This window comes from Eretmochelys imbricata, chromosome 1 (genome assembly GCF_965152235.1).
Source record: "Eretmochelys imbricata isolate rEreImb1 chromosome 1, rEreImb1.hap1, whole genome shotgun sequence".
In the NCBI taxonomy this organism is placed as follows: Eukaryota; Metazoa; Chordata; order Testudines; family Cheloniidae; genus Eretmochelys; species Eretmochelys imbricata.
In genome coordinates, this window is record NC_135572.1 from 187,253,169 (window position 1) to 187,315,539 (window position 62,371).

Sequence of the window (62,371 nt, forward strand, 5' to 3'; positions counted from 1 at the left end):
GGGAGCATAGACTTGAGCGTGACAGTGTCGTTCTGTGCTCTGGCCACTGGTGATCACACATCTTCTTTTGTCACCTATTGACAAGTAAGTGAAATCCAGATAGCCAAACACCAGGAGCAGCACAAGCTAAAGCCCCATCATCCACTCTCTAATCTTTATTTATGCTGCTATCTCATATACAAAATGGAGTACAAGCCATTTTAAAAAAATAAACATTAAAATAGTCAAACCATTAGCACACACTGCATAAAGCTGGGCCAGGTGTTCGAGCCATACAGGCCAGCTTCTGAGGACAAAGCAAAGTACAACAACTGGCCCCTTGGTGGGACATGCAGGGGCCTCCTTCCCCACATGTCTCTTCCCTGCACCTGGCAGGCTATAAAAGGGCAGAGAAATAATGATACACCTTTTAACGCCACGGAAATACATTGGAGACGCAGAACCTGAAAGAACTACCCTACTTTCATCTACCTTCTGTGGCACAAGTGTCAGGCTCCAGCCAATGTGCTACTGAGAATGGCTCTCACTTCTCCGTCCCTGCCCCATGCTCCGTGTGCCGTCACTAACACCAGAGGGGTGGCTTTAGCCAGCCAGACAATACAGTGAATAAAATAGAAACATGGGGCCTCTGCTGACCCAGCTGATCTACCTGTGAATCAGAGAAGTCATGAGACTCGCCAAAGGTTAGAGGCACAAACAACTCATGCCTCCTGATGCTGGGGGGCCGCAATCTAAAGGGGAGGACACATGACAGCCCCACATGTCTCCTCTGCCCAGCGACCCCCCAGCCCTGGCCCTGTGCCCAGCCTGCAGCCGCCATGCTCTCCCTGCCCCACCAGAGTTAGCTGGGGTGGGGCTCTGTCCTTCTCCTGCTGTACCTCCTCCCAGGCACATTTGGCCGCTCTCCCTGGGGAGCGGGATGGAGCCACTTCGCAGGTCACTGCTTTGTGTGGCAGCTGCCGGAGAGAGAGAGCCCAGCTGGAGAGGTGGTGTCAGTGGCGGCAGCTCGCTCCCCGGCTGCCAGGGACAGGGGCCGAGCATGCCGGGGGTCAGACACTTCAGAAGGACAAAGCCCTCTCCCTCCTCCCAGCAGTCCAAGCAGAAATCTGCGTGCCCCCCCACATGCATTACCTATGAATAAGCAAGAATGTCTTTCCCACTACACCCTGTCTCCCAGAGACACGGGGTGCTGACTGCAGTCCAGACGAGCATGTCCTCCTTTGTCAAAGCAAGAGGTCTTCATGGTTGTGTGTAAATACCCCGGTTATACACCTCGCAGTTACTGGAACTGCTGGGTCCCCTGACCTGCGTCAATACAAGGCTATTTGCTTTCAGAATGCTGACCCAGGTCATGTGACTGGGGCACTCCTGTGGGTCAGATGGATTACGTGGCATCAGACCTAAACTAACTCCTTCACAGAAATGGAGCAAATGAGGCCTCGTAAATCCATCAGTGTGGACGGGCTGTGGGAGAGGAGCAGAAGACACCACTGCAGCATGTCCAGATTTTCCTGAAGGCAAGTAATATCGTAGAAAAAGAGAGAGAGTGAATTCTTCCTCTCAGGTACATGTGACTGGCTCCAGGTGACACACCAACTATAGTAGCTGAGCAGGCCTCTTTTGAGAGCACAAAGTGGCCACGGGATGAGAGAGTCAACAAGGTTCAGAGAAAGTAGTTATTAATTAGACTACTTGCTTTGGTTGGTAGTTTGTATTACTGTGCTACAGGAACCTCACACACCAATGGATACTGGCTCCTGTCATGTGACAAGCATATCTGCCTTGGGAACCCTGAACCAGGTCATGTCATGGCCAAGAAATAAAGTTGCAGTTTCTTGCCAGCACTCCAGTATGTCAGACAATTAACACACCTGTTTTCCTCTCCATATGATCAAATGACTGGCTGCAGCAACTAGAGGGGTGTTTGGGTGGGAGTTCAGGTATAGGAAGAGAGACGTGATGAAAGTCATCTCAATAGAGTCTTAGGGCCTTCCAAAAAAAAAATAATAATAATTTGACCAGAAGATGGCAAGGAGAGGTACAACCAAATGAAGCAAAAAGGAAGCAGATTTCAGGACTAAATGTCCCACATTAGCATGGAGTTACTTGAAGAAAATGGCCAAGGTTAATGACCTGTGATCACCTCGCGTCTCCATCGTTGAGCCTTTTCCTTAGCCATTAAGTACAGACAGTGAACTCCCACAATGAAAGCAGCCAGTCTGGGGGATTGCTGGCTATTTGCAAGGTTATTTTTGTGGTAGGTCCCACCAGAGCAGGTAATGGGACAGGGTCTGTTCCTCCAGGACAAATGCTTACGGTCGCTCTTTCATGTGGGTTGGAGACTTCTGCTGAGTGCGTGGCCTGGGCCGGGGGGGCCCTGCCTGGTACTGAGTTTGAGACTGTGGAGGTGGTCTCTGCTGCTGGCGTGGCTGCTTCTGGGGAGCATGAACTGGAGGTTGAGGAAGCTCCCGATATTTCGATTCGTCGCCCCCTTGTCGAGTTTTCATCGGTGTCTCCTCATCTGCAATTAGAAAACCGTCAAGTAATTCGTTAATGCTTCAGCATGAGTCACGTCACCAGTACAAACAAACAGAAGATAACCCATGCTGGTTACAGAAGGAGTCTGCAGGGTAGCCTGCGCCTGTCTTAGTTAAAGAAGCTGCTGAGATCTTCCCTGGGCCCTGTTCCTCTAATGGGTCAAAGCTTTTCTCTGCGCTGGGGGTTAGTGTTAGCAGAGGTATCACGCAGAAGCTTGTGCCTTTTTATTTCCAAAATATCCAGATAACTAAAACAGAAGGGCAATAAGAAAAAAATTAGTCAAAAAGGAATGTGGCATTGTTATTTATGGTGAACAGCTACTACCAAGGGAAGGAGGCTTGGACGCTGGCAAACTATGCAAGCATTTGACTGCTTAAGTGGTCTGGTTTTGGGGACTCTGTTTATTTCAATGAAATAATAAAACCTGGATTTGCCATCTACTCCCAGACTACCTCTATGGCCTGTCTGTTGGCTTGTAGGGGTCATGGTTCTCAGAGGGTATTTCAGTCAGTTCCATCCCCTCCTATCTCAGTGAGCCTACTCTTCTGGACAGCTACAACAGCTTACCAGCAAGCAGGAAATATACCAAGGAGACTGAACTCCTCTCTCTTCCTTGGAGGTGATCCCCTTGAAGACAGGGTTGAGACACATTAGTAGGGGGCAGCATAAAAAAAGTTTACCCTGCCGCTGTCTGTGCTGTAATTGTTCTGCAGATAAATAGAGGACTCCACGCACAACAGCAATCGATCTTGTACCTTTTACCCATATAAAATGTACTTCACATAGATGAAGTAGACTAATGGTCTTTGGCCACTTTATTACCATTTTTGAAAGGCCAGTGACCATGTATGGTTTGATTTAGGGACTGAGTGACCCACTGGCTCAGATACTGAACTGACCCTAAACTTCTGTTGAACCATTCCAAAGTACCTGGTTACTTTGATGGTAACTAACACAGAGTTAAATGCACCTTAACACTCAGTGAGGACAGGGACAAATCAGTTTGAACATTGTGTCAATGGACCATGGGTAAATCTTTGGTTCCAGTAAGATTACCCATGACCAGCTGGCAAGATGTTAAACACAACAGTCCCTGTCTACACTAACTGCTAATGTACAAAGTTAATGAAACATGGTAACTGAGACAAACTGTTTGCCAGAAGCTGGAAGTGGGCGACAGGAGATGGATCACTTGATGACTGCCTATTCTGTTCATTCCCTCTCAAGCACCTGGCATTGGCCACTGTCGGAAGACAGGATACTGAGGTAGATACACCATTGGTCTGACCCAGTATGGCCGTTCTTATGTTCATGACTCCTCAAGGACATGTTCTAACATGTCTTAGTTTTCTAGTGAAGACAAGCAGGTCTGGAGTTTGGGTTTGGTTCAGACGAGCAACCAAAAGTTCAGTTGCTGAACTGTCCAAACCTCTTGGGTCTGCAAAGTCAGACTGGATATATTCCAAGGCTATTGGGAGATTTATGGTCCTCCCTGTTGCTGGTCAAGCCAATCACACCATGAAAACATCTCATGAGCATGTAGGACCTAGTTAAACCCTGTTCATCCTAATTATGTGATTTACCTGTAATTATGATTTCATTGTCAATTATTTATAGCCAGTACTTCTGTTGTATTCTTGAATTGGATTTCTCTCATTACATACCTTTTCTTCTTTTTCTGTGACCACCAAAACTAAAACTCAGTCTAAATTTTCAAAAATGATTAGTGATTTTTACATACTTCTATGTTTAGATGCCCAAGTTGAGACACTTTAACAGGGCCTGATTTTTAGAGGATGAATAAATAATAACAAAACCTCTCTCTTATGCTCTGTACTTTCTGAAAATCTGGTCTCTTTACAGTGTCTCAGGCTGCACAGCCAAAAAAAATGGAGGCACCCCAAATCACTCTCTAGGCATGCCTACATTTCACATGCAATTAGTGATGTTGGTTGCCTTTACATATATATAAAAGTTAATGAGAAAGTGTGTTGGTGAGATTCTCAAGCTTATATCTAGATCAAGGATGTTCAAATAATCATGGATGCTTCTCTGAGACAAGCTTTTGGAGGGTCTGTTCTCCCCTCACTGGTAAATAATAGTCCTTGAAAATAGCACTGTCTTGTTAAAAACAACCGTCAGAAACCAAGATTAAAACTGGCAATTGAAGTGTAGAATTTCAGTGTGACAAAACTCAGTACTTTCTCTCTCACTATCTCTGAGCAGTTTGTGGAAAGAACTAGGAGATTTTAAGTGGTCATACAGCAACATGAAAATTTCAAGTGCTTACCCTGTTCTTCATATCTTTCTGCCCTCTTCTTCCTGATACAGTAAATCAGCAGAGCCAAAAAGATGACAAAGACAACTGCACCTCCTGCAATGCTCCCAATGAGAACAATGTCCAGCATCCCTAGCTCAGAGAGAAGAAGGAGATATCACAGGGAGAGAAGAAAATGCCAAGGCAAAGTTTGGAATTTGGTCCCAGTGACCTAGAGGATGTACACATGTGAAGCTTATGACATGGATAACAATGATGATATGAAAACCTTGTAGTTTTATAGCGTCTTTCATCCCAGCATCTCAAAGCATTTTCACAAACAATAAATTAAGACTCATAACACCCCTCTGAGATAATGTTAAGTATTATTATCCCCATTTTACAGAGGGGGAAATTGAGGCACAAACAAAGGTTAAACCACTAGCTTATGGTCACAGAAAACTTGGTGAGAAACAGAATTCTTTCATGGAACATAGTTAAGAAATGTGTGTATGATGTGCTTTGTTTGATGAGAGTTCTAAGGAAAGTTTGAGGCAGAATTCACAGGAGTGCCAAAGACTTTTACCTAAGAAACAGTAGGTGTCATCTTGCTCCTAGTGATGGTCAAACCTCAAAAGTCTTGTTCTAGATTGACACACAAAGATCTGAATGCCCTTCTGGTCTTTTAAGGACTTTCAAAATGCTTTGACTGGGCGAAAGTAGTGCTCAGAGTCTGACAAAAAACAGACTTTTTCAGGAGCTGGAAATACTGTGAGAAAAGCTCGTCTTGTGGTATTTCAGAGCTTGCTCTTCCTTGGCTGGAACTCAAAACAAGTGCTACACAATAATTAACAATAGTAAAGAGGGGGCTGAAAGGGGCTAAATTCAACACAAGTGTAAAGTTGCTCGTTGGGGTAAGTTGGCCACAAATGAGTGTGAAGTACAGTAATATGCACCGATTTTTGTCCTCAGTGGGTGTGCAAATGAGTGCCATTTACATACTGAGCATCAAAACCTGACTCAGTCCTTCCTTGGGCAGAACTTCCATTGAAGTCGACTATGGTTGTATCTGCATAAGGACTTCAGAACTTGTGTCCAGTGGACAAAAAAAAAGTGGGTAGCAGGAAAGGCAACCAAGAGGAGGGTGTAAAACACACAGTCCTCTTCTACCCCTTCAGTGTGTCATTTAGACTTGCTTTGCACCCCCACTGAATACCAAACCAGTGCACATTACAAACCTTTACCACTTACAGCCTGTGTGCGTTGGAGATTTTCGCACCTATACTGATGCGCAAATCCCGAATGTAGAGTAGCTCCCAAATAGAGCGGGTCTGAAATTTTTTTTTCTTCTCACTGAAAATTATGACTTTTCAAAAAATCTATAAATGGAAATATTTTGGCTGACAAGTGAACTAGTTGGGTTCAGAAATGGCACCTCGGAGCCCCATGGGAATTGTAGTTCAGGTGTTTTATGCCTCAATGCTCCTCGGTAGGCTGGGCTCCCAGGTTAAACTGCATCCCCAGAGATGCACCACAGTCTCACTCCACCCCCAGGTTAGGGAAGGGGATCAGGCAGGAGAATCCCCCCTTGAGCAGCTGTACAGTTGGTCTATTGCCTGGGGAAGAGGATTCCTCCTTACTGGCCCCAGCCTCCTTGGCCATATAGTCAAGATAGATACTTGGCATAGAATTTTCAGAAAGGGAGGTTCAAGTCTGTAAACATACAAAAATGTGTGCACACGTTTATGTTTGCATACACCTCTCCCAAATGTGTGCGCATACAGGGCACTGGATCATATAACAAATAGATATCAGAAAGCCCCATTTAAACTTGCAAATCCAAAGTTTTGCTCACAAAATGGGGTGATTGGGTTATGTGAAAGTGTGCACGTGTGTGAAAAAAGGTGTACATACTTTGAGTTTTATGTCATGAAATCTGTCTTTAATTATCCCAGGACTTCCCCTTCTCCTCCTGTAAAATGGATGTAATAATACTTACTTACTTACTTCAGGCTGGTGTGCTGCAAGGCTTAATTTCTTAGTGTCTGTGAAGTGGTTTGTGATCTTCCAAAAAAATATACCCTATACAATTATCATCATCATGGAGGGGGCACCTGGTAAGAGTTTTGTCTGCATGAAGTGCCGTCTGATAGAGCTGATGGAGGAAAAGATCCGAGGTTTGGAGATGCAGGTGGAAAGTCTGGTAGAGTTTAGGAAGGGGTTTGAGCAGATTATGGAGCAAAGACATGAGGTATCTGAAGGGAAAAGCTCAGACTTGCAGATGGAAGCAGGACTAGGGAATTCTGAGGGGAGACTGGGTGAGGAAAGTGGTCAGTGGAAGCATGTGACTAAAAGAAGTAGGCAGAGGAAAAGACGGGCTAGTGAAGGAGAAATAGAGCTTAAGAATAGGTTTGCAGAGTTGGAAAATGAGGAAGGGGCTCAGCAGGTAGTCACTGAAGGTGACAGGGCAAGGAAGAAGAGAAGAGAGGTTAGTCCTATAGGAAAAGGGGAAGAGTTAATGGAGATTACACCAAATATGAGCCCCAGGAGGATACAGGATGGGTTAAAAAGGATTACAAGGGAGAATGGGAATGGAAAGAACTTGCAGCCAGAGGGAACAGGGGATAGACTGGAGAATAGCACAGTCACTAGGAAAAGGCAGGTCTATGTGATTGGGGACTCTTTACTGAGAAGAATAGATAGGCCTGTAACCAGAGCTGATCCAGAAAATAGGAGGGTGTGCTGTCTTCTGGGTGCTAAGATACGGGATGTAGACCTGAGGTTGAAAAGGATTCTAAAGGGAGCGGGAAAGAATCCCCTAATTATCCTTCATGTGGGAACAAATGATACGGCTAGATTCTCGCTGGATAGTATTAAGGGAGACTATGCTAGGCTGGGGAGGACGCTTAAGGAAATTGAGGCTCAGGTGATCTTTAGTGGGATTCTGCCTGTTCCTAGAGAAGGGCAACAAAGGTGTGACAAGATTATGACTATCAATAGATGGCTTAGGCAGTGGTGCTATAAGGAGGGCTTTGGGATGTATGGCCATTGGGAGGCATTCATGGATAGAGGACAGTTCTCTCGGGATGGACTTCATCTGAGTAGGGAAGGAAATAGACTTCTAGGATGGAGGCTGGCACAACTGATTAAGAGAGCTTTAAACTAGGAATTTGGGGGAGATGGTTGGGAGATGTCCAGGTAATCTCCACGCCAGAATTAAGCGTAGAGTGGAAAGAAAATGAAGTAAGAGTGGATACAGCTGTAGGTAGGAGGAAGGGCAGTGTAGATACAAGTCTAATAGGTTATACTGGTAGTAAAATAACCGTGCCTAATAGGGTACAGAATGTGAGTGAGGCTAAACAGCAAAAATTAAGATGTTTGTACACTAATGCAAGGAGCCTAGGTAACAAAATGGAGGAACTAGAGTTACTGGTGCAGGAAGTGAAACCAGATATTATAGGTATAACAGAGACCTGGTGGAATAGTAGTCATGACTGGGCTACAGGTATTGAAGGGTATGTGCTGTTTAGGAAAGACCGAAATAAAGGTAAAGGTGGTGGAGTAGCACTGTATATCAATGATGAGATAGAATGTAAAGAAATAAGAAGCGATGAAATGGATATGACTGAGTCTGTCTGGGCAAAAATTAAATTGGGGAAGAAAACTATTAGAGCCTCCCCTGGGATAGTGCTTGGGGTGTGCTATAGACCGCCGGGATCTAATTTGGATATGGATAGAGCCCTTTTTAATGTTTTTAATAAAGTAAATACTAATGGAAACTGTGTGATCATGGGAGACTTTAACTTCCCAGATATAGACTGGAGGACGAGTGCTAGTAATAATAATAGGGCTCAGATTTTCCTAGATGCGATAGCTGATGGATTCCTTCAGCAAGTAGTTGCTGAACCGACTAGAGGGGATGCTATTTTAGATTTGGTCTTGGTGAGTAGTGAGGACCTCATAGAGGAAATGGTTGTAGGGGATAATCTTGGCTCAAGTGATCATGAGCTAATTCAGTTCAAACTGAATGGAAGGATTAACAAAAATAAATCTGCAACTAAGGTTTTTGATTTCAAAAGGGCTGACTTTCAAAAATTAAGGAAATTAGTTAGGGAAGTGGATTGGACTGAAGAATTTATGGGTTTAAAGGTAGAGGAGGCCTGGGATTATTTTAAATTAAAGCTGCAGAAGCTATCGGAAGCCTGCATCCCAAGAAAGGGGAAAAAATTCATAGGCAGGAGTTGTAGACCAAGCTGGATGAGCAAGCATCTTAGAGAGGTAATTAAGAAAAAGCAGAAAGCATATAGGGAGTGGAAGAAGGGAGGGATCAGTAAGGCAAGCTACCTTATTGAGGTCAGAATATGTAGGGATAAAGTGAGACAGGCTAAAAGTCAAGTAGAGTTGGACCTTGCAAAGGGAATTAAAACCAATAGTAAAAGGTTCTATAGTCATATAAATAGGAAGAAAACAAAGAAAGAAGAAGTGGGACCGCTAAAAACTGAGGATGGAGTGAAGGTCAAGGATAATCTAGGCATGGCCCAATATCTAAACAAATACTTTGCCTCGGTCTTTAATAAGACTAAAGAGGATCTTAGGGACAATGGTAGCATGATAAATGGGAATGAGGATATGGAGGTAGACATCACCATATCTGAGGTAGAAGCGAAACTCAAACAGCTTAATGGGACTAAATCGGGGGGCCCAGATAATCTTCATCCAAGAATATTAAAAGAATTGGCACAAGAAATTGCAAGCCCATTAGCAAGAATTTTTAATGAATCTGTAAACTCAGGGGTTGTACCGTATGATTGGAGGATTGCTAACATAGTTCCTATTTTTAAGAAAGGGAAAAAAAGTGATCCAAGTAATTATAGGCCTGTTAGTTTGACATCTGTAGTATGCAAGGTCTTGGAAAAAATTTTGAAGGAGAAGGTAGTTAAGGACATTGAAGTCAATGGTAAATGGGACAAAATACAACATGGTTTTACAAAAGGTAGATCGTGCCAAACCAACCTGATCTCCTTCTTTGAGAAAGTAACAGATTTTTTAGATAAAGGAAACGCAGTGGATCTAATTTACTTAGATTTTAGTAAGGCGTTTGATACGGTGCCACATGGGGAATTATTAGTTAAATTGGATAAGATGGGCATCAATAGGAATATTGAAAGGTGGATAGGGAATTGGTTAAAGGGGAGACTACAACGGGTCCTACTGAAAGGTGAACTGTCAAGTTGGAGGGAGGTTACCAGTGGAGTTCCTCAGGGATCGGTTTTGGGACCAATCTTATTTAATCTTTTTATTACTGACCTGGGCACAAAAAGTGGGAGTGTGCTACTAAAGTTTGCAGATGATACAAAGCTGGGAGGTATTGCTAATTTAGAGAAGGACAGGGATACCCTACAGGAGGATCTGGATGACCTTGTAAACTGGAGTAATAGGAACAGGATGAAATTTAATAGTGAGAAGTGTAAGGTCATGCATTTAGGGATTAATAACAAGAATTTTAGTTATAAGCTAGGGACGCATCAACTAGAAGTAACGGAGGAGGAAAAGGACCTTGGAGTATTGGTTGATCATAGGATGACTATGAGCTGCCAATGTGATATGGCTGTGAAAAAAGCTAATGTCGTCTTGGGATGCATCAGGAGAGGTATTTCCAGTAGGGATAAGGAGGTTTTAGTACCGTTATATAAGGCACTGGTGAGACCTCACCTGGAGTACTGTGTGCAGTTCTGGTCTCCCATGTTTAAGAAGGATGAATTCAAACTGGAACAGGTACAGAGAAGGGCTACTAGGATGATCCGAGGAATGGAAAACTTGTCTTATGAAAGGAGACTCAGGGAGCTTGGCTTGTTTAGCCTAACTAAAAGAAGGCTGAGGGGAGATATGATTGCTCTCTATAAATATATCAGAGGGATAAATACCAGAGAGGGAGAGGAATTATTTAAACTCAGTACCAATGTGGACACAAGAACAAATGGATATAAACTGGCCACTAGGAAATTTAGATTAGAAATTAGACGAAGGTTTCTAACCATCAGAGGAGTGAAGTTTTGGAATAGCCTTCCGAGGGAAGTAGTGGGGGCAAAAGATCTATCTTGCTTTAAGATTAAACTCGATAAGTTTATGGAGGAGATGGTATGATGGGATAACATGGTTTTGGTAATTAAATATTCATGGTAAATAGGCCCAATGGCCTGTGATGGGTTTTAGATGGGGTAAGATCCAAGTTACCTGGGAAAGAATTTTCTGTAGTATCTGGCTGATGAACCTTGCCCATATGCTCAGGGTTTAGCTGATCGCCATATTTGGGGTCGGGAAGGAATTTTCCTCCAGGGCAGATTGGAAGAGGCCCTGGAGGTTTTTCGCCTTCCTCTGTAGCATGGGGCACGGGTCACTTGCTGGAGGATTCTCTGCTCCTTGAGGTCTTTAAACTACAATTTGAGGACTTCAATAGCACAGATATAGGTGTGAGGTTTTTTTTTTTGTAGGAGTGGTGGGTGAAATTCTGTGGCCTGCGTTGTGCAGGAGGTCAGACTAGATGATCATAATGGTCCCTTCTGACCTAAATATCTATGAATCTATGAATCTATGAATTATCAATATTATCTGAGTTGCAAAGTGGCACCTGTAAGTAGCCAAATTAAAACAAGAGATTCAAGTAATAATAATACTGAACTCTTATACATTGCTTTTCATCCATAGATCTCAGTATCATTATCCCCATTTTACTGATGGGAAAACTGAGTCACAGGGAGGGGAAGTGACTTGCCCAGGGCCCCCTAGCAGGCCAGTGGCAGAGCTGGGAATAGATCACAAGTCTACAGAGTCCTAGTCCAGTGCACTGTCAACTAGGCCACACTGCCTCCCATGGCTGGGAAGAAGGATTAACTGAGACCTGAACTGAGGACAGCTGATCCTTCCCCACACCCACATCCCCCGTGTTTCTAACCTGCATAGGAAGAAACCGGTGGTGTGGTTTTTGGGCTTTCTTGTGATATGATACCTGTGCTACATATTTCTTCAAGACCTGTGTGATAAATGCTTTTGTTAGCTGTTGATGCTACGGAAAAAAATAACACAGACTTAGTACCCCAAAATACCCAGCCCCTGATATCTGACAGATGGAGTTCAGCAGCCAAGTCACAACGAAGAACACCGAGGGCCAGATCCTCAGCTGATGTAAATCAACATTGCTCCACTGAAGTCAATGAAACTACATAATGACACTGACCTCCTTTGTAAAGTGCTGTGAGATCTATGGATGAAAAGCCCTATACAAGTGCTAGGCATTAATTATTATGTCAATTTACACCCAGTGAGGACTGGCCCTGAGTGATGAGTGAGAATGAACTTCATGCAGTAAGCTCCAAAGTATTTAATATACACAGATGAATGCGACAGTAAGAAACAGCAACTCTACACTGCCTTGTGGTCTCCCACCCCATGCCTGCATGTCAATTTAACAGGGTTATCCCTGGCTACCTTGAGAACTGCTTCTTGAGTCTTATATCTGCACTCACACTCCTCTGGCTGTTTCAGGCTGCCATCACGCTGTCCGAGATGGTGGTACAGCTAGGAGGGGCTCCACCTCCAGATCACTGAGGAGGGGCAGGGGCTGGTCAGAGCAGTGCACATCTCCAGCCAGCTGCCCCTGGCTCTGTGCCAGAGGGCGTGCCATCTCGGGCAGCTGGAAGTACTTGGCCTCCCACTGCACGTGGCTGCACTCAGGAAAGTGCTGGGGCAGCAGCAGGTCCTGCATATAGTCCAGGACGTGGCAGGAGAGGAAACCATTGCAGTTGTGGAAGAAGTAGCCTTGGCTGTCCTCAGGCAGCTCGCCCAGCTGCTGCTGAGAGAACATGCGCCAGAGTCGTGAGTCTTGTACCGACACCGCAGTTCAGTGCCACGTCTTACATACGTCTCCCCGCCAACGTTCAGCTCCCACTCTCCAGGAAAGTGGGTGAGCCTGGACCTGCTGTGGCAGTACCCCTGCCCCGGTTCCCGCTGACAGCAACACTCCCCCCCGGTTCAGTAACCTCCCAGCGCTGTCCGCCAGGGCCATCCCAGAGTGAGCCCACTGTGACAGGGCAGGAGGTGGCTTCTCCCCATTCTCCCACAAGTGCCTGGGAGCAGCCTGGCCAGTGGCTTGGCATGAGCAACTCTAAGGCTGGTAACTATGATAACAACCTTGCAGAACCTGTGTCTGTGTGTGTGTGTGTGTGAGAATGAATGAATGTGTGAATAAATATGAGACTGAATGGAATGTTATAGCTATAACTAACTGCTTACTATGATTCTTTCTGTATTCACAATAAATGTGGTATTTTGCCTTTTCCTCTTTAATAAGATCTTGCTGGTTTTTATTTTATTGGTATAACAAAGTTTCATGAAAATGTTTCTATGAAGAGCAAGTTTTGTAAACCCTTTTCCCTTTAGGAAAATCTAGACCTGGGACCTAACCTACTTGATTGCCCATTTAAGCCATCTAAACCGTGGCTAATTTCCCAAAAGCTCACTGCAAAGGAAGCCCATGCTTTATATGCACATGTTAAATAGCACCATCAGGACATCCAGCTTTTCTGTCAAAGGAATCCAGCCACCAGTGTGGCACCACTGACTTCGTAGATACAAGGGTGGAAAAGATCAAGACTTCCTTGCATCTAATTCTCCTGTCACTTGGGGCTCGTCTACAGCTGAAACACTACAGCGGCACAGCTGCAGCACTGCAGTAGCGTTTCAGCGTGGACGTTACCTATGCTGACGGGAAAAGTTCTCCCGTCGGCATGGGTAGCTAGGTTGATGGAAGAATTCTTCCGTCACCCTAGCACTGTCTAGAGTGAGGGTTAAATCCTCTGAGCGATGTTGCTGGGGCAGCCTAACTTTTAAAAAACGAGATTGACTTAAACATGTTGCTCGGGGTCAGGAAATATGTTGTGACTTGAGCACCGCAGTTAAGTCGACCTAAGCTCCAGTGTAGACGCGTCTATGTCGATGAAAGAATTCTTTTGTCAACCTCACTGCTGCCTCTCAGAGAGGTGGATTAACTACAGTGATGGAAAAACTCTTCGGTCACTGTAGGAAACATCTACCCTACATTGCCCTACAAAGTTGTAGGCATAGCCTTCCACTGGTGTAAATCAAGAGCAATCCCATTGACGTCAATGAAGCCACATGGGCATACAGTGGAAATATGGATTAAGAGAGAGGAGACTCAGGCCCATTCTTGGGAAATGTAGGGTGTTAACAGATGTCCTGACCCATTTTCAACTTGGGTAATTTTCTTCTACCCAACTAAAATGACCCCTGACGTTGTAATGATCTGGGCAGTGCAATGGATACTGTTGGTGCTGTAGAAATAATAAAGAACAACAGCTGGGGGGGGGGGGGGGGGGGGAGAAAGGGTTTTGTTTTTTGCTTCCTGCTGCATAGCACTGCATAACACCTACTGCATGTCAATTCCCTCAGTTATTTTATTGGGCTGACCCTGGTTTTAGATTCAGCACCCTGGAGACAGCTGTACGTTTGTAACTGTTTGTGGGCTGTGATTAGGAGACCTTTTTGCAATATAGACTTTGTACCTGAACATTTGATTTCCTGATCAGCCGTTTTCTTGCTAACGTGATTTTTTACTTCACATTGGAACTTTGCAGTACTGCTTTTGGAGCTGTATTCAATCTTCCATATGCCATTTGCATCTATGTGCGGTTTTAAATTCAGTGTTCTGTTATTTCGAAACAAATGAAAAAGAGCTTCGTTTCTCTGATTCACCTCACATGTCACCTTTACGGAATTTTCTGAACATATCCATTTGATTTCTGGTTTAGAGACAATTTCTGAAAGAGAATAGAAGAGGCAATCAGACTGTGAAGATTTCTAATTTTAAAAAGTTCATTATTAGAACAGGCAAGATCCACAGAATGATACAAAGGAACTGGAGGGATTTTAGAGGCATAAGCAGAACATAACAAAATGATTTTGTGAAAGGATGCGGGGCAAATTAATCTGAAACACAGATATTCAGTGAGAGAGAAAGTGGGAAAGTAGCAATGCCTGAAAAAATAAAGGGGAGAGCGAACAGCAAATTAGACCTGACGGGGGATACGATGTGGCAACAACAAAGAAAAGTCCAGCACAACACTGGCCTCCATACTTGTTTTTTTATAAAAAGTTTAACACCTTTATGACTCATTGTCACTTTCCTCTCTGTTCCCTCCTTTCAGATCTATAGAGTATTTCTTCTTGAGATAACATTTCATTGTTTATTTACAGAGAGAGAATCCCAGTCCATTTGTCCTGTTCAGTTTGGAAACACAATGGGCCAGATCACTCTGGCTCAGACTATGTTTACACTGCACACCTTACAAGGGCGGCCGCTGCAATCATGCTGTTGTAAGGTGCGTTGTGTAGCCACTCTTTATGGCCAGGAGGGAGTTCTCCTGGCGACAAAATAAAACCTCCCCCAGTGAGAGGTGGTAGCTTCCGAGCAGCTCCAGCTGAAGCAGCACTGTCCACACCAGGGCTTTTTGTTGTTAAAACGTTTGCCATTCATGGGGGGGGGGATTTCACACCCCTGAGCCACAAAAGTTTTAGCTTTAGTGCCAGTATCGACATAGCCGCATTAGACTGAGGCTCAGGAGCCACAGATGGCTCTTTAATGTGTCTCCTGCGGCTCTTTGCAGTGCGTGATAGTAAAACACTGTGTGGTTTAACTATTAACCAGTCAAGATGCTTTTATTGTGTTATTAACCAGTTAAGTTATCAACTTGCACTACCGTATTTGCTGTGAGAATAAAACATTATATATATATGTATATGATGGGAAATATTGAGAGTATGTGTGTGTACACACACACACACACACACACACACACACACACACACACTCTCAATATTTCCCATCATACTATTCATATTCAAACAGTACTACAGTAAATGAAACAATGAATTTACACTACTGTGGCTCTTTTGGGTAACGTTGATGGCTAATTTGGCTCCTGAACCACTGAGGTCTGAATATCACTGCTCTAGTTCATGGAGAACCCCCTCAGGCATGGCCGAAGGGAGGAGCAAACTACCAGGTTCCCCCTGCAAAATTTTTGCTTCATCATCCCGTCTGGTAGGAGGAGTTAGGGGATCCTGCAGACTTGGGAGACTGCAAACTCTCCCAACGACTTTGCTCTCAGGGGTCCATGGATACTGGAACTCTATTCCATCCATACAGAGCCTGGAGTCAACTTGCAGGCTCCACTGACCACCTCCCTCTCTGTTTCCAGCCACCCCAGCTAGTGCCCAGAGTTGCTCATTAGCAACCAGGGAGAGGACCCAGAGCTGTAGCTATAGTACCTTGCTCAAAGATGTAACACCTCCCACCTAGATCTGTGTGCGGAAAACTGAACTCAGAGCAGGGGGAAGAGCCAAGGAGAGCAAACCAACAACTGCTGCTCTATCTCCACCCACAAATACCTCAGATGCTACACAGGCTCTCAGACACCAAGGTGGTTGGTTGGCACATAGGGAGACCACAGTACTTCCTCTCTTCCATACAGGAGGCCATCAGTCCAATATAAGCAAACACACATTGCAGTTAATATGGGAGAGAAGCTATGCTATGAAGGGAGGAGTTGGCACACGAGGTATGGGGCAAGGGGGGAAGATTAAAAAGATGAAGGCTTTACATCATAGAGCAAAGAGACAATAGTCTCCTTCTATGCAGCTCTGGCATGACTGCATCTGCAACTTTGAATTCAGCATTGGGCACCAGAAAGACTGGAAAAGCTAGGTCAGTAATAAATAAATAAATAAATAAAATACATCCCTTTCTGCCATAGCTATGATGGTATAAGTGGATAGCCCAGGTCTCCATCACGTTGCTTAATGCACTGCTGGAACGTGTTCAGATACGACAGTGATGAGCGCAGTATAAGAACACAGACTGGACTAGAAAGCGTCTTAGCACTACAGAGGCAATGGAACTATGAATAAGCTGGTTTCTGTTTCCCATTATGCACAGTGAATTGGTTCTGGAGCTCCCCTTGCGGAATCTCTAGTACTGGCAATGGTACACGAGCCAGAAAGAGCCCACCCTGACTCTGAGTTCAGGTTGAAGTTGCAGGCACATCAGTTGCAAGGGGGGTGGGGGATGGAGGAGAAGCCACTTTTTACTTTTCCACTGAGCAAATTCAATCAGTCATTGCAAAAAGCCTGGAAACCCTCAATGCTAATTTACAGTCAGTCAGTCATTTTTCAGAGTACTGCACTTCAACTATAACACTAACTACTGAGCAAACGCTGTAATCCATCTATTGAATACAGTGTATGGCCCTTGTCTTGCTAACACTTAAGCAATTGCTCAGGGCTGGATAAACAGTATTCAGAGATTTTAGGACCAGAGGGGACCATAGTGATCATCTAATCTGACCTGTATAACACAGGCCATAGAATTTCACCCAGTAATTTCCGCATCAAGCCAATAAGTTCTGTTTGAGCGAGCATGAGCATATATTTCAGAAAGACATCCAGTCTCGAAACATTCTAGACACTATGGACAGATTCCTAGGCTCCTGATTCCTAGCTTCACAGGATGATGCCAGAAGCTAAGCTTTTACTTTTAAAAATAATTATGCTAGCTATCTGACCGTAATGGCCATCGTATCACTGCACCTCACATCGCTAATGGATTTTATCCTCCCAACACTCTTAAGAGCTACATCCCCATTTCACAGTTGGGAAACTGAGGCACAGGGTAGATTAAGTCACTTGACCAAGGTTACAAAGGAAGCCAGTGGCTGAGCTAGAAATTCTACCCCAATCCAATGCCTTAACCAGTAAACCTTGAAAAACATGACCCAAGTATAACGGATATACTGATGCCTCCCTGAGTCAACAGGCAGCCTGTAATAATATCTCAGCAAGTGTTGGATTTGAGAGTGGTCACCCCTTCGGGACTTTGCTAGGGCAGTGGCAGCAGGAGTCCACGCACAATCTGAGAGGGTGGACCTCCCCACCAGCCCAGCAGATAGCTCTTGCGTAGCCAGTTGTCTCTGTGTGGCAAGGCCGCAAGTCGGGAAAGTGGCCACAGGGGGCCACACTTGTGGGAGGGCCGAGGGTGCCAGATTTCCTTAATTAGCTTTTGACTTTAGCCACAGAACACTTTGGGGCTACTCGCAAGAGCAAAGTGATGCATGTGCTTAAGTCTTAAGTTGCAGGATCATGGCCTCTTTTTGCAATTATAATATCCTAACAAGTATTCATACACAAGAACGTCTAGCAGGAGAGTTTGTCATTCATGATGTCAAAGACGTCTGAATTGTCACGGGTCACCTCCATCTAAATAGCAATTATCAGATAAAGGAAAACTTTTAACACATTAAAGATATCTGCATTTTTTCCCTTCAGCTTATAAGTCAAGTTAGTAGAAAATCAGGAATGAACGTCATAGTAATTTTTTTAAATTCTGCTCACGCTTCTTTTCTTTAAAATTTTTTAAATGTCATCAAAATCTTGACATCCAGAAGATTCCAATCAGCTGTAATAATTGGTCAATACACAAGAAAAAAAATTTCAAACATTTCCCTTTTTTTTTTAAATTCAAAATGTTGTCAGAATTTCTAAATACAAAAAAATTCAAACCCGCCCTGCTTATAAGGGATGGAACAGGTGAATAGTAAACAGGAGACCCAGTTAATTACAAATAAATAGGGGGCCAGTTACTGAATTGTTTACTAATGGTCAGGCTTCCGATGCAGCAGTTCAACATTAAGGCAGGATGTAAACATGCAAGCAAGCTGGTAGGCTCAAAAGCAAGGCGTGAGAGCAAAGTACTGTAGAAGGAAAATCTTCATGTTACAGAAATTTGTGAAAGATCTCAGGCATTTTTCAGCAGCCTCCTGTTTTAGGAGACTGCCTAAGTCTTCCAAATGTACAGAGCACAGTTCTGCTCCACATCCCACTGGTCAAACAACCCAGAGTTGAATGGGTTGAACTTAAGAAAGGTTTCACCGTCTGTTGTGAAATCAGGGCTTGAACTGGGCAGTAGCACGCGTACCAGCACTCTCCTGAGCGGTCTTTTGGGGCTCCAAAATGTGTTCTCCTCCATAAGACACACAAGCTTAAGGAGCCTAGCGGAGTCCATGGGTATATTTGAACCCCAGTTAGGGGAGCCGAGCCCAGCAGAGCGTGCAAACAGTTCAAACATCTCCACAATCCATCATGAGTGGCATCTCAATTTGATGTCTCAAGTGGGTTATTAATTTGTGGGAGGAGCTTGGAAGGGTCCTACCACCATTCCCCCCCGCCGCCCCAAGTTAGACCCCAGCCTTCCATCCCTCCCAAATGTATATATAAACACCTGGATTCCTGGATATTTTAAGTAGCAAAACAAAGGCTCAGTATGACCTGAGCTAACTTCTTCCGTTGTTCATAGATACCGGTGCAGGTCTGTTTGCCTGGCAGAGTTCGTGGCTGATGTGAAAGAGAAGAAATCAGACAGCAGAGGGACTGAATAGAGGGAAAGAAGGGAACAGGGAGACTCACCTGGCAAGAGAGGAAAAGGAGGAACCCACCCAGGAACAGAGAAAGGGAATAGAAGCAGAAGAGCTAGCCCTTCAGTGAAAAGGAGCCCACGCAGCAAAATTAGAGACCACAAGGAAACAGGATGAAGACCCATTCAGCAGAAGGAGAGACTGGGACTCATCCAGCTATGGTGGGAAGGATGTGGAAGGTGACTCACCCTGAAAGCTCAGATTTAAGTTCTTCTCCATTTGCAGCTGTCCCTCGTTATCGTACACTCTCACTGTGTAATTTCCCCTGTCCTCTTCCACCAGGCGGTCTATTTGCAGGGTTCCATCATCAAGGGACATCACATACTTTCCCTTTTCCCTGTAATATTTCACTGTAGAATTTTTGATCTTCGCGAGGAATAATGCATTTTTGAGCCATGTTATTTCATGTTGCTTTTCCACTTTGAAGTCAGGAACGTTCAAGGAAACAGAACCACCCAGAACACCGTACACTTCGTTTGCAGAACCTTCAAACAGGGGAAGAACAATACAGCCCGATTAGTGTCTGTCCAAAGCGTCTATGGATGAGAGTTAACAGTAGACACTGCAGCATTAAATAACTTGGTCACAAAGTTAAACGCCCCACTTTTCCCTTATTTCCCAAACCACTCCTCATTGATAAGGGTGGGCATTTATATAGCTGCTTTTATCTCAGGCCCTCAAAGCAGCTCCCAAACATTATTTAGTTAAGCATCCCAAACCCCATTTTAATTCTGAACACAGTGAAGTTAAGGGCCAAATTTTCAGAAGTGCCCTTAGGGGTGCCTTGGTTTTGGAGGTGGTCATTTTAAGACCCCTTGGGCCTGGTTTTCAAAGGCACTGAGCACTTGCCGCGCCAAGTCAATAAGGCTTGTGAGCATGCACTTCCTCTGCAAATCAGGCTGTATTGTATGCGCCTCAAGATGGCACCCACAACAGAGGCAGCCAGAATTACTAAAAACACTTCTGACGATTCAAACCCATGGCCAAAATTTTCAAGTGACCAGTGATTTTGAGTGCCTCAATTTAAACTTGGGACAGGTTAAAGACCAGCTGCTCAGCGATTTCTGAAAAATCAGCCTCCTTTAATGTGTCTTAAGTTGAACGCTGAAAATCCTTAGTCACTGTTCAAAATCTTGGCCTAAGCAACTTGCCTGAGGTCACACAGTGAGTGACAGAGGTGGGAGTAAGACCCAGAGGTCCTGCCTCCCGCAAGGCTGTGACTACAGGATACACTCCCTCCCTCCCAGAGCTCTATTTCATGGGTACGATCACCTGATAAACACCTGATAAACCTGGACCCAAGGGCAGGTTTTTCCCTCTTTTCAGGTCACCTTTGTGCAAAACGGATAACACCCAGTTCACAAGGGTGCTACTGCCAGTGGTTGTTCAGCACTTGAAGATGTGAGGTGTCACATAAGGGCTAAATATTGGTATTACTAAGAAAGGTAAAGGCTGTTTAGCCTTATTCATGTTGTTACGTATAAAGAAGTATTCATCTTCCCATGGTATGTTCTGTCACAAGAACACATGCCCATTTATCTCAAACTGAATCTAAATCTAAAAATCACAGCCTCGGCATACTGAATAGTGCAGTAATAGCCGATTGGGTTTTTAGAGCACAGATTTTGCCTGAAGGTGACTTCAGATGAGAAGCTGACGCCACACGAACATTTGTGTAGATCCTTAGTCCGTACTGCAGAAGCAAGTTGATAAATAATATTGAAACTATCAGACGGGTTAAATACATGCTTGTAAGTTTCAAATAAAATAAATTCATTAACAGCAAAACTTTCATTCATAACCAGGGATTATTCAATCTTCCATTTGCTAAATTAATTCCCCTCTAATCTACAGGATAAAGCTATAGTGGTGGGCAGGGTGAGCTACGCTGAATTATTTTTGCACCGTGTGAGTTCTTTTCCCTATAGAGAGAAACTACCGGTAGGTTTATAAATCTTTTATTATAATATATAATCCTTTATTATAAAGTTTTCATTAGATCTAGGATATGATAAAATACATCACAGCGAGGAAAACGGAAAACTAATTGCTGCTTTACATAATAGTAATATTGGAGTCAAATAAAAAAAATTAGACTATCATGCTTGTGCAACAAAATAATTATTCGAGAAATCTGAGAGGGACGGCCCATTAGAGCCTGTGAGAGGATGAAGAGTTTCATGCAATGCATCCGCCAGCTCAAAGGGAAGCTATTATTGAGCTATCAAGTTTCTTAAAAAGCATTCAGCATTTCTAATGGAACATTCTGAAATCACTCACTCTTGGAAGTGTCACTATTTTAATAATATTCGTTCTCCCAATAAGTGTTAACAGGAGCACCAAAGCCCTTTGTAAAACCTGCAGAATTTTTGACAAAGAAAAAAAAATGTAATACAAATACTTGCTACTCCTCAGAATTACTCCAAGATATTTAGAGTTATTACTACTCATTATTATTTGTATTGCATATTCTATCATTTATATTTTGCAGGTGTAGATGGCAGAAAAGTTGATCAAAATCCTGAGGAAGGAAAGCTCAATAGTATTCCAGTTGACAGACAATCCTGTTAGGTCTTTAAAAGTTTGCTTGGCCTCCCGAATCAGTGGAACAGAAGTCTGAGCACTCCAAACAAACAACACTAAGTCCTCTGTATAGACAATGGAACACAATTTGTCGATAGTGCTGAGTGAAATACTCTGCAAAGGCCAGAGCGATCAGAATCTAGCAACAAACTGCTCCATTGCCGTCACAAAGAGGATGGGATGATTCATGGGCAGTATAGTACTGTACCCATCAGAGAAAAGTAGTATTCACTTGTAAAGTTCCAAACGTTTTGAACAAATAGAGTCATTCAAGGAAATCGAGAGTCTGTTTTAAGCCCATAGCAAGAATGTATTCCTTATTTATCTAGTCCTTGTACCTAGAAAACATTAAACCACCATCCTAAATGATCTACTGTTGGATTTATTCCTGTCATTCATGAAGGCTGCTTGTGTACTGAGTCCACTACTACTTGTTCTAATCTATAAGCCAAAATGGCAACTACATTTTGAGATCAACGTTTTTAAAAATAATTGCTATAACTATAATAATACCAATATATATGTATCCACTGTAATTTATAACCTAGACAACCCCGCCCTACCATAGGATAGGGTGATAAATACAAACATTCTGTTAATATTCCTGTGCAAAAAATTCTTGCACTGTCAAAAGTTCTGTTTCCCTTTGATACTAGAAAAGAGCAATGGGTCTACATGATGCACAGTGAAGTCTCTCTTGAACAGAGTTACGAAAAAAATGCAGCAGCTTCACGGAGGGCAGTAGGAAAAACTCCATGCTGACCCTTACCTATATTAATACGTGTCAGATAAAGGATTGTTAACTTGAAGCGAGTAGTATAAATATTATAATAGCAAGCTCTGGTCATGGGATCCCCCGGGCTGAAAGCTAAATAAAATAACAATAGCCAAGAGATCTTGCAGCACTTTGCAAAGGAAGGTAGATATCATTGTCTCCATTTTACCAATGGGAAAAGTGAGGCCATGTGCTTAACAGTGAGGGCTTGAGCCTACAAGTTGCTGAGCACTCTGCCCCCAACAGCAAAGCATTTGAGTACATGCTTCAATCTAAGCACGTGAATAATTCTTTTGAAGTCAGTGGGGCTAATCGCATGTTTAAAGTGAAGCATGTATTTAAGTGCTTTGCCTGGACTGGGGACAGAGTGCTGACAACTTTTCAGGATCAAGCCCTGAGAGTTTTAGGGTGAAATCTTGGCTCTATTAAAGTAAGTGGCCAAGGATCGGGGCCAGGATTTTACCCTAAAGGTCCCATTGCCAGTTCCCCAAATATCTGATCTTCGCAGCTTCATACGAGCTAGCTACAGTTCAGAGGGCTGTGTAACACTCTTTAAATGATTTATTTGCACTGCACTTGCTGTGGCAATAGTGATAATTCTCGTAGAGACAAGGAGCCAAATTCATCTGTGATTTTAGTAGAGTTAAACCAGGGAAGAATCTGGCCCATGATATTTAAGTAAGATCCAAGCATTTTTATCAGACCATCCATCTTGCCCCAAGCTTCACTATTTAGCTTTAAGCAGAAGATGTGTGGCAGAGATGGGATCAGTCACTTTTAATTGTGCTTACACATTTCTATATTAAAAGCACTATCAAAGGAATAATCTAAAACATACTGGTAATAACTTGCTCCTCAACTATAACTGAGTCAGGGGAGAGGCTTAAAATGTGCCGTGTGGACAAGACCACCCCAGATTCTCCTAACTGGGTGAAACCCTGGGACAATGCAGTTATAGGTCCCATCCACCCTGAAAATTATAGCCGTATTGGAACTGGATCCCTGAGTCAATTTAATTGTGGCACAGATGGGCCTAATTCAGCACCCTGTTAAGATATCCATCACCCTTGTCTGGGTACAAGGAATGGGTGTTAAAACTGAGGTAGATTGTTAAATACTTTAAGTGCAATTTTAAGCAAAGTCAGCCTGAAAGAGCAAAAAGCCGGTGCAAACTCACCTTTTACACAGGAGAATAAAACCACCAGGCACTTGGCTAGAAAAATCCCCCCACAGTCCATTTTCCAAATCGTATCTCCAAACTGTCCCTGCGTGAAGAAAGCTCCTGGCCAGTGAGATGAAGTTCTACTTCTAATCAGCAGCCTTTTGGTGCGTCAGCACAGCCCTGGCACCTCTTGTCCCCTCCTCCTCCTCTTGCTCATCAAAACTTTTCCATTTCTGTCACACACACGAGCAGAGTGGAACTAGTTCTCGGTCCATTATTTCAACCAGGGTTGAGGAACAACTTGCAGGGATTAGGAAAGTGCAAGCCTCAAATACCAGAATTTCCCCCCCAATTTTGTCCCAACTTGAGAACAGAACCTGAGCCACATGTTTCTTTGATGTTCAGCTAAGGACCTTGACCTCTACCTTCATGTCCCAGAAGAAGGGATGTGGGGAAGTCTTACTATTCTCCTGCTGCCACATTTAACCTGCCTTCGGAGGTCTTGTTGGGTGAGAAAGAAAGAAGACCCAGCAACCAGCTATCACCCTCCAGGGTCCTCAGGGACTAGTCAGCAGGTTTAAGAAGTAGCTGAGGTCTGCTGAGAGGAGGTGTGTTATGTAGATAGCATAAACACCTCCTTTGAAAAGCTTTAGACTAGCTTCACAGAAACATTTGAACTTTGAATATTTGAACTGAAACTGAACTCCAGGCTTAGTGAGGTTCACCCATAATTAGCAGTACTGTGCAAACACACAGGTGTTTCAAAACCCTCTTGAGCATTTAGGAAGGAGTCTGCTGTGAAAGACACAAGGAGCCCTGTGGAGCGTGGGAAGAGTGCAGTGCCTCATTCTCCCCCAGAATTGGTCTTGGGGGCTGCTGTGTTGAAAAGAGGGGGCCTGGGGCCAACAAGGGATAAGATGTTAAGAAAGCTCCTGTTCCCTGTTACAGCATTAAACAGTTAAGTGTGGTGTGGGGTTTAGTGTCAAGTTGTTATTGGCTTATTCCCTTTGCAACAGCCACCATTACAAATCTTTGTAAACCTTTGTTGAAGGCACACAAAAAGAAGGAAAAATCCATTAAAGCATTTCAAATGTAAAGTATGAGGGCAGGTCTACACTTGAAACGCTGCTTTGGCGCAGCTGCACTGATGCAACTGTGCCACGTTAGCGAAGACGCTCTACGCCGATGGGGGAGAGCCCGCCCCTCGGCGTAGTTAATCCACCTCCGCGAGAGGCGGTAGCTATGTTGGGGGGAGAAGCTCTGCCACGGACACAACGCTGTCCGCACCAGCACGTAGTCAGCATAACTTCGTTGCTCAGGAGTGGGGATTTTTCATACCCTTGAGCGATGTATTTATACCAAAGTAATGCCGTAGTGTAGACCTGGCCTTATGTGAGGCTTTCATTTTAACAATATCCCTTATTCCTTTTCCCTGTAGCTGTGCCTAGTTTTTATAAGGAAAACCCCCTTTCTGACAGGCTTTTAGATGGTGTTAACGATGGTGACAATGTCCTTTTGGGGAAAGGAGGAAAAGTTAGTCGAAATGGGCTGGAAGCTGCTGGAATCTGATCCTCTTTCCTTCAAAACAAAACCAGACTAACACACACACAAAAGGGGAAAGAAAAGAACAGAAAATATAGAAAGTGCGGCTTCTGTCTCAGGTGTTGACTTTCCCTTACAACATGGCTACTGGAGAAAAATGGCACAGCACAGAGTCTCATCAGCTACTCAGGACCTGGTAGACTTTTATCAGTGTCAGGCAGTTTAAAGCTTTCCCTTTAGCCACCTTTATGATTACAGGCTCACAGCAGTATTGCAAAGGGTGGAACTGTCTTGGCTGATTAAGATAAGCAGTGTTATTAGACAGAGGCAAAAGGGAGAGAGGAAAGAGAAGTGTGTGGGGGCGGGGGGAAGAAGGAAAAAGGACACGTGTGGGAGGGAGTATGACAGCAGAAACCAAAGTCTCATATTCCAGGTAGTGTTTGGGATTTACATGAAGCTGGTGGGTAAGGTCTGGGGCCTTTTTCTGCAGCCATATTAGGAGAGCAGCAGCCATGAGCTAAGAAGCAGAGAGTCACATCCCCACATCCCATCTAAATTATATTAAAACAATGTAATATTGGGCTGTTAAGAAGGCGATCCTGTCCTAATAGCACCCAGCATCACCAGATAAAGAAACAGATCTTAAAACATTTAAAGAAAACTTTGTCTGACAGCATTCTGTCTGGCAAGGAATCACTTAGTTATGGGTGTGAAATCTCTACTTCTTTATTGTTTTGCCTTTATGGTCCCTACTTCTCTATTGTTTGTCTGTGTCATTTCTGTCTGGTTCTTTGATTGTTTCTGTTTGTTACGTAACTAATTTTGCAAGGTGTAAATCAGCTAAGGTGGTGGGGTATGATTGGGTGAAGAATTGTTTTGTAATACTTTAGTAAAATGATTGGTTAAGGTACAGGTAAACAGGACTCCAGTTTCACTATATAAACTAGACTCCCAAAGGAAGTTCTTTGGAACCAACTCCAGGACACAGCCCAAGATCAGAACTGCAAGACCTTAGCACCCTGCCAACTATATCATGAGAAGCTGGATTCCATGGACGACCTGATCCTGACTGGCCAATGGGAAAAGTTTGTCTGCCTTATTGCGAGCGGTGAGCATTGTATGCTTAGTGTTTGCATTCTGTTTTGGTGATTGTTAATAAATAGAGGTTAAGGATATTACTGTGTAAGGCTCTTTCACTGGTAAAAGACCCCACAAACCCACAGAACGTAAGATTACACCGTGAGCCCACGGAAGGGTAAAGGTAGGTGCCGTAGAGTGTGCAGGTAACAGTGAAGGTGATGATGTCATGTGGTTTCTGCTTTCTGGCCTAGTCTGGTCAGAGCCTGACCAGAGCAGGGAGAGGAAGACCCAACAGTGTCACAGTAGACAAAGACCCAACAGGGTCCCAGGTGACAATGTGGCTGGCAGACATGATGGTGAAGCTCATTCCTTCCAGTTCACCTGTCCCTCTTCTCCCCCCAAACAGACAACATCCAAGAAGGGAGGGCAACTGCACACCATTAACGTTACCAATCAAAACAATTATAAATATTTCCTGCCATTATTAGAATCCTTCAGCTTATTGTAATGCCTACCTATGACTTTACCAGGAGCCTTGGAGTCCCGTTAGGACAGCTCTTTTATCCTAAACAATCCAGTTTGGGCCAACTATTTCCCTTCAACTTTTGCTGACTTTCATAAACAATTTTACATAACAGGCCAAGTTAAACTTATGTTACCTTGGACAACTTAGAATACAGGCCTCTGCACAACAGGGCCCTGCTGGGTCTCAGAGCATCTCATCGTCTGGACATACCATCCACTAGAGAAACCACTTGCTGCTCCTGCAGCTCTAGCAGACAGGCTAGAGGGGGAAAAAACAAAACAAAACACCAAACACTGCAGAAATGCTGCCCTGGCCTAAACCAAGCAACACCTACATAGTTTAGGCCAGTGGTCCCCAAAAACAACAAGGGTTTTGAGGGTCGCACACCCTGCTTACCCCTGTCCACGGCACCCCGGCCCCCCTGAGCTGAGGCCAGGAGTGGGGACACGGCTCGGGGGAGGGAAGGGGATGTGGACAAAGGTAACGGGGCCAAGGCTGGGGCCAAGGTTGGGGGCGGGTCTGGGATTATGCTGCGGTTATGGGCTGCAGCTGGCCCCATGGGCAGATGTGGGTCCACTCCTGGCCTTGCCCCCAGCCTCAGCCCTGAACTGGGAACAGAGCCGTGGCCAGGTGCGTGCGGGGCTGGGAGTTGGGGGATGTGGCAGGGGGCCGGAGTGGAGCAGAGCTGGGGGTGGGGAGGGGCTGGATGGCACTCCCTCCCCACCCCCATGGAGGCTCATCAGGCCCTGCCGTGCCCCATGGATGGTCCTCCACACCCGCAGGGGGGCAAGCCGGACACTTTGGGGACCTCTGTTTTAGGCTATGTGTTTGTGCTGGCTGCAAATACCAGCTGCACAACCGTCACCTGGGTCAAACCTCAGACTATCTGACAGAAGCACTTTTTTCTTGTTGTATTGTTGGTCTTTCTCATCCTCTACCTAAGTCCCAGTCTGAAGATCTCACAGTCACTCCCTTGGCTGTCAAGTGGATACTTAGAGGATGTCTATGCTGCAATTGGAGGTGTAATTGTAGCACAGGTAGGCAAACCTGTCACACTGTCTGGAGTGGCTCATGACTGTGAGTGCCTACCCCAGGGCGGACTGTGGGGAAAAAACAAACTGGTGGTGTGTTCTATAATTAGAAGTTACCAACCCAGTAACAAATGTGAACTCCTGGATCACTATAACAGTCTTACCGTGGAGTCACTGGCAGTCCCCTTAGGCTCTCCAGTCTATCTTGCCACCCAGGCAAGCTGGACTTAGTGTTAAATGGTCACCTACACCAAAGATCACAAGATATTCAGGTTACTTCCAGCTCCAAGAGCCAGTCATATATCTCAGATCAATTTGTATCTCAGATCTCACACCAGAGACAACTCCTGTAGCCAATCCCGTAATAAACTATCCTGTAATAAAAGCCAATCCTGTAATAAAGGTTTCTTACTTACTTATGTTTGTACATCTTACTACATTAGTATGTTTTGTTTTATTTGCATTATTATCTACTCGGTATTGTTAACTACGTCCCATTGACCATGAGGGTGGGAGTACTGGACGCAGGGACAGTAGTTTCTTGGAACTCAAAACTGAAGGGACTTTGTTGCTGCTAGCTGTAGCACTGGTGAGAATCCAGGGGAGCTCTGACTCTGATAGTCAGGAAGCGTGACTTCAGTCTATAGTGCTACAGAGCTTAGCTGGAGGATCTGGTAGACAGGACAGTGAGTCCTGTGCAGGCTCGAGCAGTTGGCTCAGCCCTGCTGGCCCATTCTGGATGACCCGGTGGGTTTTGAATTGTTGGAGGACAGTGAGTCCTGCGGGCTTAGACCTGACGACTCGGTGGGCCTTTTGGTATTGGAAAAGACGGTGTCTTTTGGAAAGCTCATTCCGGATGACCTGGTGAGCTGTGATTAAGTAGGCGCCGGCTCTGATAGCTTGGTGGATGACTGAAGGAAAACAGACACCAGCCCAAGAGGTTGTGCACGTCCTGTGAGAGCTGGGAAGCGCTGAGCACACACCAATTCAGACAACTGGGTGCTGCTGATTGCTGACTCTGACAGTCAGTAGCAAGTGAGTCTCCCACTAAGGAACTTGGGCAGGCTGTGGTAGGTCAGACTGGTTTGAAAATGAGTAAGAAAACATACAGAGCAGCTGGTTGGACACCGAAGTTAAATAAAAATTCTTTTGAATATTGTGTAAATCATTTCAGGAAATTTAAAAACCCATGGTCAAAAGGTTTATTTACCGGGGCAGATGTGTATGACACTCTATGTAAAAAATGGGAAGAGTTTATAGGAGCTAAGCCTAGCCTGAGCTGCAAGATGCGGAAGAGAGTGTTCATTTATGGTTTAGCAATAGCAGGCAACGAATTAAGCAAGCACTGTAGGGAGAAAGGGCAGGAAATCTCCCAATTAAAAGATCTCTTAGCAGGAAAAGATCTGGAAATGGAAAAGCTGGGTAGTAAAATGGATGGGTTCACAGCTCAGAATCTAACCTATGTGACTCAAATCAGTAAACTGGAGCTGCAACTTCAAGAGCTAAGTGCCCTCCTCAGCAAAAGGAAAGAGAGAACTACGTGTTAGCAACAAAGAATGAAGAATTGCAAGCAGCCATCCAAGAACTGGTGAAGGAGTTAAAGAGCAGCCAAGGCAGTCAAACCAGTCACACTACCTGTAATAGCAAAATTAATAGACTGCAAGAGAAGCTAAAACAAACTCAAGGGATGCTAGCAGCAATGAGTTTGGACCCATTGAGAGGATGGGAGTCTGAGACAGACTTGGAAGATACAGAAGAAGCAGGAGCAAGTGATCAAGGGTCCATAAAGGAAGAAGCAGTAAGGTGCCAGCCTTCAGCTTCCTTAAGAATAGCAGAAGCTGAAGAAATCAAGGAGAGGAGAGGACTTCCTATGGCACCGATCACAACCACGGTTGTAAATTGTGGATCTTCTTGTCCAGCAGAGACTAGATACGAAATTAAGTTGTATACACCAGAACAGGCGAAAGCCCCAGGAAAGGCTCTGGGGCCATTAAATCATGAAACTGCCCTTAACTGGCTCTCCAAAATCAGTACTTTACCTGGAATCAGCAAAGGCGATTCAGCTGCACTCTTAAGGGAGTGCATGAACAGGGATGAATATAGTGCCCTACCCGGGGACATCCAAATGGCTAATACAGAGAATGTCATGAAGATGTGTGAAACAGTATACAAATTTTATTATTCCCACAGCAATATTATTGGGAATTTCTACTCAGAGAGACAGAAGATGGGCTAGCATCCAGAAAAATATTTGAATAGGGAAAAACTTCTATACTGGCTTGCAGGGGCTACATCCTGTAATACCCCTGAATTTAAAGAGACTTTATTACAAGGGTTGCTACTTACCTTAAAAGGCAATCATCGGAGCAGTGGATCCTAACACCATTGTGCTGAAAGACCTAGAAGACAAGCTGTGGGAAGCTTTTGAGATCCAACGTGAAGCCTTCCCATCACACTGGCAAAAGAAAAAAGGATAGCTGGGGTCAAAGAGGGTAATAGAAAGTACAGAAAAGGAAAGAAGTTCAGCAGCAACAATCAGCAGAAAGCAGAAAGGACACATGGCTCTCACTCCAGCAAGTCAGAAAGAGGAATAAATAATCAGGATGCAACTGAGGCTAAGTCTTTTAGAGTCATGCTCTGGAGACAATTGCTTAGGTACGAGCCAAAAGACAAAATAGATGGATTACCAACCAAGGAGCTTCTTAAAAGATTAGCTAAATATTAAGATGGCAAGGTAAGAGCAAACACTCGTATGGAGCAGCAAGTAGACAATGGTCCTAACTTAATGTGACAGGGCCAGGCTCCCCTTCCTTCCCCAGCGGTGGCGCCAATATCCAGCGAACAGTGGGGAAGACCAGCAGTAAAAGCTACAATGAGGGGAGAGAGTTAGGTCAATTTCAGCAGAAGATGCTAATTGATATGGGTGCCATCATATCTATTATTTGCTCTAAAGCCGAGTCAAAGGTAAAACAATTGCCCATAAAATAAATTAATATCCTTGGGGGATTCAATGGAAAAGAGAGCCTTGTACCATTTCCAGAACCAATTACTTGCGCTATTGACAAGATTGCCACAAAAGCAATGTTTGGCCTACTGGATGGAAATGGAATATTGGGAGTTGATGTCCTATCCCAATTGAAACTTGTCGTGGATTTGCAAAATAGAAGACTAGTCCAAGACATAGCGAGTACAGGATCCTAAGCAATTCCAGCATCGCACAGGGTGACAGCTTTAAAGGCATCTGAAAAGCTGATAATGCCAGAGTGGAGCCCAGAAGTAAAAGAGATTGCCAGGAAATATCTCAGTGTATTCGCGACCAACAAGCTGCACTGTGGCAAAATTGATAGAGATAATAATTGATGGCCCAGACACTAAGCCACAACAGTACAGATACTTTTCTACTGTAGAAGAGAGATTAAAAGAGACCATTGAGGTGTTGGTAAACCAGGGAGTGCTTGTCAAGACCTCGAGCACATGCAATTCCCCCATCTGGCTGGTCTTGAAGTTGTGAAGGCTAACGGTTGATTACCGCAAGCTAAACAAAGTCACCCCTTGTTTAGCACCAGTGGTGGCGAAATTTAACAAGATCACGGCCACCATAGCCGCAGGTGCAAAATGGTTCTCTGTTCTCAACCTGTCCAGCGTGTTTTTCTCTATTCCCCTCCACAGATCAGCATGGCATAAATTTGCGTTTATCTTTAACAACCGGCAGCACACCAGCAGCAGAGTGCCACAAGGCTTCCATAACGCGCCCTCAATTTGTCACAGATGTGTGACAAAAATGTGGGGGACAGTGTGTGAAAAAGACAACGTTGTGAGTTATGTAGATGACATCTTAATTGCCACAACATCCAAGGAAAACAACTTGAAAATGCTGGATATAATTTTTGGCAAAATAAAAGATATGGGATTTTTATAAGTCTGACAAAGGCGCAGATGGCATTACAGAAAGTCATGTATCTAGCACTGAATTAGGAGTACATGGAAGAAGACAGCAGGTCGAGCTAATATGTAAGCTCCCAGCATCCATCCCTGCTCTTAGTTTGTTTCTGGGACTTACTGGTTTTTCAAGAGAATTTGTGGAAATCTATGCAGAGATTGCACATCCTTTATACCAGCTTTTTAAAAAGGGACAAGAATGGGTGTGCTGCAAAGAGCAAAAGGACAAACTGAAGCAAGCACTCACCGAAGCTTGAGCTCTTGCCTACCCAAAACCAGACACCCTATTTCTATTACAACTGGCAACCACCTAAAGAGGCTTGGGTGCTGTTCTGCTCCAAGACACCGGATGCAGGCCTAAACCCATTGTCTATGGTTCAAAGGTGCTGTGTGACACTGAGAAACAGTACTCCACCTGTGTAAAGGACACCTTAGCCCTGACCTGGGCTTTGAACCATTGGGATAACTGATAGGCATGTCTCCCATTGTTCTCAAGATGACTCTCACACCAGTAAAATACGTCATGTCAGGCCGCATAAATGAAGGGAGAGTATCCAACCCGAGACTGGCAGGGTGGACCCTCAGCTTACTGAACAAGAACATCGAAGTCAACAAAGCACCTCAGTTATCTATTGTTTCATATGCCCTATTGAATCAAGGAGAGGAGCATGAGTGCCCCCTGCCAAAGGAAGACCTGAAGCAAGTTAAGTCGCCCTTCCAAATATGTACCACTTATCAAGAAGCAAAGATAAAAGGACTAGATATTTGGGGAGTTGACGGAAGCTGCTTCTATAAGGATGGCAAGCCGTGTGCCGGATATGCAGCTTTGCAGATAAACACTCAGAGCATCCTGCAAGGTACCATAGTGCCTTATTCAGTGCAAGCTGCCGAGGTGATTGTGTTATTAGCAGTATTGGATGCAGCTGAACCTGAGGTTAACCTTTTCATCTGCTCCAGTTCAGATTGGGTGGTCCAAGCCCTAACTGGATGGATGCCCAGCCAATGGATTCCAGCCAATGGAAACCCTGTGGCATATTCAAAATCTGTTGCATGCATGGCAACTTGTAGAAACTCAAAAAGGTGACAGCCACTTGTGCAAAGTGAAGGCCCATAGAGAAGACCAGGCCAAAATTTCTAAATTGAATAATCAGGTCGATGGGCTTGCTAAGCAAGTAGCCCAGATGGGCATGGAACATCTGTGGACTAAACCAGATCAGGAAGCATATAAAGTCCAACACAGAGATAAAGAAATAAAAAGCCAGCTAGACACTGTGGCCCTGCAAAAGCAAGACGAGGACCTACAAGACTTGTTACAAAAAGAAGAGCACCGTGGCTACAACATAATCAGAAACAAAGTTGTGCTCATAATGGCCTTAAAGAAGGACACCAGTCTGAGTGGTGCACACATGTCTGAGAAAAGAGTTGATTAGCCTCTCACATAGCCAAGGACATTTCGGCTCTGAAAGAACTGCCAGTAGGCTGTTGTCAGTATGCTGGTGGCCAGGATTAGTAAAAGATGTGGAACATCATATTCAAAACTGCTTGGCTTGTGCAGAGAACAATTCCAACCATAAAGTTAATAAAGATCCAATGCTGCACCAAAAAGTAGCTGGACCGTGGTCGAGGCTCCAAATACATTATATCGGGCCACTCCCACGCACCAGATGTGGAAATAAGGACTGCCTCGTGGTGGACTCATTTTCGAAATGGGTCGAAGCATATCCCACACGCAATAACACTGTGATACCCACCATAAAGACCCTATTGGAGCAGACCTTCACAAGATTTGGCCTATCCGAAACTATTGTCTTAGACCAAGGTCCATATTTTGTGGGCGAGACCATGACGCCTTTCTGCCAGGCCCTAAATATTCATCAAAAGTTCCACATTGTGGGTCATCCCTAGAGCTCTGGTTTAGTTGAAGAAACAACCATGCCATAAAAACAGCTCTGTGGAAAACTGTAACCAATTCAGGGAAGAATTGAGACCAAAAATTACCGTTGGTTTTAATGGCGTTAAGTTCGACCATAGCCACTCATGGTTTTACAGCTCATGAGGTGTTGACGAATCACATGATGCATATCCCCAAACAGTGATGGCTAGGTGGAGTCCCTCCAGATAGCTACCAACCGAGAGTCCTCATGGACCAGTTTATGGAAAAGTTACTGAACAATATTATGACATTCAGAAGCAAGTGGCTGTACAACTGAAGTCCAATGCCAGATTCATGGATAAAAGACTAGGGGACACCCTTAAACCAATAGAATGGAATATAGGGGATAGATACCCATATAGGTTTTATTCCGACAAAGGGTATGTACTAAGTCCCCAGTGTGCGGGTCCTGTTACTATAACTAACAAAGCCAGTCCAACAGTCTATCAGGTGGAACTTAAGGGCAAAAAAGCGAAGGAGCCTCATATAGTTCCACTCCAGCCAACTGAAAACATGGAAGAGGTTTGTGACCTAAGGTAGCTATATGAAAACATAACCACATGTTTTCTTTTGTCTACTTCCTAGGAACCACAACACTTCAATCGTGCCACATATTTAATACTTTGTTTGCTCCTGCTTGTAAACATACATAATACGTTATTAATTAAGGGAAAAGGGTATTGTTTTTGTTATACAAAGGGAAACCACAGTGGTAGTAGAAACCTCTCCTATTTCGTATGAGTTTGGACCCACCACATCTAGCAGTCATGGTTCCCATAATTGTTTATGCTTATGAAAAGGCACCTTATTGTTTCCTCCTTTCGCAAGAGGAAAAAGGCAATAGTTCTATGATGGCAATGGTGGAAACTAACAGTTCCCAATTAACAGCCTTGAATACAAAGTCAAAGCAGTCTACGTTTGTAAAAAAGTACAACCATAGTTGCAAATGGGAATTTAAGGACAAACTTCTGGAAGAGTATTCTAATGTACAAAGGATAAAAAGCTCATTACAGTGTGCATGTATAAAGTCTAATATTCCCTCTCATGTAAACGTGTCAACAGTTCAAGTAGAAGTTAACATGAATTAGCAATTCCATGAAAGTACCTTGAGCATAAGAACGCATACTCCTTCCAACTCATATAATGCAAGTCTGAGTTGTTACAACAGTACAAAAGCCCATTGTAATTCCTTTGTCAACGCAAATAGTTTCTGTAAGCAAGAAAAAAATGTAACATTTGTAACCAGCTGCTACAGCATTATTAAGATGGAGGTGAATGTAAATGATGCCAGTGTATGGCCAGTAAATGGAGTATACGGAGCCCAAGAAAAGGTCTGAGTAATGGTAGTACCAAGACCATATGTTAGTAACGTAGGACCGGTGGTAATGAAGGAGAATAGTAAGAGATTGCTCCCAATCAATCCTGTCTACTCTTTAAAAAGAATTACCATGCCTTTGCAAGTAACTCTCACTGACACTGAAGGAAAATGTGCACTTTATACTCAACCTTTAATAAAAGGATGGAACGCCTAGATGCAAAGTGTGTTACCCAAGGAGCCATCTAGAGTTAAAAAGAATGTATTGGCCACTGTATTAGGAGGAGTAGGTACAGGTCTTGGTGTTATATACACCATTGATGCAAACATCTGGGCCAATAAAATTGATGTCATGGGACACGATATAGCCTCCTTAAGTCATCCATTAACCTCCTCATTAAATCAAATGAGCACTCCAGAGTAGGACATTGCTAGAATCCTACCAAATTTGGGAAACCATGCAAGAGCAGGACCTTCTTAAAATCATGGATTCCATAGACACTCTGCAGACAAATCTTTCATGGTCTCTTGCATGTATTCAGGCACAAACTTTGCTGTTAAACATAGCCAGTAACATGCTTAGAGATGGTTTTAGTCATGTTATTCCTATGGAATTAAAAGATACTTTTGGAAAATACCACAAATAATTTTGAGAGCACCCACCAAGCATATTGGAAAGTAGTTAATTTCTCAGAATCCTATAGATCAATAATTAACACCTATATACTTACCATTATAAATGCGTGTGAGGAATTGCTCAAATTGCTCTGGGCCTCAACGTCAATGGTTCCATGATAAGCCCCATTGACATCCCTAAATGGATTCACAAAGGTGACAAAGGATATAACAGTGTCAACTTAGATTCGTGCGCATGGGAAAAAGGCATTGGTTACTCCTGTACATCCGGAGTTATTGAAGGGTCCCATGTTTGTTTAGACTCCAGCCAAGGTAAATGCCATTACTGTCTACAGGCCAATGATAACAATGGCTCAAAAATTGTTTTAATTAATGCTAATTGTTTATGAATCCATAAATGGTGTACTGAATTTTTTGTAAATTCCTTTTACAAAATAGATCACAATCCCCACAGCAACTTATGTTCATGTTCTGTATATACTGTACAAGGATGTGATATTGACTTCTTACTACATAATGCAACCATGCAGAATATTCATTCACATTATGTATTATACCGACAAGTAGAGCCAGTAAATTTAGGAGTTACTATATCTGAGTTAAAGCCATTGGTGAGACACCCAGACCTAAAGAAGCACTTAAAGGAGTTAGAACACCAGAGCAAAGAGTGATGCTAACTGTTCACCACTCCTCGCAAAAAAATAGAAAAGATCTTAAAGAGAGTACAGCATGAACCATCTTTTGCACATTGGTGGGAAAGTTTATTCTTTAGTCCTACCAGTTATAAGGAAGTGTAGTGCATATTAATACATCCAGTTGCAGTGATATTCATTGTACAAATGGTCAGCGTGGTTGCTATTATAGCTACAATTTGTTGAGTGAGAAAGAAATTGGCTACCATCAGTAGGAGCCAAGGTTATGCCACCCATGTAAGCTTACTAATAAGAAATGTGGCAACATGATAGTTAAAAATCATCTAGTCACCAAAGAGGTTTCCTCATTTTGTTTTGCTTAAGTTGTTGTTTGGCCTCCATCTTTGTCCCCTTCTTTATCACTCCGTTGGCACTCTTTTTGATGTTTGGTGGGAACTCGTGGCAGGAAATAGTCACATGACGTGAAATAGTCTGGGTAAAAACTGATTAATTTTAGCTTTCTCCGGTTAATTAGAATGCAGCTGTACATGGCATTGAACAAGCAAATGAGCACCTACCCCTGGCGTAGAGGCGTACTTAGTGAATCTCTTCCCTATGGGAGCCTAGGCTGTATTGTGTGGGGCCCTGCTAACACCACCCACATGCCCCATGAGATAGGACAGGATTGCGGTACTAGTTAACTAGAAGTTCTGTTACTGACAAGAACTGGAAACTGCATATGTCATTGGAACAGGCACCTGCAAAAACAAGCCTTTCCTGACACAATGGAAACAAAGCTACGTGGGCTTCTAACTTTCAGCTTCCTGGCAGAGGGTAAGTCGGGGAAGGGCCTTGCGGTACCTTCCTTATAAAACAATACTGTTGCATGCTGCAGGGATGGCCCCAAATATAGCACTTTACTATAGCGAGACTGCTGTATTTGGGGTTATTACTGCAGTATATTTAATATAAGGGCAGTTATCAGTATTTAGAAACCCTGAGACAGCTTGCAAAGACTGGGCTCGGTGCCAGGTGTTACAGGAAGGGAGATTGGGAGTTACTGAGGGGGAGGGCTCTAGAAGTTACCAGGTTGGAAGGGTCAGATGTTGTTGGAGCAGAGAGGACGTGTAACTGTTGATGGGGGGAGCACGACTGAAAGGTTCTGGGTGGGGGGGAACATGACCATCCCATGTGTCACCTCACAGAGGGTTTCAAACTGTGGGGTGCACTCTTTGAGGGGGCACAGAGTAACATTTGGGAGGGTTGAGTGGTGACGCCAGGTGGCCTGGGCCAGTGATGCCAGGCAGCTCGGGCCAGCCCCATAGAGTGGGGCTTGGGGAGGGAGCACCACCTCCACCCTCTGACTCACCTCAGTGGGCTACCCAGTCTGTCTGGGTTGAGCGGGGGGGGCACAACTAAAAACTAACTCAAAAGGGCACCTTTTTGGTTTGGCTGCACCCCGCACCCCATCAGACAGGCTGGGTGGCCAACTGGGGTGAGTCAGGGGGTGGAGGCTCCCTGAGCCCTGCGACATTGCCACTCACCCCCCGAAATGTTCCTCTGCACCCTCCCTAGGGGGGTGCACCCCATAGTTTGAAAACCTCTGAAGGTAGAAGCTGTTGCTAAATGGAAGGCAGGGCCCCCCCTGCTGCAGCGTAAGGGGAGCGGTTTCCCCTGGGCAGAGCCCCTGCTTTTGAAGGGGGAGAGCGGCCTCTGCCCTGGCAACAGACGGGGGCGTTCGCGATCTGCCAAGTAGGCAGTGGGAAGCACTGGGCCTCCACCAGCAAGGAAGGAGAAACAGCCCCATGGAGCAGGATTCAGGCCCGGCGGGGGGGAGAGAAGAGGGGCTCAGGCCACAGCCAGCCACCCTGTTGCTTCCTCCCCCCAACCCCGACGCTGCACAGACACAAGGCGAGTGCCGTCGCCAAAGAGAAACTTTGCCTCCTTGCTGCTGGGCATCCTGGCAAGAGGCAGCCTGAGGCCTTGCCCATCCCCCACTGCCCTGTGGGGCAGAGTCTGCTGTTGCTAAAGGAATGGCAGGAATCTAATGGGGGGGCCCCGTGACCCTGTGTGCACCACCCACGCGTCACCTCTGCATTGGAGTGAGAGTTCAGTCTCTTGCTAGGAGAAGTTCTGGGTGTTACAGGAGGGAGATTCTGGGAGTTATCTGAGGGGTGTGCTAGGTGTTCTTAGAAAGTGGGTGTCCGTTAGAAGGTGGGAGGGATTTGGATTACTAAACCTGGAATGCATCTGGAGGCCGTGATACACCCTCACAAATTGTGTTTATCCTTCTGAGGCCCTCTGATTCCTTTAAAATTTATATGTAAAATGTTTCATATAGTTCCCTTCAAAGGTTTCCAGGGAGCAGAGTCTCTCTCAGCCCCCACCAGCACTGACTCCCTTGGGCAGGAGAGTGTTCTAACCTGGAGGAGAGACAGGAGGAGGGATCTGGAGTCAAAGGGCCAAATTCTCAGCTGGTTTAAATCAGACTAGCACCACTGACTTAAGTGGCACTACACTGATTTACACCAGCTGGGGAACTGGCCCAGAAAGGGGGAAGGGCGGGCGGGCAGGGGGCGGGTAGCACGGTTATTTAACCAACCCTGGGAAGAAGATCAGGATTCTGTTTCAACTCTGGGCTATAGTTCAGGGCAATTCTGATTCTTTCCAAACTGGTTCACTGTCCCCTGCTTCCTGCCAGCACCTCTATCCCTCACCTAGCTGTTACAGAGAAAGCACCTCACAAATACAATAAACAACGTTTGGGCCAGCAGCAACCCAGACAGGAAACCAGCACAAGGCTAGAAAAAGCGCCGTCTTCCGGCAGCCACAGTGTGCTGCTGCAGCTGGCATCTTTATCGAGACTCCTGGGGAAGGTGGCTACAGATGGGTTTCTCTGATCTCTCATGAATCCACCTCGCAGCTAGAGACCTCAGGCGTCAGACACAGTCAGCCAGAGGTGTGTATAATGTAGCATTCGCAGAACTGACAAAGCTGGTGTCTCTCTGCAGCTGTTACCAGAAGCCATAAAGAACTGGGCTCTCGGGTCTACTTTTGTTACTCACTCTCTCCACGGCCCTTACGATCTCAGGGGACACCGTAACCATTCAATGCAGCTTTTTGATCAGTTCCCTTTTCCCACAAGTTATCTCTGCTTTTCCTGACCTGAAACCTTTCCTATTGTCCTTCTTCTCACTGCCCAGTCCCCTACTTTACTTCTCCTGGTCTTCTTTTATCTTAATCATCTCTCCAGCTCTGGTTCATCCTCTACTTCAGCATCCAGATCCTTCTCCTCCCTCCTTCTCTGACAAGCTTTGCCCCCTCAACTGCCGCCCCTTCCCACGGGATGTGAGCCCCATCCCCCGCCTTGAGCTACTCTCCCACTGGCGGCTTCCCACTCAGGACCACGTTCAGTGCTGCTGCATCAACCCTGCTGGCCCTAGTAGCGCCCCAGGAACTTGAGCCTGCAGCAGGTGCTATTGCTGGGACCAGGGTTCCCACACTACATTAACCCAACATTTTCTGATCCCAGCCTGTGTACTTGCTCTGGTAGATGCAACAATTGCTATGAGGTAGGATTATTATTATTATTATTTTGGCATTGTGGTACAATAGTGTCCAGGGTCCCCTGTTATGTCTGAGGGTTCCATTGTGCTAAGCCCTGTACACACACACACACACAGCCAGTCCCTGACCAGAAGAGATTATGGTGGGTGGGGGGGGACTTTCAATAACACCACTGTGAGTTAGGCGTTCAATTGCCATTGACTTTCAATGGGAACTGGGTACTTCACTGCCCCAGGTTCTTTTGAAAACCTTATCCTCTACTTCAGGCACTAAACAGAGTATTCGACGAAAGAAAGGTAGTGTGAGGTGCGTGAGGCAGGAGGAGGGACTGGTCAGTAACAGAGTAGACAGAGCAGGCTGTTATCACTGTAAAAGTGAGCGCTGAGGTCATATTGCGATCAAAAGAGGGGAGCGGGGAACAGATCTAGAAAGGCAGGGGGCCAAGAACAGAGTGATGGGGCACCCCTTAGATGCCCCTTATGGTCTAAGGTGCAGCACACAGCCACCACCTCAGAGGAAGAACAAGCAGCTTGAAAAGGAAAGGTGTGAAGCCAGAGCGGGACGGAGCAAGTGACACTGGCAGAGCAGTCAGGAAGGATGCAGCGTGCAATCATGTCAAACACAGCACCGAGAGCGAGGCTGACAAGCAGGGTGAGGGGAGCCATGCCCAGCTGAGTGAAGAAGAGCGTTCAGCAGCCTGAGGAGGACTCTTGCCATGTGAGGCAGTTGGAGAGATGAGAGGAATTGACTGTCTCTAGATAACGAGGATAAGCTGAATGTAGGGGCCGGGGGCAGCAGCAGAGGAGGGTGAGGTTCAAGGGTGGGTAGGAGATGAGAGCTGTGGTTTTGAGAGCAGTCAGGCCAGCACACTCAGGATGCAGCGCTGTTAGTCTTTCAAGTGATTCAGAGACAATGGAGACACAGAGTGGGAGGGAGATGCACACAAGTGACAGAACTGGGAACGGAAGCAGACATCCCACACACCGGTGCAGATCATTAACCAGCGGCCCAGCCTTCGCAGCCCTGCCATCAGACAGGGAACAGCCAGGCATATTGTGCCACACCTGGACTGATCTGGGGGCCTGGAAAGGGGCAGCACTGTGTAGGGGCCTGAATGCTCCCCACTTCTGCCAGGCACATCACAGCGGTTCACTGCAGACCCAGCACCTTCTCACAGATTCCCAGGCCGGAAGGGACCATTGTGATCATCTCATCTGCCCCCTTGTCTAACACAGACCATGGCACTCCCCCCACAACGATTACTAGAGCAGGTCCCAGAGCATTTCTCGTAGCTGATTGATTGTACTGATTGACAGTAGCTGGAAGGAGCAGTAACTGCACCATTCTGTCGCTAGTGCTCATGTTAGAGACTCTCTCCTCCATCTACTTTTAGAGCAGAGGGGTAATAATCGGAACTGATCAATGCTCTGGTGGTTTAAGAGCCCTATTTGCTGCTATAAATTTGGCCTTAGCTTTACAAGTCAGTTTCGCCTGCCCACATCCAGATCTCCCTGACTTCTTCTGCTTCCATCTGCCAGCTCTAAGCCTATTGGATCTGTCCGATAGCTTGTAAATACAGCCTGTTAGCCTCAGTGCTCCTTCCACCTGCTGTGAGAGACTGGGGCAGAAAATGGAACTGGAATCTTGCACCTGGCAGCATAGAGCAATAATGGCTAGAGCCAGTCTTCGTGTCCTTGCAAGCCCAGAGCGTGAGACGCTAGGACAGAGAACTGCACGGGTAGTATGGCCACGTGCAGGGTGATTATCTTTTCCCCCCTGCTGACATGGAACAGCACTTTTAATTGGCACATCTCTCCTGCAATGTCAGCCATCATCAGGGATGCAGCAGCAGATGGATGGGAGCTAGAAGGCAAGATGCAGGGCTCAGTGAAACCATTCTGGGTCCATACCTGAGCTGTCTAGCCTTTCCTATTTCTCATTACGTCTCACGGCACTGGAATAAGGAGGAGAATACGGCTCATTTATCCAATAACCAGAGGAGGACACTGCTTTCCTGTCAACAGCTGGGCATGACTGAGAGGTGCAGGCAGCTCTTATAAGGGGAGGCAGAAACTCTGGAGAAAATGCCAAGTTATTCTGGGTCTCAGCTCAGACAAATAGATAGTATTAATTCCACTAGCAACTTTTATACCGAAGGGGCTCAAGGCACCTGACAAACTCTGGTCTCCATATAGGATTCGCCTTGGCCACCACTGAAATGGAAAGCAGCAACTGGAATGCACCACAAAGCAACACGACACAGCAGATTATGGAGTCAGTACTACAGGGGCATTTAGCGAAACAGGATGGAATTATCTATATTGGAACATGGCCAGGATTCTATCTCTAACACCCTAGGGAGCTGGCCGAGGGTCCTACAGGGAGAGGCGGGAGGGTCATGAATAGTCAGTTCCTTTTTTTTATGTTTTATGAAAGTCAGAGCCTCCAGCAGCACAATGCCTCCAGCCCTATGTTGGAGCGCTGCATCAGCTCTGATGCAGAATGGAGAGGGCCACCTGCACACCACAGCCTGAACTTACCCCAAGCTTTTCTTAAAAATCTCCCCTCCAAGTACTCATCAAACCTGGCCCTGCTTAGCAGAGACAGTCACAAGGCCAGGTTACAAGCACAGCAGAAATTGGCTGGCCTTTCATAGGAGGTGGAACATAAAGGAGTAAAGTCATGCATCTTTCAGAACATTTTACCCTCACTGCTTCAGTTAGCTGGCGATATCAGAATCCTTTAGTGGTGTGCAGTGTCATTGCATCTCTGAGAAAGTTTGCTTTCAAAAACCTCACAGGGCTGAGAGATTTTCTGAGGTATGCTTCATGCCTCTGGAGAAGTACAGCAGCGTTTCAGGGTGTTGTATCACGCCAGCCGAGCAGGCTCCTGACCCTGCCCATTACGTAGCTGCGGGCAAGAAACCGATGCATCAGCTGTTAACACCCCAGATTCCACTCTGCCTGGAGTGTGCACCGAGAGAAACAATGCTGCAGGCACCACTCCGAGGCTCCATTACAGGCTGCCCCTCAAACCCTCTTCCGACAGGGCCGGGCCGCTGTTCTCAGACTGCAGCACTTCCCAGCTGCTCTACAGCCCAGAGCTCATAGGGGCAGCAGAGTTTTATCTCTTAGCTATGCTTTAGCGTGGATGGAGCTAAGGTGCTGTTTAAGCCTGGCTTATGCATTGGCTGGCCTGGCCAAAATGATGGTTTAGTCACAGCAAAGACTGCACAAGTCACCCTTTTAGCTGAAAAGCCCCCCAAAAGTCATGCAATATGCACCTCCTGTTCTCCACTCCGTGCCTGATCTCACTGCATATGCCCCCTCTCATCACAGGCCAGCGGCTGACCTCAGCTGGAGATTTGCTTTACGGCTTGTCCTTCCCACATCCCAGCTCCAGGTTTGATCCCAAAGGGGCCCACCCAATTGCCTAGGCTCCTCTCCCTGAAACACCCACAGCCAGGCCCCTGGCTTTAATATACCCATTTAATAGTGGATCATTCTTTTTCAATCCACCTTTGGTGTGCTAGCAAAGAGCAGACTTTTGCTCACCTACCTTTCTATCTAGAACCATGCAGCACTTTGGGGTTTTTGGTGTTAATTTGCTGCTCCCTAGTGGTCATTTTGCAAAACTGCATGTCTGTAAATGAGCACTCACAATGTGTGTGGATGTGGGTATTATCCAATCTTACATAGTTTGGCATTACCTGTGATATTATTCAGTATTAGGATTATTATTACTGGTAGTTCAAGCCCTGTGACTTCCTTGCCCTTCCAGTCAGTCATCATAAATTCACACATTTCCCCCTCTTCCCTTTAACTTGCTGTTTGGTTGTTTAAAAATGACACTATCACCACCCTTCCTGAACATGGTCAGACAGTTCCAAATGGTATAAATTTGGAATCTCCTTGTCTCATCTCCAGCAAAGGATGGTCAGCCTTGAAATGACAGTTCCTCCAGTGACAAGTAGAGTCACCACCTCTGAGATGCAGAAGAACCAGCCACTGGACCAGGGGTGGGCAAACTATGGCCCACGGGCCACAGCTGGCCCATGAACCGCACCACATGGCTTGGCCCTGCTCTGGCCGGGGTGCTGGGTCACATGGATCCCGGAAGCCACACCATGGCCCCACTCTGGCTCCTACTTGCTCCAATGGGAGCTGCAGGGGAGGTGCCTGCAGATGGGGCAGCATGCAGAGCTGCCTGGCCATACCTCCGCATAGGAGCTAGAGAAGGGACATGTCACTGCTTCCGGGAGCCGCTTGAGGTAAGCGCCCATGCCCCAACCAGCCCTGATCCCCCTCCTGCTCTCCAAACCCCTCGCTTCCAGCCTGGAGCACCCTCCAGCACCACAAACCCCTTATCACCAACCACACCCCAGACCCCGCACCCCCACCCCAATTTTGTAAGTATTCATGGCCCACCATACAATTTCTATTCCCCAATGTGGCCCTCGAGCCAAAACGTTTGCCTACCCCTGCACTGGATATTTCCCACACCTGAGCCCCTGGGGGAGCCCTCTTACTGCCCCCTCTCCCCCAGGATCATTTGCACCCACCCCAGTGGCCGAACCTTGAGTCTGTCCTGTTTTATGGTCCTTGGCACCAAGAGGAGCCATTGTGGTTTCAGCAGGTGTAGGGCCTGGCCCGACAGAGCCAGACCTGGGTGCTGACCAGGCTCCCAGACTCATGACATGCACGGTCATTACCAGATCACCACACTGCAATACATGCACACAGCTTACAGGGAATGTTGGCCCCAGTGGAAAAACAAACAAACTATACATTCAATCTTTTAACCAGCAAGGTAGTACAAACATCCACAAGGCCGGTCAAAAACCTGCCAGCTGGCAACCCCAATGACAAGAACACAAGGCATTTGCCAAAGAACAGAACTTTATTTTATAACCTCTTGTGGAAAGTTTAGTCTCTTTATTAGGAACAGAATCATCAAAACAAATCTGCCACTGAGCATAAGCATGTTCAATTAAAAACAAAAAGGAAAAGCAAAAGCTGAGAGGTTCACCTCTTGGCCTTATATCGCAGTAATAAAAATCTTTAACCATTGCTGTACTGCTGCAGGGAGGGAGCGAAGAGAAATGGAGTGTTCTGTCTGCCTGCAGAGCATCCAAAGCTGGCTACCATCTTAGCTTTCCCTGGACCTTCTCCCACGTTCCAACACATAAGCCAGGACAGGACTCCACAACTGACAGCACCAATGACCAGCACCACATTCAAGGGGTGAACCCTACTCATGCACATTCTCACCAGACTGTCTCATGGTAGAATCTGTGGGTAGGTGTCTGCCTTCAGGGAAGGAGGGGTGGGGGGAGAAGAGGACTCCTATGGAGATCCTGCACCTTAAGTTACCAGTTTCCACAACAGAAGCCTCATTCCCCTATATTTCCTGGATACAGGGAAGCTCAATCCAGCTCCAGACCTCAACTGAGACTATGTGGTCAGTAGCGGAAACATCTCAGAACTGTGCCTGTGAAGAGGAGAATCACTGAGCCCTGGGTTGAAGCACCATCCTAAGGTTAATGTCACCCTGTTTGCCTCTAGCTTTATCAGCTACAACCTGCAGCAGACAGGTTGGAAAGCCCAGAGCTGGCTGCACCCAGCACTTCTGTGGCACTACTGAACTCTCCCGCCCCTCTCCAGCTCCCCCACAGTGCACCATCAATGGGTATCCCCACATTTCCACCTGGATGTTCCCTGGAGGGATGGGATATAACTCTCCCACATATGGCCACATTCATGTAGTGGGCTCTGAGCAACATTCCAACTGAGAGGGGATGGCCTAATGCCTTGAGAAAAGCCAAAGGGCCAGCCCCGTCACATCATGGAAAGTCTGTGCCTAACGGATGGGGTGTTTCCTAGCAGCTGAGATAGGTTGAACAGTCACCTGTGGCACAGGACATCTAAGAACCTCCCCCTCCCTGCTACTAGACCTGCAAGATCTTATAAATGGAGTCCTAAAATCAGAGAAAACAGAACAAACTACCCTCTGGCATCACCAATACAGAGTTTTGCCATCTAAATGTGCAAAGTGATCCTTCAGGTATTGTATGCCGGTCTCTCCAGCTCCCAGGCCAGGAGACAGGGAATGTTTCCATACTTAGGTGCTTGCAGCCCGCATCAGAGAGCATGTACAAACCACCACTCAGTTCTGTTTCCATAGGATTTTGGGGGGCAGGGAAGGGTGTGTGAATGGTGACAAAATGGAGGACATAACAGCATTCACAAGAGAAAATGCAATGTTCTCGGCCACCACAGCTTTGCCAATGCAACTCAGCCCTGAACTGCATCACCTGCTTTGACTTTAAGCTGACCCTTGCCTCCACAGCTCTCTCAAAGCAAGGGAAGCTTGATTTCTTGAACCTCCTCTAGCCCTCATCCCCCATACAGCAAACACAGCTCAGCCCAGCCCAGCCCAAACCAGCAGTTCCCCAGGATAGACTCACCTGCAGCTTTGCCAGTGCTCCTTTCTCCTGGCCTGCAGGGTCCCCTGCTACCTGGATTCCCCTATATAACTCTGCTCACAAGTCTCCATCAGAACCCCGCTACTCCACTCCCAAGTCTCTTCTAAGCAAAGTCGATGGGTATAATATTGAGTAGGCTCCAGGACAAGCCCACTTAAGGAATTCTCTAAACTACAGCTGTCTGTGCAGATAACACAGAGGAGATAAAGCCCAAGCACACACCGAGGACCAGCTTAATCAGCCTGCAGTAGCCAGACCATTACATTTCAGGCAGTAGTGCCTTAAGGACTACACCACTCAACAATCCCAGCTTTACACTAGACACCTTTTCAGAATCACAGGTGGATACCATGAAAACCCTTATGATAAAGGCAAGCAGCCCAGTGACACACCAGCTGCAAATCACTCATCTCCCTATGCAATCAGTATCAGTGAAAGGAAAACACATAACCACCTGTTGGTCATTACTGAGCAACAAACATACTGAGAGACCCAAAGTCATCCTCTTCCAATAGGTCCAGCCATCGCAGCTGGTTCACATCTCTCAGCATCACATACTAACTAGTTATGGGTGAAATGCAAAGAGTTTGGAGGAGTGGTTCAGATAAGCACCCATCACAAAGAACGCTTATCTCAGCCTTCCCCTGACCTCAGGTCTGCAAAATGTGGCTGGAAATCTCATGAGTATAGGCTTTCCCAGGAAATTTCTGACAAATCCTGGCTTTGGTCTCAGATTAAATGTTGTGTCCATCCTGGTGCCTAGCCAGGAATCTCAGAGGGGCAAAGACATGAAAAATAATGGGATGGGGGAGAGTTACCTTACCCAGCTCATTTCAGAGCATGCTAAACAGCTTCATAGCTCAGGTGCAGTCTTATAAATAGGCAAATGTTCATGGAGTTGGGGGAGTCTTATTAATATTTGAACCTGTTTGCCCATTGCTAATGATAGCGCCCAAGCATGGTTTTTAATAAGGTTTGCAGGCCTGTAATCTGTGCGCATGTGGACTTTCCCCCTCTAATTCAGTTATTTTGCAGACAAGTTCTTACATGGAGTGAGACTATGTAATACAGGGGTATGCCGCCCCAGACCCCAGGATGGTACAGTGAGCGTGTCTGGTCAGGGATCAATAGGATCAGGGAAAGAGTCGCACACACGCTCCTCGTTGTTGATGTCAACAATCACCTCTGGATCCGGTGTCACCTCAGACTCTGCCTCCATCTTGGGCTCTGCCTCAAGGCCTTGACAGGTCTCTGTACTTTCTGGAAAACAAGTGAGAAATGGTTATAAACATTTGCTACTGTCTTAGCTCCACCTCTGCTGGAATCTTCACCCTGGCCTTAATCTTCTTTTGCCTTGACAATTGCAACTCCCTTCTCTATGGCCTGCCCCAGTCCCAGCTCTCTGGTCTCCAGCACACTCAGACGCTGTTGTTTACCTTCTGACAGGCACAATGAAGCACAACTGCATCAGCACATGCTGCAAACTGCTCCACTGACTCCCCATTCAATTCAGGATCTGGTTCAAAACCACCTCCCTTGTTTTTAAATCCCTCTATGGATTTGCCACAGACAACATCACAGAGCTCATCTTTCCCTAGTCCCCTCTCTGTTTAATTTCTTCTCACCCAGAACTGGATTCCTCTCTGTCCTTCAATACAATCCGGCAACTATTGCTTTGAGACAAGCTCTTGTCATCTCTCTCTGCCTTATGAACGTTCCATGTATTTTCAAATCTCCGATCCAAACCATATCAATTCTCCCTTGCCTATATCTCTACATTTAACTCCTCCCCACTGTTATTGCAGTATCTTGCTCTGTAACTGTATTTTTTAACTCTGCCAAGCATTTTAAGGGATACAGTACATTTGTAAGATGCAATACAAGATAAAACTGTATTTTATTATGGCTCCTGTGGTAGAAGCAGCTAGAGTTAGGGCTAGGGTGACCAGAAGGCAAGTGTGAAAAACCGGGTAGAGGGTGGGAGGTAATAGGTGCCTATATAAGAAAAAGCCCCCAAAATCTGGACTGTCCCTATAAAATTAGGACATCTGGTCACCCTAGTTAGGGCTGAGTTTCAGTTTCCTTTCTAACCCCTCATTTTTCACTTGTTCAACTTTCTCAACCAGATTCTTTAGTGCTGGGATTTTCCGTGCCTAAAAACCTCAAATGCAATTTATTTATGAAGTTAGAGCAAAATGATTTTCAGACATTTTTGAATCAGAGAAGCAAGTTAAAAACATCCTTCTTACACAGGCTCCTATTGAAATGCAGCACATGCATACCTCAGTTTCCCTTGGTATGCTGCCAGAAAATTTAAACATACCTTGTTTTATAGACCTCCATAATGAAGAGGGGGGATTTTAAATTGGAAGAAAATCGGGTCAGTGTTTTAAAAGGTTGGCTCATTAAATCTGGAATGATTGCACATGTGCATTAACAATGATACGGACCTCTGACATAATGCTTTGCACCAGCAGAGTGCAAAGCTCCTTCCCAAAGAGGTCAGTTTCAAGGTCACCCAACAGGTCAAGGGCAGAGCTAGGAACAGAGTCCGTATTTCCTGAGTCCCAATCCAGTGCTCTGTTTATCAAGCACACTTGATTTATTTTTGTGGCACCCTTGTCAATAACCGCTGAAAACCGAGGGCATGCAGTTTTGCCTAAGAATGATTGAACTGATAGTAGATTATGGATAACTCAGTTAAGGCCATCTCAGTAAAGGACAGTTGAGGCCACAGTTAAAGATGCAGGAGATAAGGAAGGCTCACTTAAAAGTATTCCAGTTAAGGTAGCTTCGGTTAATATAGGTTAGTAACGGATATGCTGCTGTTAATGTTCATTTAAAAAATCAGGGAAAGTAAATGCAAAAAAATGAGTTTAATGCATCAAGCACTCAAACAGAAGATTAAAAAAACAGTTTCTATCCCCACATTAACCTGGCTGCATTACACATATATCATGTTTTCCATTCCCGATTTCTTTGGTAGATTTAAATATGAATGTATTACTAATTGTGGCCCCGATTCAAGAAAGCAACACAGCATGTACTCAAGTACCTCTGACTTCAATGGGATTTAAGCATGTGCTTCTGGCTTAGCACATTCTTAAGCACTGTGCTGAATAAGAATAATTTCTAGAACTGGAGTCAATGTTAGTGACTCTACCTTACAAATATACTGGATATGCAGCATGGGGAGCTAACATTACAGTGAAATTGCAAAGCTATTTGTAAAAAGATATTTTTAATACCCAGAAGGTAAAATGGATGAGCCCATCCTCTGCCCCACGGAGGAGGTGCATTAGTGGGGTATTGGTGCACTTATTGGGTATTAAAGGCACGAGGCCACAATGCACCAAGAGCTGACAAATGCACATACTGATGTGGCTTAATGAGGTATTGACAGGACAGTGCTGGGAAGCTTTCACTGCCAGTGGTCATGCAGTATATCCTCTCTCGTTCAGTTTCCAGACTGTCCAGCCAACTCTTTCAACCCTCAATAACATACGTCAACTTTATCCTCCTCCAATTTCCTAAATGAGTTATTTCTCAGGCAGCTACAAACCAAGTCCCTGTACCAACCAGGGTTTGGAGGGCTGTCATCTGGGGCAGATGGCGCCTCATGGCGGTCTCCATTTGGAGGGCTCTTTGTTTCTTCATTGGAGATGACTGACATCGTCATTCCCTCTTCCTTTTCCTCCTCTGTAGAAAAGCAGATGAAAGACTGCAAGGAACCAGGAACCAGGACCCACCCTCCATAAACTCTGGATATATTCAGTGTGAAGCCTGGCTTTTTACACTCGTCTTTGTCTCCATTTCACATGGCCCTGGCTCCATTCCCAGAGCAGACTGATACAGGGTATTGACACTATAAACTTTCCAAATTTGGAGAGCTGACAGGATTGCCACCTGAGGTGGCCTGGCTATGTCTGAACTCAGAGCACAGAGGCCCTGATCCAGACAGGAGATTCAGTGGGAGGAACAGGTGTGCAGCTCCCTTCAGGATCAAGCCTAAACAGAGCAGTAGGGCTTCTTTAATGTGCCCCCACTGATGTTTTCAGCACAAATAGCTCCTGCCAGCAAATCTGAGGTGAAAACAAAAATGTTCCTTCAGGAACTCACCAGCAGGAGACTTTTCCCCAGCAACGAGCAGGTTTTTACAAAGCTCAGCTTTACTGGGACAAGGGCAGGAATGGAAGGAAAACAAGACTAGCCACAAATTCTAGTCAGGACCTACGGAGAAGCTGCACTGAGCAAGTTGGGAAATGGAGCTGTGTTTAGACTGTCCTAGGACAGACTGTACTCAACCCAGTAGGAAGAGAGAAATCCCCGCTCACCTGAAGGCACCGGAATGAACTGCTGTTTGCTTTTCAGGCAGCAGAATGTTATCAGCGATGCTATAACAGCCAGGACAATTGCACCCCCTCCACATGCTGCCAGGGTGTAAAGGAACAAAGGTTGCTTCAGCAGGTCTCCTGCACGAAGGACACAGTATGTTAGTCAGAGGAACTAGAGCATGTCCTCCTGAGCTGAAGAAGCCCTACAGCTGAATTAAAGTCAGTGAAGAATATTGAAGATGTGGGTGGGCTGGGGGAATTAGGAAGAAAGGATGAACTATGTGGTTCCTAACTGTGTTACAGATTTTCTCTTTATTCCCCTTCCCAGCCGGAGCTAATGCGAAGCTACCAGCATGGGGCACGGACTGCAGATGGCCTGTCAGAAGGTCACACACAGGTTGGTGAACATTATCCAGCACCTCGCTCATTGACTGGGGATTTGTCAACTTTGCAGATTTAGGTAGGAACTGAATTTACTTCAGAGCGGTAGAGAGAAATGGACAGAAAGACAGGCAGATGGTGCAACAGATTTACAAACAGACAGAGATCCTCCAAAGCACTCCTCCTATGTAAGAATGGTTTGTTCAAACATAGGACATTCAGAAGAAAAACACTCTTCTTCCAAATATGATAAATGTATGAAGCCAAATTTAACCTGGTATAAATTCACTGAAGTCAAGGGAATTGCACCAGGGATAGATTTGAACCATTGATTTTATTATCACTTGGTTCCTTTTTCATCTACTATTCCCACACCTTGAACTAAGTATACCTGTCAGTCTGTTTAGTTAGTCACCTTGTCTAGCTAACTACAGTTGGTTGTTTAGCTAGCTTGTCTATCTAGTCAATTTATCTATCGACAGTGTCTCTCTCCACAGGGACCAAACTGAATACACTGTGCAAAATACCTGAAATAATAATAATTAGGGCTGTCAATTAATCACAATAGAATAATAAAAACAATAGAATACCAACTGAAATTTATTAAATATTTTGGATGTTTTTCTACATTTTCAAATATATTGATTTCTATTACAACACAGAATACAGTGTACAGTGCTCACTTTATATTATTTTTTATTACAAATATTTGCACTGTAAAAATGATAAACAAAAGAAACAGTATTTTTCAATTCACCTCATACAGGTACTCTAGTGCAATCTCTTTATCATGAAAGTGTAACTTACAAATGTAGATTTTGTCACATAACTGCACTCAAAAACAAAACAATGTAAAACTTTAGAACCTACAAGTCCACTCAGTCCTACTTCTTGTTCAGCCAATTGCTAAGACAAACAGGTGTGTTCACATTTACAGGAGATACTGCTGACTGCTTCTTATTTACAATGTCACATTAAAGTGAGAACAGGCATTCGCATGACACTTTTGTAGCCAGCGTTGCAAGGTATTTACGTGCCAGATATGCTAAACATTCATATGTCCCTTCATGCTTCAGCCATCATTCCACAGGACATGCTTCCATGCTGATGATGCACGTTAAAAAAATTATCCAGTAATTAAATTTGTGACTGTACTCCTTGGCAGAGAATTGTATGTCTCCTGTTCTGTTTTACCCATATTCTGCCATATATTTCATGTTATAGCAGTCCCAGATGATGACCCAGCACATGTTCATTTTAAGAACACTTTCACAACAGAGTTGACAAAATGCAAAGAAGGTACCAATGTGAAATTTCTAAGGATAGATACAGCACTCGACCCAAGCTTTAAGAATCTGAAGTGCCTTCCAAAATCTGAGAGGGACGAGGTGTGGAGCATGCTTTCAGATGTCTTAAAAGAGCAACACTCCGATGCGGAAACTACAGAACCCAAACCACCAAAAAAGAAAATCAACTTTCTGCTGGTGGCATCTGACTCAGATGATGAAAATGAACATGCGTCGGTCCACTCTGCTTTGGATCGTTATTGAGCAGAACCTGTCACCAGCGTATCTTCTGGAATGGTGGTTGAAGCATGAAGGGACATATGAATCTTTAGCGCATCTGGCACATAAATATCTTGCGATGCCAGCTACAACAGTGCCATGCGAACGCCTGTTCTCACTTTCAGGTGACCTTGTAAACAAGATGTGGGCAGCATTATCTCCTGCAAATTGTAACCAAACTTGTTTGTCTGAGTGATTGGCTGAAGTAGGACTGAGTGGACTTGTAGGCTCTAAAGTTTTACATTGTTTTATTTTTGAATGCAGTTACTTTTTATACATAATTCTACATTTATAAGTTAAACTTTCATGATAAAGAGATTGCACTACAGTACTTGTATTAGGTGTATTAGGTGAATTGAAATATACTATTTATTTTGTTTTTTACAGTGCAAATATTTGTAATAAAAATAAATATAAAGTGAGCACTATACACTTTGTATTCTGTGTTGTAACTGAAATAAATATACTTGAAAATATACAAAACATTCAAAACATTCAAAAATATTTAAATAAATGGTATTTTATTACTGTTTAACAGTGCAATTAATCACACTATTAATTGCAATTAACTTTTTGAAATCGCTTGACAGCCTTAATGATAAATACCCTTTTAAATGTCCTATGTCTTGCTTATTTAAACAACTTCTGCATGCTGGACAGACATCTTTATCAAGCTACTTATAACTACCAAGTCATTTTCTTTAGATCCCACATGTTCATAGTCCTTCTCAGTATTCCTGAGAAGTTTAAATTATTCTGGTTAATATGTTTTATGGTAACAATTATCCAGGATAAATTTCATCTGCCATCAAGTTGTCTAATGCCCAGGGTATTTAGATTCATTATCAACCTTACAAAAACTGCATTCATCCATTTGCCTGGAGCAAATAATTTTTTTCTGACTAGTGAGTAGAATATCATCAGTCTTTTTCTAATTATCATCATCATTATAATGGTAAGGAGAGGGGGAAAGAATACAGCAAAAATAATTGGTCATTTAAAAAGAATTAAACCCCATGAATTCTCTACATTGGTATTCGAAACCCCTTTTACTCACTGTTTGTGAACATTAGAACGAAGTAAGTATTTGTTCACAGAAAGCAAAAGTGTCACCAGTTCCCAAAAGTGTGCTAATACTCATGCCAATATGTGTTCATACAACTTTTCACATCAGCAGTGCTTACACAGCTATCATGAAATTCCTTGATGGGTTTGTGGACTGGAAATAGGGAACAGATATTACACTTTGTCACTGAGGTGGCCCCACAGAGCATATACTGCAGGGTGATTATCAGATCCCTGCATGAATTATCATAAGGCCTGATCCACAGCCCATTAATGTCAATGAGGGTGTTTCCAACGATATCAATAGGCTTTTGATCGAGCCCATGCTGAACAGTTTGTGATCAATTCATTGGGTGAAATTTGTTCACATGAAAGAGACATCAGCTGTGAACAGCAAACAAATTAATGAAATCAGAGTCCACAGACAATTTGCAAACAGGGAAAAAGGTTAGATCTAAATAAATAAATTATTTGTGGTGAATTGTTTGCTCAACACGAATTGTGAGGGAGGCTGAGGCGATATTTATAAGCTGGTTAATCTTCTTGACAATTTTGGACAGCGGACCTACATGGAGGGTAATAAAGCAAAGCACAATACAGCAGCTGAGCCCAGGAGCTGAAGAATTCGGGTAGTGGGTGCTGGTTTATTTGTGGAGATGCTGGAAGGTTCAGTGAGGAAAGTATGTCAGGATAGGAAGAAACCCGTGGGGTTTTTTTCGATTGTGGAGTAGGAGATCTCTGACTTGTCAGTATGGGAGGTGCATATCAACTTGGGAAATACATTGTAGGACAGGGTTCTTAACCTTTTTCTTGCTGAGGCCCCCCTCAGCATGCTATTAAAACACCAGGGCCTGGTGGGGGTGAGGGGGAGAGTGCGGGGCTCCAGGCCGGGGGTGGGGGGCAGACACCCTTGGGCATAGGCATAATTTTACTTCTATGTGGGGGGGGGCAAGGGCTGGTGGGGCTCGAGCCAACTCTGCACAGAAGGGTCCAGGGCAGGAGCGCCTCCTCCATCCCCTGACTCACCTCAGGAGGCCACCCAGCCTGTCTGGGCTGTGGGAGGATGCAGCCAAAAATATAACTCAAAGAGGGGACTCAGTTCAAAAAGTTTGAAAACCTCTCAGGGAGCAGGGAGAGGATAGCTAGGGGCTGTGTATGGGCAGGGGTGGGTAGCTCAGGGTGCAGGGAGGGGATAGCTAGTGGCTGTGTGTGGGCAGAGGGGTAGCTCAGGGTGCAGGCAGGTCGTAGCTAGGGGCTGTATGTGGGCGGGGGGGGCTCCCAGTGAGGCTCCCAGCTTCGGGTGGCGGGGGGCACTGGGGTTCCCAGCTTTAGCCTTGCACTGCTCCCGGCTTCAGTGCTGGGGCTCAAGGGAACCGGATTTCAGCCACGGGGCTCTGTAGCCCCCCGGAAAGGGCTCACGGACCCCCAGGGGGCTTCGGACCCCTGGTTGAGAACTGCTGTTGTAGGACATGGATACAGAGCTGCAGGGGGGAGAGAGGGAGGCAAGGAAGTCAAGACGCACTTGTCTCTGCATGCAGATACAGACACTGACAACTCCTCTCACCCTCATCCTGAGAGGGGAAAAATGAAGATAAACTGTGGCTAACATCACCTACCTTCCTTACACTCCAGTTCTATGGGGGAACTCTCACCGATGTTGTTTTCATGGTGAATTTGACAGACAAGCTTTTCAGGCAGCCCTTTCTCCAAAATAATCTTCTTGCCATCATCCTCAATCTCAATCAGACCCACAAGCTGTCCATTCAGCATCCAATGAAAGCAGACACGGGAACGGTTAGCGCTCTCACAAAGTAATTTTCTTCCCCCATCAGTGTGGCTGGAGACATTAACAGCTGGGATTTGGGTTGGCTCTTGTCACACAAGATGGGAGTTATGAAAACAGGGGAGAGAACAGAGACAAGTTAACCAGACATGGCAATGAACGTGAACAAAAGTGGATATTTCTGCCATTCGGACACAAACCACAATGGCATTTGCCACATGTTAGTTTACACAGAAATAAAAGATGGGAAAGAATGAGGTTCATCAATGCCTGCAATCCCACCAACACCTGGCCATGCCTCTGAAATCCCACAATAGCCTATGGCAACCCTGCAGTCCCACTAATTTCCATTTTTTTCTTCTGCGATCCCCCAGTTGTCTCTCCTAGTCCTGAAATCCTCCCCGAGTCTGCCCACCCCCAGGCAATCCATCCAATAGTGCAGTGGTTCTCAACCCGCAGCATAATCAGCACACATGCAGCCTATGTGACATCCTCAGGGCCAAATAGGGAGTATATATATTGTGCAGATGTGGCCCACATAAAACACATAGAGGGCTGCATATGCAGCCCACAGTGGTAAATAGGTTGAGAACCACTCCCTTTCCTCTTCTTGCAGCGTCACCAATGCCGGTTCCTCCTCCTTCAGTCTCAGCAGTGCCCATCAGCTCCCCAGCAACCGCAAGAGATCATTTGTGGGATACTCCCACCTGATCCTAATGGTCAAATCGTACACAATGCTCCAAGAGAGGACAGAAACTTCCAAGGTACAACAGGAGAATATCCTTTCCCCACCCCATATCCGGTGATCAATTCAACCCTGTGGTGCGATCAAACATCACCGTACAGTAGATGAGTATCTAATGTCATTTACACCCTGAAATACTTCTGATGCCCAAGTTATTGGCTATTATTCTCTTGAATGCCATTAATTTGAGTTTTTCCCGTGGCACTGGAGCAAATAATTCCAGAGGCTGATTGCCCTCTGAGAAGAAAATCCGTCACATGAATGTAATCAAAATTCCTGGTTTGGTTTGGTTAATTTCCAGGTGCACCCACATTTTTCTGTTGCTGATTAATTCAATTAACTATTTACCTGAATCCTCATGAGATACTGATTGCAACTCCCTCCAAAAGAATTGTAATTCCATCATACCAACAGCCCTTGATCTTGGAGACCTCTTATGAAATTACTTATTTGCTCATCTCAAACCTTTAATTTCACAGCATCAGAAAATAGATAGAGAGATATAGAGATAGTACTCTTGAAGGAGAATTGACTCAAGCTAGAGCCGAGCAAACAATAAGTAGTAATTTATTTCTCACCTCTTCTTCTGTTCACATATTGCCTGAAAACAGATGATCATTCTTTTGAATTTTCCAGATTCAGTATTCAAAATTATTTGTAGCATAAACTCTGAATAATTTCTGGCCTGTAGCTTGCAGTTTGTTGAGAGTATTTAAAATTTGAGCTGTGTTGGTTATGTTATGGTTATGTTTCTCAAATCTCCCTCATTCTGATAGATGTCATTCATCTTAATTTACCTACATTTCACACAAATTTGGGGTCTCTTTGGTTTTCTTGTTGAAAATTATTTATTTCAGAAATAAAGAATAATGAAACTGAGGTTATCAAAAGAGTTCTTTACACTAAATAAATGAATCCCAGATCATTTTAAGTTTCCCAAGTGAATACATTTGTATCTCCATCAGTTTGGTCCATGACAATAGATTATTTTCTATAATTGAGCTTTGGCAGGTAGTGAAGCATGGACTAGACATACAGGTCACATGGTGTATTTCTGTTCCCTGACTATATAAGTAACTCACACATAGGTGTCTCATGTGAATATTCATGTTCACAAGCTCAAAATTCACTTTCCTTGAATACTATCCAATATTCACCTAAAAGACATTGCACCTATGAGTATTCCTGCCAGTAAATTCTTTCACTAGAAGATGTGTGGCAAGTGAACACATAAGGGTTGTAAACACACCAGAGCAAATGGATTTAAATATAGGAAAAAGTAGGCCTGAACATTTTCTGAAGGATTTGCCCAATTCTCATCTAAGCCCTTTGGGCCAAGGAGCCCCATCTTTGACCAGCTCTCAGCTGGAGTTCAGCTTGTCTGCACTTGGCTGGCATTCATTTGTCTTCACTGAGATCAGTCCACTTTGACATTTTCATTATAATCCCATAAACTCCATTTTCTCTTAAAAACCTGGGACGTTGTAAAGTGAATGCAGCGTAGAACAGGACCCGAGAGAATGTGGTGTAAAGTACCAGCCTATCTGAATCCTGGAGGGGGCAGTGCAAGGTGTGAGAATGACAGTCCTGGAGACTGAAGTCCTCAGTTTATCTATGGCACTGGTATAAAGTGGGCAATGGCAGTGCAAGCCTCCCCACACTACCCCACTGATGGGCTGCAATCTCCAATAGACTAAGTGAGCTTCCATTAGCCGGGTGATTCACCCTGGAGAATTGTCCCTGTGTGAGGAGAAGTACCACTGACATAAAGCTGACAGAAGTGGCTTTGCCACTTCCCGCACCAGCTCTGCTGTCTCCTATGCCAGAGCTGCGCCATCCAGTGAACAAAGGGAGCGGGAAGGTTGGGGACAGAGGGCATAGTGGAGCAAGGGGCCACTATGACCAACTTCTAAGTGACACAATACCCCTGAGGGACCTGATGTCATCAGCATAAATTAAATCTGCACACTGGGGGTCAACAGCTGAGAATCAGGGAGTAGCAACAACATCCTTGTCAGACCCCTTCTCCATTGCACTGAGCAGCTGAGAAACAAGCCCAGGTGTATTTCAAACCTGACTTGGAGAGACCAGCTCTTGGGGGTGAGAAAAGAGTTCAGCCACCATCATCCAGTCAGTCCTTAGCCTACCAGGCAAGATTGCCAGCAAGGGGTCAATTAGTGCCAACAGTGGCAATGTGACAGTTTTTGTGACAGCTGCCACCTGTCCCACTATGGAAATGGACTAAAATGCACAACTCCGTGCCTAAAATCTGCTCTCCAGAAACACACAACCCACACTGCTATCTCTGAAGTTGTGGGTGAAAGCATCTTCTCCCAGCACCTTTATGCTCTCAGTGGGCTCCGAGAATATAGGAAGTTGGCAATGTGGGTGCAGAAAATATCCTTTTGTTTGCATGCAGCACTATGGCATTCTGCAGAGCCGAAAACCTACAAACTGTGTCTGCTAATCCAAAGACACCTACAGCTACTGAGAGCCAAACTGACATCTTGGAAAGAACTGATCCTTCATTTAAGCTCTCAGATTCAAGAATGATTGATTCCAAATGAAGGTCACTTATTGGATACTTTCAGTAAGAAAGATCTTTGATTGTGTTTGTAAGAGCAAATTCATACTTTCCTTCATCCTCCTTCAACAAAGTCTTCAGTTGCAGAGATCTGCTCTGCAAGCACACAATCTCGTTACAGTAAGTGTCACAGTCTGTAGACGAAGTATCATAAGGCGTGGGTCATCTGCCCAGGTTACCCTAGAGAGATTTTTTCGGCTTTGAATTCCCAAAGGAAAGTTGACTGAGCCACCAATGATTCCACTGACAGTGTCTGCTTCCTCACTAATGTGGCCTCAACAATAATAATAAAACATAGTCACTGATTTTACTGTGTGTCCATCCATTGGTTCTGATCTGGCTGACTCACAAAAGGCAAAACTCCAGATAAGACATAAAAATGGTAAATCGGATCACAGTGGGAAGGTGAAGAGAGGGGGTTAAACCTGAAGTGAAGGCTAACTCTGCTATCCTGCAAAGATCAAGGCAAGGGGCACATCATACAGCCAGAACTACAGAGACAAAGACATGAGCATACCCCCTCTTCTTTTCCTCTTAAGTTCCTACCTCCAACAGCTCCACCTCCTCAGAGCTTAGAGGCTGAGACAGTGTATAGGGAGTCCAACACTCAGCAGGCTAATAGTATGTATGGCAATTAAGATAACTTACACCGATATAGCACTGTTCATCTGAGGATCTCAAAGGCTTTTGCAAACATGAATCAATTAAGACTCACACTGTCCCTTTGCATAGGTAACTATCGCTGTCATTGGAGGGACATAGTGGCTACTGCTACAAGGACTTGCCCAAGGTCATATGAAGAGTTGGGACTAGAACCTCAGAGTCTCACATTCCCATCTCCTGCTTTAACCAGCATGCCACCTACAAATCCTCCGAGGCTATCATTTTCAGGTGCGTTCACGGCTGCAGTACATCAAGGCAATAACGCATTGTTAGTTACTATTAGTTTATAAAAAAATCTGTCTTACTTTGGTATGATGGCCTCTTTTCATGCTTTAGCAATTACAACACTTGATACTTCCCAACGCCCGGTGGTGACCTTACAAAGGTATCCGAGCAAAATGAACGTTTCCGCTCACCTGGGCGAAGCCATGCCAGTTTCATAAAGAAAAACCCACACTTACCATCAATCATGATTATGATCATCAGCACACACTGCAGGGTTAAAGGAGATTTGAAATCCATTTTAAAGAGCTTTTTGCATCGTCTGTTAAGAACAGGATCTGGCTACACGGCTAAACGAATCTGCTGCTCAGGAAATGATGTCAGAAGCAGGAACGAAAAAAAATCAACACACCCCATGCTGAATAACGTATCAGAATAGATCTTTAAGGTTCCAGGTGGCTGAACTCATGCTGCAGTGACATGAGCCACGAATTGCTTGCAAGGCCCCGCACCCAGGAGCTGGGTGTGTATCAGAATGGCATTCAGAAAGGGAGGAGAAAGGACTCTCCCGGCCATCAGATCAGATTTAGGAAAAAGCCAGTGTAAAGCCTATCTTGAGCAAAGGAGGAAACACCTGTTTCCTACACTCCCTTGCTCTTTTTCAGTCTTTGGTTGATTGGTTTAAAGTTCAGCTCAGAAGAGAATGGCTATGGTCAAAGAAAGCAATCTGTACAACCACACCCTGTTTTTCAGAGGTATTGAGTACCAACAACTGCCACTGCAGTCAGTGGGCGATGCAGGAGAGGCCATCTTTGAAGATCAGGCCAGCATTATGAGCCTGAACTTCATAATGTTCTCTCAGGAACAGATTCTTTTGTCAGTGCCACGAGATAAATATATCATGCCTGAATGGGCCATGCGCAACCCCCAGAGGAGACTGATGGCTACAGGAAGTTGAGGTGGGTTGATAAAGAGACCCACCAGGCTGGTGCTTGGTCATGCAATGTTTGATTTGATATGACTGGCAGAGAGGAGACAGAGAGAGAATCAGTGTGTAATAATGTCTGGACTCCAATGATGTCTCACGTAGGAGTCTGTCTGGATTCTGTAGTATGCAGGATGGAGTTTTAGGAACAAGATGCATTATCTAAACAGTGGTAATATAAACCAGATGTCTACATGCCACAGCAAAGGCTTTAGACCTGCTCCCCTGGTCCCAACCCTAATCTAGGTGTCGGTGGGCCAGATCCTCAGATGATGTCATTGCTATAAATAGAGCTACACTTATTTATCCCATTTGAAAATACAGCCCACTAGTAACATTTAAGATCAGCCAAATCTCACCCACTTGGGGGAAGGAGGATATCATGGCAAAATATCGAAACTCAAATTTTTAAGGTGCACTTGGGTTGCAGTGAGATTAGGACATGACTTCAGAGTACAGCTGGAATACAGCACTCCTCAACGCTGCTTAACTTCATACAAAGCACATACATCTCTGGTCAGGGTAATCTGAAGGCAGTTCTGAAGTGTGGATTTGTGGATATTTTTTGTGTGTGTTTCAGTGAGACACTTAAAATCACCCCAATTATTGTTTAAACTCTTACCATATTAGACTCTCTCAGCTTGACTGCTCGGCCTCCCAGCCTCTTGTTTTGTTTCCCTCTTAGCAATGTCAGTTAAACTCAGTTCTCAGTTATCTGTATCCAAAATCTGCAAAATGGCTCAAGGCCGCAGCAGCTTCATCCTGTCACTATCATAGGAGCAAAGGACAGACCTGAACTGATCTATGACATGACAGAAATAGCCCTCTCTGAGAAGAGCAGTGATGTGCATCTTCAGACACCCGCAGTGGTGGGGAGAGGGGAGAAAGGCATTTACAGTAAGCACTACCCTTTCATTTCCTGCTGTGCCGCTAAAATTAATTGAGGAAAATGTCACTTGCAGACTTAGGGCTACATATCATCCTCAGATGCTCACTTTCCGTCCCCAGGGTATGTTTTTGCCCTTATGTTTTGGGGCTGCCTGCCTGGTTGCTGTCTTTTTTGCTATTCTAGAGGCAAGAGAGAGGGAGGGTGGAGGGGAATTAAAAATGGAATACTGAAAAGATCAGAATGTTAGAAAAAAACCTCCCAGGCAAAAATCTTCTAATGCTGGGGAGTCAGGAAAAGTATCATGCAGATTTAGGGCCACATTATCCTCTCAGTCACACCAGGGCAACCCTACTGAGATCATGTAGAGATTTACAGAGAAAAATTTGGCTTTTCGATTGCAGCTAGACTGTTAGAAAAGAGACCCTGTGACTGTGACATTGCAGTATCCTGTCTTAAGTCTGTCTCGATGATTCCAGACCAAATGAGTTCCATTTATGAAGCCAAATGGTGATATTTCTAACTGCCAGTGCCCCATACCTCACCCAGCGTGTAGGCTCTTTCTGCCTTTTGCTGCAGCTAGAATGGAAGTAAAGAGCCTGCCGACTGTACACAGGG

General features: G+C 44.9%; 2 protein-coding genes across 3 annotated transcripts; both read right to left on the reverse strand.

Moving 5' to 3' along the window:
* Positions 1–75: 75 nt before the first annotated feature.
* CD2 (CD2 molecule) lies at positions 76–23,987 on the reverse strand. Of its 2 annotated transcripts, XM_077820230.1 has the most exons (5): positions 23,871–23,987; positions 19,524–19,820; positions 14,374–14,628; positions 4,829–4,948; positions 76–2,521 (listed from the first exon to the last, which is right to left on the reverse strand). In XM_077820230.1, the coding sequence occupies exons 1-5, from the start codon at positions 23,929–23,931 to the stop codon at positions 2,313–2,315; spliced, it is 942 nt and encodes a 313-aa protein (XP_077676356.1). In that variant the 5' UTR covers positions 23,932–23,987; the 3' UTR covers positions 76–2,312. The 2 variants fall into 2 exon arrangements, with proteins under 2 accessions (XP_077676356.1, XP_077676365.1); XM_077820239.1 differs by lacking the exon at positions 4,829–4,948.
* A 20,958-nt stretch (positions 23,988–44,945) lies between these two features.
* LOC144266751 (uncharacterized) lies at positions 44,946–60,224 on the reverse strand. The gene is made up of 5 exons (XM_077820251.1): positions 60,122–60,224; positions 55,502–55,756; positions 50,875–51,012; positions 50,120–50,239; positions 44,946–47,800 (listed from the first exon to the last, which is right to left on the reverse strand). Exons 1-5 carry the CDS (start codon positions 60,180–60,182, stop codon positions 47,658–47,660), a joined length of 717 nt encoding a protein of 238 aa, XP_077676377.1. The 5' UTR covers positions 60,183–60,224; the 3' UTR covers positions 44,946–47,657.
* Between the last annotated feature and the right edge of the window lie 2,147 nt (positions 60,225–62,371).

Bases quoted from the DNA above. Each gene is read 5' to 3' on its own strand.
- CD2 (XM_077820230.1), bottom strand. From the start codon at position 23,931: ATGGACTGTGGGGGGATTTTTCTAGCCAAGTGCCTGGTGGTTTTATTC. The intron at 4,949-14,373 runs GTACAAAGTCTA...TCTCTGAGCTAG, and splicing joins TCAGGAAATCAAATGTTCAG to GGATGCTGGACATTGTTCTC. The intron at 2,522-4,828 runs GTAAGCACTTGA...TTCTAATTGCAG, and splicing joins AGAAAGATATGAAGAACAGG to ATGAGGAGACACCGATGAAA.
- LOC144266751 (XM_077820251.1), bottom strand. From the start codon at position 60,182: ATGGATTTCAAATCTCCTTTAACCCTGCAGTGTGTGCTGATGATCATA. The intron at 55,757-60,121 runs GTAAGTGTGGGT...TTGTGTGACAAG, and splicing joins GATCATAATCATGATTGATG to AGCCAACCCAAATCCCAGCT. The intron at 47,801-50,119 runs GTTGGTACAGGG...CTTGTTTTCCAG, and splicing joins TGACAGCCCTCCAAACCCTG to AAAGTACAGAGACCTGTCAA.